The sequence below is a fragment of the Lutra lutra genome, chromosome 13 (assembly GCF_902655055.1).
Source record: "Lutra lutra chromosome 13, mLutLut1.2, whole genome shotgun sequence".
Taxonomy (NCBI): Eukaryota; Metazoa; Chordata; class Mammalia; order Carnivora; family Mustelidae; genus Lutra; species Lutra lutra.
Genome location: NC_062290.1, coordinates 10300817 through 10372905, shown reverse-complemented (window position 1 = coordinate 10372905; position 72089 = coordinate 10300817). Strand labels below are relative to the sequence as shown.

Sequence of the window (72089 nt, the reverse complement as noted above, 5' to 3'; positions counted from 1 at the left end):
TCAAAAATTATCAGAGATGTGAAGAGGCAAGAAAGTAGGACACAGAATGGGGATAAAAATCAATCAGAACCAACGAATAAATGACATAAATGATAGAGTTAGGGTACAAGTACATCTGAGCAGTTACGTAACTGTATTCCATACGTTCCAGAAGGTAAAGATTGAGCGTTCTCACTGGAGTCATGGGAGAGAGAGAAAAAGACCCAAACGCACTTGTAGAAACAAACATTATAATGTGTCAGATGAAAAACACCCCGGATGGGATCAACAGCAGATTACACGTTGCACAAAGAAAATGTCAAGTAAAATTCCAGCAGTACTTTGGGGGACACATCGTAGTTATTATCATCGCTAAACAACAGCTGGCTTTTCTAGAGCTCCGTGCCAAGAACTCCACATGCATTATTCCAGGTAACCCTCACCATCAAATCTGTCCTTATTACCACTGCATAGATGGGGACACTGAGGCTTTGAGAGGTGAGGTGGTTTGCCCAAGATCACAAGGCTAGCAGGAGGCAGAACGGAAGTGCAAACCAACATACGTTTCATCCAGAGACCCCCAGACCTCGCTGCCATCTATCCTTGGCTCGTCCCTGAGAAAACAGGAGCCTGGGGTTTTGTTTCTGTTTTTGTTTTTTTAACAAATAAAAGCTTTTTCCTTGCAGTGGGTATTTATACAGTTTTAGTAAACACTGAAGCCTATTCCAGGATTAAAATTCCAAAGCTCTTGAATGCCAAATATACACATATAATAGACATAGAAGATACACAGAGATGACATATAACATACAGGTTTATTATATCATATTAAGTGCTGAATGCAGCGAATCAGGAAATTCAAGCAAACAGAAACTACCCAAAAGCATTGTACAGAGCATCGGCTGCTTACCAAACACTTATTAAATGGTCAGGAAATGTGACCTATTAGCTAAGGTATTATAACATACAGATCCAGCCTTACCTAAAATCCCTGTCTATTCTAGATGAATAATAATTTTCAAATTGGTAATTTGAATATTTAGAGTCACCCAAGCTCAAGTAGGAGCGCAATATATGAACACACTTTTAAACACCTATCAATGTTATAGATGCGATTGACTTAAATTAATTTCACCTGTGCTTTTGACCATGTGCTGTTTGTCATTTGAGACATTTGATGTCATTGAGACATCAGTAAGACTCACAGGGATTCCAGAGAGTGCATAACATAGAAACGTCTACAAACCCTGCAGAATGAGACAAGTGAGATAAAGAAAGTCCAGTATACAATGGAAGAATGGAAATGGAAATTTTATTTAGTGTATATACTTATTAAACTAATGGGAACCCAAAACAGTTGGTCACTTTCCTTTAAAAAAAAAACAACAACAAAAAAACAAAGATGTATTTATTTACTTATTTGGGGGGGGAGGAGGGGAGGGAGAGACAATTTCAAGCAAACTCCCCTACTTGTGCTCTATTGACCGAGCCATCTAGGCATCTCAGAAAATAATCTCTTTTTAAAAATTATACGTGTAGGAAAATTTCATATAAGCCTTCCCATCCTTCCCCTAATAAAAACGTATCCTCTCAACAGTTGACACTTCAAGGTATCTTGGCTATTCCCTGCCCCTCTACAAACAGTACTACTATCTGCTAATATTCGAAAGTCTAAATAAATAATCTTATGCTGGGGCACCTGGGTGGCTCAGTGGGTTGGGTGTCTGCCTTTGGCTAGTGTCATGATCCCAGGGTTCTGGGATTGAACCCTGCATGGGGCTCCCTGCTCAGCGGGTTCCCTGCTTCTGCCTCTCCCTCTGCCTGCCCCATCTGCCACTCTCTCTACTTGTGCACTCTCTCAAATAAACAAATAAACAGACAAATCTTTAAGTAAATAAATAAGTAAGTAAACAAATAAATAAATAACCTTATGCTTGAGAGTATCTTACCAGAAAGATGTTGCCGGCAACCACAAGATCCAGAATGTCAAATTCTTTAAGACAAACAGTCCAGTTTCTGCAACAACAAAAATGCAGTACAATAAAGGGGATTGAAGAATCTTTGTGGACACAGACGAGATAGCATCAACCATGTACATGTGGCCCTTGTTTGTGTTCTAATTTAAACCAACCAACTAAACAAAAAGTTTTTGAGAGGATTTAAAATATGTAAATATTGCCCAGAGAAGTTGACGCTATGCGTGAGTTACTCAGGTGAGTTACTCAGGTGTGCTAATGGTAGGGCGGTTATGTACCACGATATGGAATTCTTATCTTTTAGAGAAATGATCAAAAAATATTTATGGGTGAAATGACAGGATATCTGGGATTTGATTCAAAATAATCCAGTGGGAAGACAGCTGTTGGAGGGTAAAGATGAAAGCTGGCTGGCCTGGGTGGGGGGCGGTACATAGAGATTAATTATACTAATCCCTCTAACTTTGAGTATGCTTGGAAGTTTCTATTATATATATTTCAAAAAGACTTAAAACTTAAGAGAAAAGTAGATACTGCTTGAAATATGGCACAATATCTCTTATACAAGAGATACTTCAGATAACACCATAATACTCAGGTTAACTTTAAGAACTACCCATCATAAATATAGCTGTAAGTATAGACATAACTATTCATAGCAAAATTACCTGACAGAAGGAAATCTCTTACACTTAATTTATTTTTTAAAAAGATTTTATTCATTTATTTGAGAGAGAGAGAGAGCGGATGAGAGGGTAGAAGTTCAGAAGGAGAAGCAGACTCCCCATGGAGCTGGGAGCCCAAAGGGGGACTCAGTCCTGGGACTCTGGGATCTTGACCTGAGCCAAAGACAGTGGCTTAACCAAGTGAACCACCCAGGCACCCCTCTCGCACTTAATTTAATTTCATTGTTCTCTTTGCCCAAATTTGGGAATAGAAACCAATTCATGAGCTGAATAAATCATTAACTACCCCCCCCAATGTTCTAAATTACTGATTTCAATAAACATACACCTGCATTCCCAGAACAAATAAGAAAATGAAGCTCAGAGGTGCCTGGGTGGCTCAGGGGGTTAAAGCTTCTGCCTTTGGTCAGGTCATGATCCCAGGGTCCTGGGATGGAGCCCCACGTTGGGCTCTCTGCTTGGCAGGGGGCCTGCTTCTCTCTCTCTCTCTCTCTCTCTCTCTCTCTCTCTCTCGGCCTGCCTCTCTGCCTACTTGTGATCTGTCAAATTAATTAATGAAATAATTAAAAAAGAAAATGAAGTTTATATCTAGGTATTTCCTTTACAAGCATCCATTTTGACATACAAACGTTGATTATGTTAAATAGTTGAGCAACAGGGAACTGGTGTGGAACTGAATTTCACACTGGACTCTCAAACTCTTACTTTTCCTACACCTGTTTTTCCGTGGTGGTGTTTTTTTGAGGGGGGCAGATTTTGGTATTATTAGCTACCATCTATGTAAGTTCTTTGAACCAAGTGATGTATATGGAATCAATGAATACTTGAAACACTTAAATAATTTCAGCGCTGTATGAAAAAACAGCCATTAAGCCTAAACCATTTTTGCAGAAATTACAGGTAGGGGACATCAGACTGGAATGAGATATTCACGTAGGAAGACATTTCTGAACATTCTTCCTAAATGCCAGGGGGGGATGAGAGCCCAGTCTCCTCAGACTTTCAGTGAAATGTGGTGAAGGATCGGTGCAAAAACTCAAAAGCCCAAAATCGCTTCATCTTCCTCCCAGCCCTGTAGTCCCTACTGCTGTTCTGACCTTACCCCCTTTTCTCGTAGTTTCTGTAGTTTCTCTAGATTTTCTGCCCTTATGGCTTCTAAGGCATATGAAAGCCAAATGAAAGGAGCGGGGGGTGTCTGGTTTCAGCAGCCTGGAGATGAGAGCTACATTAGCTACATTCCCATGAATATTTTTGAAACACTTGGGACACCCAAAGTATGCAGGAGCAGGACGCGGAGAACGTTACCGCCGCGCCACACCGCACCAGCCGCCCAGCGGCACCGAGGCTCGCTGTCTTCTGCCAGCTCAGTCTCCAGATTCCCAGGCAGCCTCTCTCCTTGCCCGCAGGCGCCCTCACCTTCGCTCCCGTGCATTGGGCCCGGACCTTCGGACCCGAGGGTGAACTGCAGGGCTGGTCCTCTCCCAGCCCAGCGTCGCCATCCCTCCCTAGCTCTCTCCAGGCAGGTGCGGCCCAGCTCCCTGGCCACATCACGACCCTTCCGCGCAGTCCAGAACCAGGGCCTGGCACCGGGCGCGAAATGGAGCGCAGGGTCAAGGTTTCCGGGAGGAACTGTGGCCTGGCGGGGCAGCACCGGGCAGCCATCCGCCTCACTCCACCGCAGAGGGCTGGCGGCAGGGAGGGGGAGGCGGCTGCGGGCCCGTAGGCGGACTGGGGGTTGCAGCACCGCCGAGAACTACGTCCAGGCGTGCGTGCGTTCTTGGGACCCACCAGCGGCAAGAGGACGCAAATCCCACTGTGGAGGAAGAACGCATCCTCATGACTCCTCTGCCTTCTGACTGGCTACCTTGGGTCGAGTGTGGTAGCTCAGCGCGGACCCGGACGCAGCCAGGTGCAGTCCCGGCCGTGACCTTCCCGAACATCTGTCCGCCCAAGCGCTTCCTAGAGAAGAGCGGAGTAGAGCGCACGGCGCTGGGCTGGGGAAGCGACGGCACAAGCTTGGGGACGGCTGGGGTCCTGGGGGGACAAATGCGCTTCCCGGCACGCCGGGCCTGGGGCAGGAAGCCGGGAACTTGGGTCCGTTTAGGCCTCGGTCTCCACGACCCACCCGAGTCCCAGCAGGAGAAAGTCGTGGGCGCCGTTAGGCTTTAGTGGTTCAGAAACCAAATAGGGCCCGGTGCGAGTCTCCCAGTTTCTCTAAGTCGCAAACTTATCTGTGTGATGGGGCTTCAAGCGTGTCTTCTCCACTGAGTGCTAGGAGGGTTACAGGGAGCCCAGTGCCTGGCAGACAGACAAGGAGCCCGGGAGAACGGTTCGCCGCTGCCCTTACTGTTATTAGTTATTAGTGCTATTATTAGCCGGTGGGACCCCAGCGGGAGTCGCTTTCCTTCCTGCCCTCGCCCCAGCCTCTCTGCGCCTCCCAGCCGGTACACTCCGCTCCCCCAGCTCTGGAAGTGTCCAGTCAGCCGGGTCTCCAGAAGACGAGCCCGAAGGTCGAGGGCAACCCCACCTCCGGATCCCTCCGCGCAACTGTGAAGCTCTGTGCTGTGCGCGCCGGCGTTTACAGCGGACCTGCGCTGTGGCCCTGAGCCGCGGGGAGGCGCGCCGACGCCCCAGCGCAGACCCACCTGCACCCCCGCGCCGCCTCGCCGGCAGTGAGGCCTCCGCCCAGGCTCGTCCTCACAGCCCGGCTGGCGCTGGCCATGGTTGGGGGGTCGGGAGAGGCAGCTCGTGGGGCCCCCGCGAGGCCCGACCTGTCCACGCAGTCGCCAAGTTCAACTGGAGAACAATGTTTAATCTACTCTTCCACCGAATCGACGTTTTTCTCGAAATGTCATGTTCGATATGGTTTCATTAGTAGGAGCCGGGGGCCGGCTTGGGCCGGGTTCTGACCCTCAGACACCCGTGTTCGTGACGGTGCTGGTCCCGCCTGGGGCAAAGGGAAGGAAGAAAGCGGCGCCAGATCGGAGAGTCGACTAGGCTCGGCGGCGGTTCTCCCCATCGCTCCCGAAGTTTGTTGACCGAATAAATGAGCGCATATAGGCCTGGAGAGGGTTTTGCACTCAATCGAAAGCGGAGGGGGGCGGTGGGGGGCGGTGAACGGGATTGTTCTTGGCAGAAAGTAAGCTCTCTTTACTATGGCTTGTTGTCAAACACAGGTAACCCCAGACCTGCCCAGTACGATGATCGGATCTTAAAGCCGGGGGTGCAGAGGGTCTGACAAGATGGGGCAAAACCTGAGAACGGAAGGTGACGGGGGGGGGGGGGGGGGGTGGGGGGGCGGTACTGGCAGCGAGGACTAAGGCTGCACGGCACGTGCAGGGCGGAGGGAGAATGGAAGTTCGAGTCTCAGCTGCTACCGGGGGTTGGGTTTGAGAACTTTCCAGAACGCCCCCCAGAATTGCCCTACTGCAAGCGTGGAGTAGGTGAGGAGAGCAGGCAGGACTTGCGAAGAATTTCTAAGTGCTGGGGAGGAGATAAGAAACTGGGGTAAAAGTGGACCGATTATACAGCTGTAAAAATGTGTCTTCCCTAGAAATTCACAGCTGCAACAGCGGAGTCGATGAAGGGGAAGGACCTTCTCACACTTACCAAGTGAATTTTAAAGCGCCAAGGAATGCAATTCTGAAAAGGACCCCTCCTCCAGACAGGGAGAGCCGCAGGGTCTCTAGAAACTTGCTTTCTCTGGAGAGTATTTCCGGATGCGCACCTTCCTCTGGCTTCCCTCCCACCGGGTCACCTGGAGCCAAATGACAGTGAAACCTTTCTGGTTGCAAAGTTCTTTCAGAAATTCTATTAGAAACAACAACAAAGTTCTTTCTGTTCTAAAGAAATGGACTATAAGCCCTTAGAAGTCATCCATCTAGGGAGAAAATTGTTTTAATTGTAAATGTCCAAATTCCAATTGCTTCATTTGATACTTGTTCCCCGCCCTCCCCCACCCTGCTTTTGAAAATTTTCCCTAGTAAATGTTGGCCACTACATTCTGTATTGATCTCAAACTGTGCTCCACTTTATTCAGACGAAAAATCTATGTCTCTAGAAAAAAGAAAAACGGAGAATATATTTACAGTTTCCTCCAATTTTTTCTCTTCTATCAGTTTCATAAGTACTGAATCCCATTATTTTAAAACTCAGGACCTTTTCAACTTCAACTATCTAAGTTTTGAAAGCCATTTTAAAAATTGTTTCTGATACCTATAATGAATATGGATTATAAAACTGAATTGTTTAACTGGGAGGAAAGAACTAAGTTTTATTTTTTTTTAAGATTTTTTTTTTATTCATTTGACAGTGAGAGAGAGATCACAAGTAGGCAGGCAAAGAGAGAGGGGGAAGCAGGCAGAGAGCCCAATGCGGGGCTGGATCCCAGGACCCTGAGATCATGACCTGAGCTGAAGGCAGAGGCTTAATCCACTGAGCTACCCAGGCGCCCCTATTTTTATTTTTGGAAGACTTTATTTATTTGAGAGAAAGTGTGTGTGTGTGTGTGTGTGTGTGTGTGTGTGAGAGAGAGAGAGAGAGAGAGAGAGAACAAGCAGGGGGAGGGGCAGAGGGAGCAGGTTCCTTGCTGAGCAGGGAGCCTGACCTAGAGCTTGATCCCAGGACCCAGAGATCATGACCCCAGCAGAAGGCAGATGCTTAACTGACTGAGCCCCCCAGGCGCCCCAAGAACTAAGTTTTGAAAGGAGTTCCATCTGGAAAGCATTATTGGGATATAATATGAAATAAACGACGTAGTGTAATGATTTCGCATTTTATTTAGTCTATATAGCTAGCTTTTGATTTTCACATCTTTCCACAGAAGGTGGCACATCAGACACACACAGCAGAAACAAATGTGTCAAAATTAAAATTCCGTATTACACATCCATTTCATAAAGAACATAAGTATTTTGCATTTGACTTGGGACTAATATTTACAATTTCTAGGGAGTGAACAAGCGGAAACAAGTTTTGCATTGGACATTTATATTTTCTTTTTCTTTCTTTCCTTTTTTACCAGAACAAAATGTCCCACTCACGTTCGAACTTCCTCTGGAAATGTGTAACCGGAAAAGCCCTGGAAGCCACAACTGGAGGCTGGAAAAGAAAGGACAAGAGTTGCCTCCAGCCGAAGTTTATGTCCCGGTTGTCTGAACAGCATCCAACTTGAGCTTTGTAAATATTTTGCAGCGACCCTAACTGTATGGTTCAGTTAGTGGTTGTTCTGCTGAGGGATTCAGATGCATCCGCGTTGTCCCTGCCGTGCAGGGTGGTGAGGGTGAGAGCCGAAGACCAAAAGAGCGGGACCCCTCTTCGCTCTGCCTTGGCTGCAGGTGCGCCCGGCGGAGTCAGCGCCAGGACAAGGTGTGGATGCTACTCAAAAAGCTGGCAAGATACCCTCTCTGCCGGAAAGGCTGGCCACCGTGGTCGGCCGAGAGCCTTCTGCTCCAGGCTGACACCCCAGCAGCGCCGCGGGGGCGGACAGGTGTTGGCCCAGCAGAGCGCCCTCGCTGGGAGTGCAGCCGCGGGTACATTCCTGCTGCTGGGGCTGCGGCGGCGGCTGCTGTTGCCCTAAAATCGTTCGGGCAGCGGCCGCGGCAGCCGCAGCAGACACGTGCAGCAAGGGGGTCGCGGCCCGGTGGTGCCACAGGCACGACGGGCGCTGCAGCAGGTGGCAGTAGCCCCACGGGGTCGGGGGCGGACTCTGCACGGCCCTGGTGCCCCCTCCCCGGGCCCCGTGCATGATACTCTCGATACTGAAGGGTGAGCATCCGTCTCCCAGCCGCGCCGCCGGCGCCTTGCCCTCCTCCCGAAGCTGCGAGCGCAGGGAGGGCTGCAGGGCCGAGATCGCGCCTGGGGTGGCCAGGTCGGCGCCTTGCGCTTTCTTGGGCGTCTCGGCGCGGGCCGGGGCCGACAACAGCAGGTAGCGAAGCGGGTGGGGGTGCAGGAGCGCGCACGGGCGGCTCGCGGCGGCGGCGGGGTAGGGCCCCGGGACTGGCTGCGGCGGGGCGGGCGGCCGGAGCAGCAGGCCCGGGTAAGCGCCGTGCAGGGCGACGGGCGCGGCGGGCAGGGCCAAGGGGTGGTGCAGGTGGACCTCCGGGGGCGGGTGGTGGCGCTTGAAGCGCTTCCTGCGGCGGAGGAAGCTGCCGTTGTCAAACATGTCCTGGGAGGCGGGGTCCAGGCTCCAGTAGTTGCCCTTGCCGGGGTGGCCGGGCTCGCGGGGGATCTTGACGAAGCAGTCGTTGAGCGAGAGGTTGTGGCGGATGCTGTTCTGCCAGGCGGGGAACTTGCGGCGGTAGTAGGGGAAGCGGCCGCTGATGAAGGCGCAGATGCCGCTGAGCGTGAGGCGCTTGTGCGGGCTCTGCAGGATGGCCATGGTGATGAGCGCGATGTACGAGTAGGGGGGCTTCGCCGGCTGCGGGCCGTCCCCAGAGGCCGCCGCAGGGCCGCTCGAAGCCCTGAACTTGGCGCCGAACTTGGAGGAGTCGCTCGGGGCGCCGCCGCTCTCGGGGAGCTCTCGGGGAAGCGCGCCCGCGCCCCGCCGCGCCTCCTGCGTCCCCGGCGGTTGCAGCTCCTCTAGGAGCCGCTGGCTCTCCTCCGCCTCTTCGTCTTCCTCTTCCTCCTCCTCGTCTTCATCTTCCTCCTCTCCCAGAATGTCGATCTCACCGTCTTCCCCGTCGGAGCTTGGGAGGCTGCGCTGCCGTGTGGGGCGCAGGCGCTCCGGTTTTGGCAAGTTCATGGAGGAGCAGGTCCCGCAGACGCCGGGGAGGTGGCGGCGGCTCACCTGGCTCGTGGGGGACTGGCCTGGAGCCCTGGGTTAAGAGTGTTCCAAAAAGCAGAAACCCTTGCGGTTGCCCTTTTGGTGGTGTCCTTTTCTGTTGGTTTCTCCTCGTTTCCAACACCGTCCAGCAAAGATGCACTGTGCCTTTTATTAAGGCTTCTTGGAGTCCCTGTGTGGTTGGCTCCCCCCTCCCCTTTATACCCCTTCTTCCCCTACCTCTGAGAGCTCCCACTCCCTCCCGACGCAGTCCAATGGTGAGGGTCCTCTGCACGTTACCCGACAGGGCGAGAACCTTCAGCCTCCTCCTTCTTACACCCACCCGCCAGCAAAGATGCGCTGTTAAAGCCCTTCGGAAACGTGCACATAAAGAAGAGGCAGGAAAGTATGGTAGCCCACAATCTAGGGCTACTTCCACTCAGGCCTCTCCCCTGGAGGACAGAAAAGGTGGGGGGGCAGTAAGTGTCTTTGGTGCTTGGCTGTAAAACAATGTGTAACAGTAAAAGTATGTTTTCGTGTTTCATAGCTGGTGATTCACCCATTTTCATGGGTCCTCACCCACAATGATGCACTGAAACATTCTTAATGTCCTAATAAGTACATCCGTGAGCTCAGGGGGGTGCGAGGAAGGCTTGGATGGTCCCTTCTACTCTGCACCTTAGCTCCACAAAATGTTCTTCCCAGCTCAGCTTTCCAGAAAAGGCTGAAATGTCCTTGGCATTGTTATGGAAGTTCAGGGTGGAAAGAAAGCAGGAGAGCTAAAGAAAGTCCCCTTGCATCACTGATTCTCGAACTTCTTTGAACATTGAACCGCAGTATGAAATACATTTTATGTCATGATCTTGGATAGATAGATTTCTGTAACTAAAATGGGTTTCATGAAACAAGTGATCACTGATCTTTTTTTTTTTTTTTTTTTTCTTTTTAAAAATGGCCATGACCCAGGCGCCTGGGTGGCCCAGTGGGTTAAAGCCTCTGCCTTTGGCTCAGGTCATATCTCAGGGTCCTGGGATCCAGCCCCGCACCTGTCTCTCTGCTCAGCAGGGAGCCTGCTTCCTCCACTCTCTCTGCCTGCCTCTCTGCCTACTTGTAATCTGTCTGTCAAATAAATAAAATCTTTATTTAAAAAATGGCCATGACCAACGACTGATTTTGCCACAGACTAACTAGTAGAGAGCCAGTGTGGAAAATCCCGTTTTCTGAAAAATAGTCTCAAAACACCAAGGGATACACCAGTGTGAGAGTCAGTCGCTCCCAATGTGCTCTATCCTACTCCCCTTTTTAAAGCCAACATTAAGCACCTTTACTATAATACTACTAAAGTTGAAACTTAAATAAGGCAAAGGAAGAGCTGCAGTTCCAGCACTTCACTGAATGACTAGGTCGTCATTCCCTGCACTGGAGGAGCGACCCGGCGGAGAAGCCGATGGAACTCACTTGACCTCCTTGGAAGAGGATTTTTAGATGGGCTTTATTTAAATCTGCTCAGAGACTACAGCAGCAGTGCAGTGGAGTATATTGTGTCTTATATAAGGGGATCTTATGCTGAAATGCTGAGCAACAGCATATATTCATAATTTAATACCCACCCACTAGTGAAAATTTGAGAAGGCATCTAAGAAAAATGCAGCATGAAAACGTTGTATTATGGCATTGATTGTCGCAGAATGAACCTTCTACTCTGGATTCATGCTAATGAATTTTCAGGAAAAAATCAGAAGCCAGCTACAAGGGCAAAATATAACAACAAAACGAAACAAAATAGCTCAAAAAAAAAAAAAAAAAGCTCAAACTAGCTAGTCCTTTCAGGATAAAATTTTTGAAAACTGCTTTCTCTCCTGTCTTTTAAAAGCTTATCCATTACTCCTGAGGTTCTTACCCTCTTAGGCTTCTCAGTCAAATGTAGGTTGAAGAAGGACAAATGACAACTTTTGAGCCTAACCGATTTGTGTTTGAATCCCAGAGTCACCAATTGTTACTTGTGTGATCTACTAAACTAAGCTCCAGGAGGGCAGCAACAGGTGTCTTATTCAAACTCAGGCGCCCAGCTGCCTCCCCGTCAACCCCCTGCAGGTAAAGGACCTTTCTGCCAGGAGCAGAGGAATCCAGAAGACCTGGAAAGGGAGTATTGTTAGTTTTCCTAGAGTCAACTTCTATGGGGATTTGGGTGATTTAAAAATGAAAGAAGAAAAGGAAAGGCATGCAAACACAAAACAACTGAAACAACCTCCATTCTTGGAGGTTTGTGAGAGAGGGGGAAGGGGACAAATGAAAGAGCCCCGCTCCCACGCCCACCCCCAACCACTCTGGTGGGGGTGGGACAATTTGAGGAAAGATTAGATTACAACCCAAAGTATAAAGTAAATATTCAAGCATCTATACTGATAAAAATTAACGATCAAGTAAATTAAATGGGGGTAGGGAGGGGCACCTGGCTGGCTCAGTCAGTAAAGCATGTGACTCCTGATTTCAGGGTCCTGAGTTCAAGCCCCACAGTGGGCATAAAGCTTGCTTTAAAACAAACAAAACAAGACCCCCAAAAATAAATGAGGGAAAAGAAGGAAGCCTCCCATGCAGAAGAATTCCCAGTAACATAGTTACTGCACCCTTGAGGAGGTGGCGTACACTTACTCCTTTACTGTGGTGGGCACGCTCAGTGGCTTCCTTCCAGACTACAGTGTGGGGGCAAGGGAAGCCGGTGAATAATCTTACAAGTGAAGAAGCCTGACAAACACTTCAGCCAGGTCATCGGGGGATAAATGTTAACATCAGTAGTCATAAACCATGTGAATAGTATATACCCTTGGTATGTGATAAAATAGCACTCTGTGATCTCGCTCCCCAAAACCCATGAAGTCAGGAGAAAAACAGACAAATTCCAAGAGAGGAGCATCTTATGTACCTAATCAAAACCATCCTCAGGGGCGCCTGGGTGGCTCAGTGGGTTGAGCCGCTGCCTTCGGCTCAGGTCATGATCTCAGGGTCCTGGGATCGAGGCCCGCATCGGGCTCTCTGCTCAGCAGGGGGCCTGCTTCCCTCTCTCTCTCTCTCTCTGCCTGCCTCTCCGTCTGCTTGTGATCTCTCTCTGTCAAATAAATAAATAAAATCTTAAAAAAAAAAAAAAAAAACCATCCTCAGGCGCCTGGGTGGCTCTCTGGGGAGCCTGCTCCTCCCTCTCCCTCCGCCCCTTCCCCCAGCTTGTGTGGGCAGGCGCGCACCTGCTCTCTCTCTCAAATAGATAAAAATCTTTAAAAAAAAAAAAAAAAGACCATACTCAAAACTATCAAGGTCACCAAAACAGGGAAAGTCTAAGAAACGGTCACAGCCAAGAGGAGTCTACAGAGGCATGACAATGAACACCTTGGGTGACATCCTGGGACAGAAAAAGGAGACTAGGTAAAAACTAAGGATGTTTGGGGGTGCCAGAGTGGCTCAGTCATTAAGCACCTGCCTTCGGCTCAGGTCATGATTGCAGGGTACTGGGATTGAGCCTCCATTGGGATCCCTGCGCAGTGGGAAGCCTGCTTCTCCCTCTCCCACTCCCCCTGCTTGTGTTCCCTCTCTCATTTTATTCAATAAATAAAATCTTCAAAAAAAAAAAAACCCCACAAAACAACCTAAGGATACTTGAATAACTATGGACTTTGATTAATAATAATGTATCAATATTGGTTCACTAATTATAACAAATGTGCTATACTACTGTAAGACATTCAATGACTGGGGAGGGGATATGGGAACATCTACTATCTGTATCTCTATCTTGTACTATCTGCTCAATTTTCCTGTAAACCTAAAACTGTTCTGAAAATTACATTCTATTAGTTTAAAAAATTAAATATGGGGGGAAAGGCCTAATAGCCAGAAGGAAACTCTAATGTCCATCAGCTGATGAGGATAAATAAAATAAATAAAATAAAATTAAATAAATAAATAAATAAAATAAAAGAACAGACTTCTGTTCAGCAATAAAAAGAAATCACCAATACATGCTACAACATGGAGGAATCTCGAAAACATTATGGTATGTGAATGGAGTCCAGGATACGCCAGTTATAGAAACAGAAAGTAGATCAGCAGTTGCTGGGGGTTCGGAGCAGGGGGAAATGAGGGTAACTGCTGATGGAGAGTTTCTTTGGGGAAGAGATGGAATGTTCTGGAATCTTGCCACTACCTGTGGATATAATAAAACCATGAACTGGACACTTCAAAAAGGTGAAGTTTACTGTACATGAATTGTAACTAAACAAAACTGTTATACAAAATATGTCAGTGTAAAAACAAAGAGCTTTATCAATGAAAACTGAGTGTTTTGGAAAGATCCCATTATGCCAAGTCACTCTAAGGAAAAAAAGAAAAGCAGGAAAGGAACTCTTACTATCCCATCCTTTCAGTTTCAGTATTGCCATAAGAATCAGAAGACTTCCTTTGCAGCCTCTGCAATATTTAACATGTGGCCTAGTGCAGGGTGGGCACTCCGTAATAATTGGTGATTGCTTCTTTCCTAACAATAGGTTTTTTCCTGAGCAAACCTATCAAGCTCACAAAATGCCATCTCAGTGTGAAAAACTAAACGTTCTAAACTAATCTACAAAAAGGATGATGATGTTTGATTTGTCTCCATTTCACTCTGAAAATTAAATGCAATGTAGTCATCAACGGTTAGTCGATTCTCATATTAAGGCTAATTGAGAAAAAAAAAATCTAGCGTATCTTTTTTTCTCATCAAAGTAGGTAGGGCAAGTTGCTAGTCCATGAAGGCGGAAATTACTTCTTTCAACATCACTTCCACAATGTATGGCATTTCTAACACTGGAATAGTCTTTTCAAAACAATCTAAAAATAGTTTTCCCACCTACACTAGTAAATCTAAAGGAGACTATTAATCAATTTGTAGCAAGCAACCAACCTCCTAAGTGCTTAAAAGCTTCTTAGCGTTATTTTGCCGATAACTTCCTTCAAATGTCATAATAATTATAGACCCTTTCAGTCACCTGGTCTTCCCTCACACCCTGTGCTGACCTCTTCCCACAGCTTTCTTGCACTCAGAAGCAATGTTCATGCCCCTTACACTAAAAGCTGGGAAAAGCCTAAAAAAGAACTTTTGCTTTAGGAAGGTATGCAGAAAGTTTGAATTTTTAAAAATCAAATTTTGCTATAAAAAGAGAATTTGCATTTATTGAGACTCTGTATTGAGGGTGCTTTAAATTTCAACCCTAGAACAATGGAGAGAGATTTGCATTTTATCTCCATCTTATGAAATAAGGAGGCAAAGGCTCAGAGAGATTTAGTAATCTATCCTATATTACTCGGTAAACTAGAGAGTTTTAGATGAACTATGCCTAAACCTTGACCCTCCTCATCAATACCCTTCAAATATTCTATAGCTAGCAGAATAACAGCCCACATTATTCAGTGATTTGCATTATTAAAAAAATTATTCTTTCCAGGATATCTATGGCAAGTTCCCAAGTCCTCTGAAGTGCAGGTTAAACCAATAATGATTCTGATCATGGGAAAATACTTCATTTGGGGAAAAATAAGAATGAAGAACAGAACAACACGTCTTTAAAAGGACATATAAGCAACATGAAAATACAGTGCAAAACTTAAAACAGTGAAGTGGCGCCTGGGTGGGTTAGTCGGTTAAGCATCTACCTTGGGCTCGGGTCATGATCCTGGGGTCCTGGGATCAAGTCCTGTCTTAGTCTCCCTGCTCAGGGAGGAGTCTGCCTCTCCCTCTCCTCCTCCCCCATCACCCCTCATGCGCATGCGCACTGTCAAATAGATAAATAAAATGTTTAATCAATTAATTAATTAATTAAAACAGTGAGATGCCATTCCATGCAGACCTGAGAAGGTTCGAGTGTGTTAACCAGGTTTGGAAAAATGGGTACTTTCATACTCTACTGTATAAAGTTACAGCCATTTGGAAGAACAGTTTATCAGCTCTATTAAACATTTCACATGTGCATACGCCCAAGGCCAGTGATTCCACCGGTACCTCTCCATTCTAGAGAAACACTGTCGCATGAGAACAGAGAGGCTGCGTGCGGCGCGAGGCTGGTCACAGCAGCACTGTTTGCAGTTCCAAAGATAGCAAAGGACTGGTTCATCTGCCACAGTGATCACAAACCACATTAGGACCCCAGCTAAAACCCTCCAGCCATTTCCCGAGCCATTCAGCATAAACCACATGTGGTCTGCTCCCCGGCAAGAGGAGCAGCAAGCCTGGCCCCAGCGCACAGCCCCAGTCCCTTTCCAAACCCTGGTTTTCCATCCTCTGCCGCCCTGGCCTCGTCTTGCCTGGCACTGTGCGGGCTCCACTTAAAAGCCTTGTTCTACTGCTTGCTCCCTCTTTGTGGAAGCTTCTTCTCTTCCCTACTTCAATGCACGACCTTCACCTCCATTCTCAACTTAGACACCACCTCTCCTCAGGGGCGCTTCTCGGGTCCACCCAGTACTTTTATCAGCTTTCTTATTTCCCTAGAATATTCTAATTTATGTCCCTCCACCAAAATGTACACAGTAAGATCCTGGCCCTTACCCGTCCCGTGCAGCTTCAGCCCAGTGCTCACGCATGGGTAGACTGGAAGCTCTCAATAAATGATTTTTTAAATGAAGGTATTCTATGCTATGCTAGGAATTTCTATGCAGCAATATGACTATGGAAAGATCTAAGACTAATAGTTGAGTTTAAAAAAAAAAAAAAGCAAGTTGCATGGCCAGCTGTTGATTTGGGCTCAGGTCATGATCTCTGGGTGGCAGGATTGCGTGTCACATTGACTCCGTGCTGAGCTTGGAGTCTGCTTGTCCCTCTGCTCCCCAGCAACACCCCCGCACCAGGCGCACTCTCTCTCCCTCTCTCTTAAATAAATAAATAAAAATTTAAAAGCAAGCTGCATTACAATATACAAATATTTTATTTAAAACACACACATAAAAATAAAACCTTTCCTTAAGGATATTTATAACAAGCTTCTAAATATCCTGAGGAAGCAGCTTAAATTATGGTTCTAATCACTGAAAAACAATTCACTTTAGGCGACAACGCAAGCCATGTGTGCGAACGAAAAGAAACATGGAAAAGGGCAGACAGGAAGCTGACAACTTCGCTTACCTCCAAGGAGTGACAGTGACAGAAGGAGAAAGGTCAGGGGAAGCTGACTTCATCTGCAACGTTTGCATTTTTTACAATATAAATACTTGTGTGATAAAAAATATTTAGAGATTAATACATTTTAAAGAAAAAACAAGTATTTGTGAGTTTGATAAAGACAGACTTTTAAGAGTATTGATTGATATTACTTCAAACACTTCTCCTGCAACAGGACAATTAAGGTAAGCGCCTTCTCATATTTCCAGAACAGATGAATCCAGATACTAATTGTTTGCCAAAGAACATTATGGGGTATTATTGCGTCAACATTAACTATAAAATAAATCAATTTAAGTTGTTAGGAAGAAGAAAAAATTTATCCAGGTTCTGCTGTGTGCCAGGGGCTGAGCTGGGTGCATTAGAAACCTATTCGATCCCCACATCAACAGTGAATGATTGCTATTATCACCGTCCACTCTATAAATATGGAAACCAATCTTGAGAAAATACTCGGCCAAAGATCACGCAGCCAAGAAGGAAAAGAAGTGGAATCACAGTCCAGATCAGACACAAAAATCAAATGAGTTTCTACTGGGCAATCTACTGCCACCAAGTAAGCTTATTCTCTCAACAACGGATTTAAGAGAATGGATTCAGGAGGCAAATGGATAAATACAGAGAACTTTTATTTAAAAAGAGACAGAACGTAGGAGAGGAGACAGTCTTTTTTTTTTTTTTTTTTTTAAAGATTGTATTTATACATTGAGAGAGAGCATGAGCGGGGCGGGGGGGGGGGGGGGAGGGCAGAAGGAGCAGGAGAGGGAGAAGCAGGCTCCGCTGAGCGGGGAGCCTGATGTAGGGCTTGATCCCAGGTCCCTGCAATCATGACCTGAGCCGAAGGCAGACACTTAACTGAGCCACCCAGGTGCCCTGAGAGACAGATAAGCTAGTCAATAAGCCTGCCTCCAAACACTAGAATCATTCAAGACACAGAGATATAACTCTTCTATTTAAAATTCTGGGGAAATAAAGGGGGGGGCGCCTGGGTGACTCAGTGGGTTAAAGCCTCTGCCTTTGGCTCAGGTCATGGTCCCAGGGTCCTGGGATGGAGTCCCGAGTCGAGTCGGGCTCTCTGCTCAGCGGGGGGCTTGCTTCCCCCCCCCCCCACCCGCCCCGTCTCTGCCTGCCTCTCTGCCTACTTGTGATTTCTGTCTGTCAAATAAACAAATAAAATCTTTAAAGAAATAAAATAAAATAAAATTCTGGGAAAAAAAATTCCAAAAGGTATTTTGATAGCCTTCTGATACTTAGTCATTAGTTTGGGAAAGCTCTTCTTTAAATTCCATCTAATGCTTTTCTCTTACAATCTGAATACAGTTATGCGGACCTGGCCTTTAGTAGGAATAGGAGATCAGTAAGCCACTGTACATTTACACATCAACCACTAATATAAAGATGGTTAAATTATCCTTCGTTATCTGCCAGTTATGTCTGAAGTTTTGCACCTTGTCACTTTTTTGCTTATATTGAAAATTAAAGAAGCTCAAAGAAATCACGGTGAATTTAATACCAGTAGTAAATTCTACTTAAAATTAAAAGCTCTAAAATTGGAATCATCTAAATATATTATGAAGTATATGGAAGTTCCATTACTCTACCAGAAAGCTTAGAATTGACTAAGAGATGGCTTTAATTTTTTGACTCAGATTTCTTCCACTAATAAGTCTCTAGATGCAACAAGACTTCCATTTAATAAAAATGGTGATATTGTTTTTAAATAATTTTTGTTAATAACAATAAAATTGTATCTGTGCAGTCAGTGCAGTTCTAAGGGAAAAACACAATATGAAAGTAAATTTTATCATTAGGATTATAAATAACTTCCACAGGTGAAAAGTTCAACATATGAAAATTTCAAAGCCAATTCTGACAGGTACTTTTGTGAACGGTCTATTTAAAAAAAAAAAAAACAAAAAACCTGGGTGCCTGGGTGGCTCAGTTGGTAGTGCCCAACTTTTTTTTTTTTAAGATTTTATTTATTTGAGAGACAAAGATCACAAGTAGGCAGAAGCAGGCAGAGAGAGGGGGGAAGCAGGCTCCCTGCTGAGCAGAGAGCCAGATGTGGGGCTCGATCCCAGGACTCTGAGATCATAACCTGAGCTGAAGACAGAGGTTTAACCCACTGAGCCACCCAGGCACCCCAGGTAGTGCCCAACTCTTGATTTCGGCTCCAGTCATGATCTCAGGGTCCTGGGATCAAGCCTCATGTCAGGCTCCATGCTATGTGGAGAGCCTGCTTAGGATTCTCTCTCTCCCTCTCCTTCTGCCCCTCCCCCAACACGCACTTCTCACGCACTCGCTCTCAAAAAAACAAAACAAAAAACAAATACTTCAGAGGACATTATATTTTATTGTATGTTTTAAGTATTTATTTACTACATTTTATGTGTTCCATAAAATAAACACTATTTTAAAGTACACTGGAATTCACAACAGAAGTAATGCAAAGAATAGACGTTTGAAATACACCCAGTAGGAAACTTACTCCCGATTTGTCACCCAATCCCTCTGATAAGAAATGCTTTTACTGTTATGGACAAACTTGATCTTCTTTGAAACGTGTTGTCCACCGTTTTTCTGTTTCCATCACAGTAGCTATAAATAGTTGTCTGAGGGTCTCTTTATCTAAATTCCTGCCTGCAAACAGAAAATATGATGAAATTATATGCTGCTTATCAAAATGAGTTTGCCTACCAATTCTAAATCATTAACTTGATAATCTTCAGAAATTTACAAAAACTAAGTAATCAGTGATCCCCTCCGTTAACTTCCTATTTCTAGTTAAGTCCCTCAGAATCAAATTGGCATTTTAATTACTTTTCTACATGTGAAGAGGAATAGAATGCCTAACAAGTTCTGAATGTTATCACGCCATGAAGACAAATACATTAACCACAAGCTTAGGTTGACAAAAGGTATTGAGATTCGTTAATACTGGTTAAGTAGCATTATTATATCACTTTCAAATGTATATTTTAGAAGTTTAACTGTCACTTACCAATAAAAACCAGTCGATTTGTTCTCTCGGTGTCATCATTCCAGCTCAGTGGTGTCTCCTCCAGATCGTAGAGTTCGTGGACACCCTGGACAATCACCTGTTTTGGTTTGTCTTTGATCGACACCAACCCCTGCTCAGACGAGATGGTTCAATCAACCACAGTTCAAATTTAAAGCAGAAGCTGAGCATCAGTCTTAATGGATTAATTATTCCTATTCCATTTTAAATACACACCCATAAAGAAGATGCTGTTAAAAATTACTTAAATCCAGTTATCTGTGGATTCTAGAAATAGCTTTTTAAAGCCTCCAATTTTTTTTAAAGATTTTATTTATTTGACAGAGAAAGACACAGTGAGAGAGGGAACACAAGCAGCAGGAGTGGGAGAGGGAGAAGCAGGCTTCCCGCTGAGTAGGGAGCCTGATGTGGGGCTTGATCCCAGGACCCTGGGATCATGATCTGAGCGAAGGCAGATGCTTAATGACTGAACCACCCAGGTGCCCCATAGCCTCCAATTTTTAAAAAAAGTTTATGTGCACAATGTTTTGTAAAATAATCCCTCAAACAATAAAATTAATAGATGTATTAGGATGTGCTTTCAGTGTTATGACAACCAAAAATGTAAACAACCAAATGACAAAACATGCATGGAATTCTACTGATGTTTCTACTTCAAGGATTTTACACCTGTTCCATAGTTTTAGTGGGAAAATATGAGGAGCTAAAGGACTTGGGTGATAATTCTGACTGGGCTGCAATGAATGGTGCAGGGAATGATGGACTAAAGGAAAGGAAACACTGTCTGGATTAAGTTCGTTTTTTATTGACTTGTAGCAATGATAATGGCCCCTCTGGGCAGGAAATAATTTCTCTGAAATAATGTTTATTATACTTAGTATAAAGTTAATATATGTATTGCAGAACAGTAAGAAACACACCACTCACTGTCACTCTCGCCACATAAGCTTTGTGTGTTTTTGGTGTATTTGTGTATTTTAGGTGTATGTTCTTCCTGTTTTCCTTTGACCACTTCTGTTTTCTGCTTTTTATTTTCTAGTTTTACTGATAAAATTGACATACAGCACTGTATTAGTTTAAGGTGTATAATATGATTTGATTTCTGCTTTTTAAATTTAATTTTAATATGTAAAAACTCCTTGGAAAGAATTATCTAAACATCAATTTTCTGTTACTTGTTTATAAAGACTTTGAAGTGCTAGCTGCTGAGTGAACATTTTATCTTAAAGATTTTATTTATTTATTTGACAGAGAGCACAAGCTCGGTGGGGCGGGGTGGGGGGTGAGGATGGCACGCAGAGGGAAAGGGAGAAGCAGGTTCCCGGCTGAGCAGAGAGTGGGGCTCCATTCCAGCACCCTGAGATCTCCTGGGATCATGACCTGAGCCAAAGGCAGACACAGAACTGACTGAGCCACCCAGGTGCCTCCCTGAGTGAACATTTTAAACATGTTCATCATTATCAAACTAACATTTTGTAGCCAGAAAAGGAGGACATCTGTGAAGGTGAAGGCTGTGTTGCCCCAGTTCTCACAGTGTTGTTGTGATGAGACAAAGGGCAAGGGAAGAACCAAAAGGACAAAGAACTGCAAAAAGACTGTTATACACCTAAGGACAAAATCCACGCTGGGATGGGGCAGGAAGAGCCACTGAACCGTGTGTGCAGGTGTTGGGGGCAGCACTAGTATACATGACCCAAGGGCTGCTTTGTAGTGCCCCCCCCCCATTCAGGAGCAGGGGATAAAGCAGTTACAGAATGAAACACAATCTGCCAGAGGGGACTGTGGAATGTAGATGGTGCTGCGGTCAGGATAGCAGTGGCGGGATCATGCTTAGCTCCTCCACGTGGAAATGACTTGCAAACAGACAGACGTGGTGCTCTGAAGCCGATCCCAGGTAAAGCCAGCACAGGGAGTAAAGAAATCTAAAGCCGAATGGTTTCTTGATTGTCTCTACCTTTGTCATTCTAGTGACCCCAGGAAGTCAGCAGCTAACCTCACAGGAAAATTTAGTTACTAACAGTAATAATAACCAATAGTAATAATAAAATGTTTATGCACAATTCTGGAAACAGAGCAGCAGACAAATGACTGCTGATTGGGTAAGCACACAACTAGAACCACTGCTCCCTAGGAAAAAACCTTCCCTGACATAAATACCGAAATGCCAAGTAACATGAATGGGTTTCCAAATACAGAGGAAGAATTCTTCTCTGATGTTCTGTATCTCTGTTTATGACAACCGTTCAGTGTCTGCTAAATGCGCCAAGCAACACAGGTTCAGCTGCAGCAAGATTTCTTTCTTTATTTTTTTTTTAAGATTTTATTTATTCATTGGACAGAGGGAGAGAGCACAAGCAGGAGGGCAGCAGGCAGAGGCAGAGGGACAAGCAGGCGCCCCGCTGAGCTGGGAGCCCAATGCGGGGCTCCGTCCCAGGACCCTGGGATCATGACCTAAGCCGAAGGCAAACGCCCAACTGACTGAGCCACCCGGGCATCCTTGCAACAAGATTTCTAATGTGCTTTCTCTGTTAATGAAGCTCACTTGGAAAATAAAACACAAAAAGATGTTCGGGGGCACCTGGGTGGCTCAATCGGTTGTGTCCAACTCTTTTTTTTTTTTTTAATAGATTTTATTTATTTACTTGACACAGAGAGAGAGAGATCACAAGCAGGCAGGCAGAGAGAGGGGCAAGCAGGCTCCCTGCTGACAGCCTGAGCAGACAGCCTGATGTGGGACTCAGTCCCAGGACCCTGAGATCATGACCTGAGCAGAAGGCAGAGGCTTAACCCTCTGAGCCATCCAGGTGCCCCTAAGTGTCTGACTCTTAATTTCAGCTTAGGTCACAAGCTCAGGGTTATGAGATCGAGCCCCACATGCGGCTCACAGTGGGCATGGAGCCTGCTTAAGATTCTATGTCTCCTTCTCCCTCCACCCCACCGATTCCCTTAAAAATAAAAAAAAAAAAAAAGGACATTCATTCAGTTTTCCCTAACCAACCAAACCATGTGCCGAGGAAAGGAGAGTTCCAGTGAGTCAAGCTCATCAGCCAGGTAACTGCTCAGAACACTTGGGAGGAGAGAAAGAGGGTGATGCTTCAAGGCACATGGGTTGTTTTAGCTGCAACACTAAATGAAGCTATGCAAATAAATTACGTTTTACGCAGTGATTTCCAAAGCTTCTTTTCAGCAATGGAAATGAGAAAAAAAGGAAATCAGTAAAGATTATTTGTATTAAGACCAGTGCTGGTGTTTAAAACCAAATACAGTTTTATGTAACAGTCGAGAAAGGAAAGGGCCTTTGTCCCGAAGTATAAAAGCGTAGACCGTACTCCGCACCTTTAGCCGTATGACTTCCATGCAGTCATCGTCCTTGTTTCTCACATTCTTCTCCCACAGAAGATTCTGTATCAAGTAACATATTTAATAAGACCAACCACTGCTGCCAGCAACAGCCGTGTAACACAACACGTGGTAAATCATTATCAATTAAGTACTGCGTTCACCTGAATAAATACATTCAGACTTTCTTCCTTTGCATTTCCTCGTACTTCAAACGTCACCGTAATAATGCTCTATAAATCAACACAGATAATCAATCATGATTTTCTTTATAGTAATATTGGTGTACTTTTTAGAACATCAGTATTATTTTATAGTGATGTCGGAATATTTGAAGACAAAAGGGAACACGTTCATGAACATGCATGCTGCCTGACAAGTACACGGGGTCTATGTTTTTCACTATCTTGCTGAGTTCTGGTAGCAGCAATTCCATTTTCTGTACTCTGCAGAGGTGATCAGTGGGTTAGTATTTAAACAGAGAAACTTTCAGGAAAGGACACTCATAGTTTCACTCATTCTTTCCAGGACGCTCAGCACTGAGTGGGAAGGTAATGTGCACAGTGCACCGACTATGTACTGAGCCAGCTGCTCTTGCCTGGGCCACTTCATTACATGTTTTCATTTACTTGGGAAACAACAATCCTGTGGAATAAGGAGAATTATTTCCCTTTTATAAATTGAGAAAAATAACACTCAGAAAAAATAAACTACTCAGAGCCGGGAGTAAAACTCAAATGCAAAAGTGTAATTCTGTTCTCTGGGAAAAATGTAAAAGAAAATTCAGTTTATCTCTGACCAAGTATGTGCCAAAGGAGAAGAGTATGTGGAGATGAGAATGATAGCATAATGTCACTTTTGGTTTGAGAAGGCTGGCATCATTTAGAATGTTAACTCTGATATTTATTTTTTCTCTTGCTCTGAATAAATCTCTCACTGTCCACTCTAAGGAACCAGAAGCTCAAGATCGCCTGTAGTTGGCCACATAACTAAAATGCAAAGCTCCATTTGCTCCTGTAACCAAAATTCCAACTTAGTGATGAAAATACACAAGGGCTAAGCATAAGATGATGAAAACACAAACCCCACCTTGGATAATTAGAAGATGCTCAAGCCAAGCTTTAAAACAGGAAGAAAAAACATAGTAAAGCACGGCCTTGCATCATTTCCTACAACTGCACATATTAAGAGCAATTTCATTCACCAACAGGAAAGCACACAGGCTTAGAGCAGAAAATATGGAAAGACCCAATTGCTTTTTATCCAAACATAGAGGACTGCTAAAGCGAAGTACTAAAGATCAATCTAAGGACAAAATACACTGATATTTAGTCTCCACTGTTGCTGGTAATGGGAAAAGCAAAAAGCACTTTCTTGCTAAATGTGAGACACGAAAGTCAACTAAAATGGACCTTGAAATGTCAGATTTTTAGAAGTACTTGTTCTGTCACAACTGCCAAGAGATGAAACAATATAACACCAACAGACTAAATGGACAAAGAAAACGCAGTATAATAGTACAGTATAAAAATGTGGGATGTAAATGAACCATTATTCACCTCTTAAAGAAAAGGAAATGCTGCCGCGTGCCCCAACACGGATGAGCCTTGAGGACAACAGGCTAAGTGAAATAAGCCAGTCAAAGAAGGACAGATACTCCGTGATTCCACTTATACGAGGTATCTAAGTGGTCAAACTTACAGAAACAGAAAGTAGAATGGTGACTCCCTGGCTGGGAGGTGAGGGAAATGGGGAGCTGCGGTTCAATGAATATAGTTTCAGTCATGCAAGATGGAAAAGGGCTGGAGATCTGCTGTACAACATTAGCTAGTGATACTGCACTATATTCTTAAAAATATTGTCAAGAGGGTAGATCACATGGGTTTACCGTAATTTTTTAAAAGTACTTATTTTTAAATCTAAATAAACACACTATGCTTTTAAACTATTTGTTTTGTAAGTTTAATAGTATCCTGCACTTAAAGTTTTCTTTTCCCCTTAAAGCAATCACTGCAATACCTAAAAATCCGTATCAAAATGCATAGAAAACCATGTAACATTTCAAAATACATAGCAAAAAGGTTGCTAAATGAAACACAATTTGTCATTTTCAAAAGACAGTAGCAATTCAACCTTCAAAATTGCTTAAAATGTATTTTATTCAAGTTGGATAACTTGGCTTTTAACATTGGAAAGGTCTCAACATGGAACTCAATACTGCTTTATTCTAGCTAAAAGAATTTTTACTGGGAATGACTGTTGTTTTTGGCAGGTTAGCAATATGAGGATATTCCTAAGGGGTACAATAAACTCCAGTATGAGATAAAAAGGGTTTTAAAAATTACAACAATGCATCAGGGGGCTCAAGGAATGAGATACACATTTTAGAACTAGAGGTTTTTCTGTACTCAATAAACTCTCCTTACAGTAGACAAATATTTTTTTTTAAAGATTTTATTTATTAATTTGACAGAGAGAGGAGTCACGGCCAGAGAGGGAACACAAGCAGGGGGAATAGGAGAGGTAGAAGAAGCAGTCTTTCCACTGAGCAGAGAGCCTGATGTGGGGCTTGATCCCAAGACCCTGGGATCATGAACTGAGCCAAAGGCAGATGCTTAACAACTGAGCCACCTGGGCATCCTGCAGTAGACAAATCTTAAAGATTAAATCATCCAATTCCCACTGCAGAGGACGAGAGTCACAACTCATAATTCCTAATTTAATAAACTATGCACAGACTGCCATTTGGGTTTTCTCACCTTCTCACCCTCCAACCCTGGGCCCTCCTTATAGGGAGGGAACAAGGAATCCATGAAAGATGGCTGCATTACAGATGATTCAGGGATAAAACTTTAATAACATAACTACTATGTACCAAGTATTACCTATTTCAGACTTTTCTCCCAGTTTTTGTTTTGAATCTAAAATTAACTCTCCTTTTCCCAGACACAGAAAGAAGCAGAAAACCAAAGCAATCATTCGGAAAATGAAAGTAAAAAAAGGTACTGCCGCTAGAATAAAATTTAGGAATAACCAAAATTTTAGTTTTCTGGTCTATTTTTTCTTCTACCTCCCAGGTTATTTCCCTTGGTGTCCCAATCTTTGGCAAACAATATCTAATATGCAATAACTTCTGCATGTTTTCTTCATCTGGAAAACTGAGCCCATTAAAACATGCTCAACCCAAATGTGAAGCTCTTCCTGAGTCATCTCTATGGGATATCCTGCCACCAAGTATGAAGCTGAACGTCTGGCATCCATCCTTCTCCAAATCAGTGTACCTTCTAGGTTTCTCTAAGCCTAAGTCCCTCCAGTCAATCAGGCCTGTTTCCCATCACTTTCCCCATCTTACTGTCCCCGCATCAGTCAGTGAGGTTACTCCGGCAAGTCTACCTGTGAATCAGCCCTCCATTTAACCCATTTCCATTCCCCCTGCCACCCACACAGTCCGGGCCCTTGTCACAGGGTATGTTCCTGCTTGGAACTGTGGGACAGCCCAGTGTAAGTTCTGCTTGCCCCCACACATGGAAGCCCAACACCTTAGCTCAGGATTAAAATACCAAGCATCCCACCAACACTTCCATGCTACAGTCCTCCTCTTCTAGAGCATTCTCACTTTCCCACTTTTAAACATCTGGATTGCTCTTTCCCTTACTTCTTCCAGTCAAACAAAAACCTAGTTTAAGGCTACATTCTGATGTCATACTCAGAAAAGCAGCTGCATCTTTGCAAAGAATGTTGCTAATTGGAAAGAGACGCAAAGGAATTCTCTTAACGATTTTGGAAATCTTCTGTATCTGAATCTAAGAGAGGATTACAGAGATATGTGTCCATGTGCGAAGATGGACTGACATACAAGCACAAATATATGTAAAGACACATGGACTTCTATGATAAAAACCTGTAGGCTTTACTGTACATTTAAAAAAAAGTATCTTTCATGAAGCCTCAGATCCACTAAACCAAAGGAGACCACCATTCCCCTGAATCCCAGAGCCTTTGTATGTAGTAGTACATTCTGCCCTTTTTTATATGCCTAAAGCAGGGAAGTGCCTCACAACCTCCTGTAGAGCCTTAAAAAAAAAAAAAATTAGACATACCCTATTTACTGATGAAATAATGACACACTGTCTGGGATTGGATTTAATACACTCCAGCAAAGGTAATGGGCACTTGCAGTTTTATTATACCATTCTACTTTTATGTATTTTTGAAATTTTCTGTTTAAAAAATACTCCAGCAAAGAAATACTGGGAAGACAGAGGCAATAAAATCAGCAAAATGTTTACAACCATTGCAACTGGGTTCCTATTGCTATTCTCTGTACTTTTGTATATCTTCAGAAATTTCAATAAAATGTTAAAAATGTACATACACATTAATTTGCACAGACTCAAACCCCACTCCCAGAGATATGAGGTGGGGACTACTGAACATCCAATATTTTTTAAAAAGTTCCACAGGTAACTCTGATGTTTCCCATTTGAGAAACAGCTTTTCATTTCTGTAACAAATATTCACTGAGCAGCCACCACATACCGTGCCCTGTGCAGAGCACTGAGGACTCCACACTTAAGGAGCGTACAGACTACTATGAGGAAAAAGCATTTCAACCCAAACTGTAGGGCATTATAAACGCCATGAGAGGGATATATGCAAGATACCGTACATAGAGATATTGGCCATTATAAAGGTTCTTGGAAGAGACTACTACATTCTTCATCTTTTACATGACTCCTAGGATGATGTCCCTCACTTAGAAAGTAAGAACATGTTTCCGGTTCATCATTATGACTATTATAAATAGTTGGGTTTTTCCAAAATTTCTACTGCCAGAAAACTGTATTTCTCTCACTCACTCATTTTAAAGACATGCAAAGATGAATATTTTATTAAGCTTCCCAGAGGAAAAGTGCCAGGAACACACAGTAGTATGGGTCCCCATAAATACGAGGCAAAATGAAGATAGACTAACAAGTAGCCCCATCACAACCAGTAATGCTTCAAAGAGTGAGTGCCGGTTTCTAGACAGAGGAGGGAAAACGGTATATGGCTCACTCACATACCCCCTTTGTGTTTCAGTGGAAAAAAGAAATTACCAGAAATAGCTTTAGACCACCTAAATTTTATTTTAGGGCACCTAAATATTAAGAGCTTTAGACCACCTAAATGAAGGACACCTTAGGGAGTTCAAATTTACAGTGCTATCTCCAGGTGAAACTCCAAGTCAATTTTCATTTAAATAAGCCATAGAGGTTTTTACCAGACTTTCCATTAATCTGTTGGTTCAACATAGCAAAAAATAGGCTGCATATAGAACCCCCAGGCTGCTTTTAAGCAGTGATTCCCATAAGAAGAACTGATTAAAATATGCTGAGTGACCTGTTGAATAGAGAAGCTAGAAAGCATGATTTCTTGAGATTCTAAATAACTCTGGTTTAATGAATTCCTAATATGTATTAAGAAGCTAGATGAGATTACCTCAAAAGCATCCAAATTCTGAAAATTATCAACAAACTTCAAAAATACTTTTTTTAAGCAAGACTCAAATAAAACATTCCTAACAGAAACAATTTATTTTTTTTTAATGCTTAAAAAATTTTTTTCAAAGACAGTTTTACCTGATCAAGGTGAGGCTGTGTTGTTGGCACATGCTGAAGTTTTTTCTGCAAACTAAAAAAAACTGATTATAAATTAAGAGATAATATACTTTCAATTTAACCTTATATGTTACTTAGAGATGCAGAGCTAAGGAAGTTTCCACAATTCACTCTATTATATGGTTCCAGTTTTACATATTATTTACACATTCTAATAGAGAAAAGCTAGCAAAATGTTTAAAGATTTTTTCTAACGATGTGCACACATTCAACAAGCAAGCAAACAGACTGGTATGAAATGGGTGAAGGGGACTAAGAGGTAGAAACATCCAGTTACAAAATAAATAAATCAAAGATGAAAAGTACAGCACAGAGAATATAGTCACTAATACTGTAGTAACATTGTACAGTGATACATGGTGACCACACTTATCAAGGCGAGCACTGAGTTAAGATAAAGAATTCTCAACTCAATATGCTATACACTGAAAATAATAAAACACTGTATGTTACATTTCAATAAAAAAATGTACACACATTCACATGCATACATATACACACAATATAGAAAAAAATTAATCTTTAGTTACACTACTCTGTGTGGTTAAATATATCAGCAGATTTCTTTTTAATTCCAACAGATCTATTACCAGCCTAGAAAAAGACACAGGAGCATTTTACTACTGCGCCAAATTTCAACTCGTCCCAAGCTTCCTCCCAATCTTCCTAACATCAAAACAAGGCTAGTACCTAAACAAAGTCAGTAGGGTATATTTTTTTCCTTTATCAGTGTTTTCCCTTAAACGTATCTACTTATTAAGAAATAATAACATCCATAACCCCAACATCCATACCCCTTCTATATAGTTACTTGCCAATGACTGAGAGAAAACAAACAGAATCTTAAAAGTGTATTGTTCTGATATGAAAAAGAGTAAGAAGATCAATATGGCACAACCAGTTACAACCTTAACAACTGTAGCAAACACTTGGACACTGATGGGGATAGGCTGGGAGGAGAAAAAAGACTTAAAACCTTGCAGATGTTTTGCTTTGCACAACAGTGAGGGGTAATTTAGTAACAGGGAGTTTAGAAAAGAGAAAAGGATTGTAGGAACTGCTGGAGGGAAATGAACCTCACTGGAGGGGGTCCTGGTAGAGAAAGTGTCAAATTAAATCCTTCCCAGCTGGCTGCTCAGGAAAGGATTCTCCATTTCGGCAACTGAGCACAACGAAAGTTATGCACAGGCTTAAGTCACAGAATGGGCTCACATTAAATAGTTACTTCTTTAAGTGTCACTAATGCATTATCACTGTTCTTAAGCAAGTGTGGAGTGAGATTACCTTAGAAAATGTTTGAAAAATCACACATTCTTTCCTTAGGTTCAATATTTAATGTTGTTAAAAATAACTACCAACAACTTCCACAAGGAAGGAAAAGGTTTTCCTCAACCCTCTAAGGTGTCTGGCTGGGCGTGAAAATTAGATTGACAAACAGAGATTAGCAGGAGAAAATGGTACAAATTTATTATAGAGAGAGAAAGAAAGAGTGTGCAGCAGGGAAGGGGAAGAGGGAGAGGGAGAAAGAATCCCAAGCAGATTCTCTACAAAGCACAGAGCCTAACACAGGGCTGGATCTCAGGACCCTGAGATCATGACCTGAGCAGAAACCAAGAGTTAGACACTTAACCAACTGAGCCAGTCAGACACCCCTATTAATGTAAGTTTTATGTAACACAGGAGCCTTCATAAAGAAATGAAGAACTAAAGAAATGGTTAAACCTGAGCGTTGTTATGCTCTGTTTGATGAAGAGTAGAAGGCTGTGGAAAGATAAAATGGGACAGAGTACAAAGCAAGTGCAGTAAACTGGGTGATACTCAGAGAGGCCGGTTTCTTCAGATTCCTCTGTGTGCACCTTAGTCTGCAGAGAAAGGATGCTCCCCTCCTCGGGGCACTGGGCGGGTACCTCTCACACAAGGCTCATGACTCAACTACTTCGGAGGAAATGGGAGAAAATATTTCCAAATCACGTATCTGATGAGGGGGTAACACCTAGAATACATAAAAAGCTCCTCCAGCTCAGCCACAAACAACAGCAACAAACCATGGGATTAAAAACTGGACCAAGTATTTGAATAGACATCTCTCCAAAGATCATCGACAAATGGCCACTAAGTATATGAGAAGAGGGTCACGATCTCTAACCGTGAGGGAAACGCAGAGCACAACCACAAGGTTCTGCCACCTCACACCATGAGCACGGCTACTACCAAAACCAACTGGAAATACCGAGTGTTGGCAAGTCCATGGAGAAAGCAAAACCCTGTGTGGTGCTGGTGGAAGTTAAAATGGTGCAGCTGCTGTGGAAAACAGTACAGTGTCCCTCAAAATATTTCGAAGAAGTGAAAGCAGGAGTTGTGAAGAGACATTTGCACACCCATGTCATAGCAGCAGTGTTCACAACAGCCAAGAATCAAGCCAAAAGTCCATCACTGGATGAATGGATAAACCAGTGTAGCACATGAATATGATGGGGTAGTATTTAGCATGAAAAGAACTGTCACATGCTACAACATGGATGAAACTTGAGGACTCAGTGAAGTAAGCCAGTTACAGTAAGACAAATGCCATAGATTTCCACTGGTATAAAGAATCTAAAGTAGTCAAATTCTTTTTTTTTTTTTTTTTTTTTTTAAGATTTGTCTTATTTGAGAAAGAGAGCATGAGCACAAATGGTGGGGACAGGCAGAGGGAGAGGGAGAAGCAGATGCCCCACTGAGTGGGGAGCCAGATGCAGGACTTGATCCCAGAACCCAGAGATCATGACCTGAGCTGGAGGCAGACGCTTAAGTGACTGAGCCACCCAGGCACCCATAAAGTAGGCAAATTCTTAAGAACAGATAACAAAATGGTAGTTGCCAGAGGCTGTGGGGAAGGGATCATGGCAAGCTTTCATTCAACAGAGTTTCAGTTCTGCAAGACGAGAAAGTTCTGTAAATCTATTGCACAACAATGTGAATATACTTAACACTACTGAACTGTACATTTAAAAACAGTTAAGATTATTTAAAAGAAAAAAAAAAGATACTGATGTCCAGGGAAGAAAGATACGTTCCTTTCCCTTATCAAAAAGATTCTCTCCAGGGTCACCTGGGTGGCTCAGTGGGTTAAAGCCTCTGCCTTCGGCTCAGGTCATGATCCCAGGGTCCTGGGATCGAGCCCCAAATTGGGCTCTTTGCTCAGCGGAGATTCTGCTTCCTCCTCTCTCTCTGCCTGCCTCTCTGCCTACTTGTGATCTCTCTCTGTCAGATAAATAAATAAAATCTTTAAAAAAAAAAAAAAAAAGATTCCCTCCAGGGAAAGAAACAGGAAAGTGATCCATCACTTAAGAGAAAGGAGAAGTGTGTAGGATATCTCAAGCTAAAATTTTTTTTTGTATTTTATCCATTTTTCTCATAGAAAGTATTACACACAGTGGTTGGTGTAGAAATATTAAAAATGGATCCTTAAAGTTAACTACCTTTTATACTAAAATTTCTATAGGAAAATATATTGTGATTTCCAAACAACAAATTAATAACATCTTAAGAATCTAAACATTAGGAATGATCTTGTAAACCATAGAAATGATCAGAAACTTAAAACAGTGCGCATCTGTGTAAATCATTCCTGTAACTTCTATAATCATGGAATAAAAAGTACATTACAAAAAAAGTGAACAAAATACAGAAAACATACCTTATTCCAGAAAGACTGTCAAAGGCATGAAGATCTAATACATTAGAAAGATCAACTCTAAAAGGAAGAAATCCAGTGTAAACAGTGGGAAATTCTGTGAAATATATTCAATTAATCAAGGGGAAAAAAAATCTCTATGAATCTTTTGCCAAAAATGTAGACATAAAGTTTAATCAACATATAATACCATTTGGGAAACACATAAAAATGACAAGCAAAGAACAAAAAGCTTGTTGTAAATTTTTTAAATAAATTTCTTCAAAAAATTCAAAAAATGGTGAATAGTACAAATTCAAGGCAGAAAATTACTTGATTATTGCTTCAATAAACTACATATATTTTTATTTATAACTTCAATTGCTTTTTAATCCTGGATATTTATGAGCTTGTCTTCAAATACATTTTTACAGCCAAAAAAACAAAACCAAAAAACACATCAGTTATAGAACTGGAACCTTTCAAAGCAGCAGTTTATTACTCAAAAGATGAAATGCGAGAAGAGCAGCAAAGAGACTAGCACAGTACAGTACCTCACCTTCAGAAGGTCTGGATTTCTTTTACTTCACTCCCCCCCCACCCCCGCCATGATATAACAGGTAATATTTTAAGAATATGAGGAGTCAAACAACTAAGGTATAAATGTTCACTCTAGGACACTAATCTACATTCAAAGAATGTGGTTTATTTCCTTCAGATCGGGACTGCATTGACTGAAACATCCCAGTTAGTGCACTATGTGAATAAACATTATTTCCATGGGAATTATTTAGAGGTAATTGTGGCTTATTAGGAAAGCAGTGATTGAAATCAAAAGAGAATATCACATCAAAGAGCATTCATTTTGGTTGAAATACATAAAGACTAGTGAGTTCCAATTCTTACATGAGCTTGTAAAACAGTAGAGGACAGTGATTTCTCTATAATCAAAGCTACGATGAAGGAAAGTTTCAAGAAAATCACAACAGTATGAATTTCAAAATCAGACTCCAGGAATTTGCCAAACATGTAAGTTCTTTTACAAGGAAAACAAAACTTAGTCAAATTCAAGATTTTTAAAAACATGCCAATGTGTAAGCCAAACCACCTCTTCTAACTTAGGAGTGACCGGCTCTGGCTGCTTTGTTGATTCCCAACAGTCAGCCAAATATTCGTGCCTGTGGCAACAATACTGTTTGATTAGGAGTACTTATCCTGGCACAAGGCAGACAAATTCCTATTTTACGAAAAGAGTAATACTCCAAAGTTATATGTTAATAAACTATATCAACACCACATTCTGGACATCCTAGATGAAAAGAATCACGAAAATCATCAAAGAAGTAAATATTCCATAAAGAAATTTTTAAAATAACAACATAAGAGATCAAACCCTTAATATTAAACATATTTCCATCTTCACCATGACAACTGAGTAAATATTTGTACTGATATGTGACAGATGAATGAACTTCTCCCTCAAGTTTATCTTTTTTTTTTTTTAAAGATTTTATTTATTTATCTGACAGAGAGAGAGATCACAAGTAGGCAGAGAGGCAGGCAGAGAGAGGGGGAAGCAGGCTCCCCGCTGAGCAAAGAGCCCGATGCGGGGCTTGATCCCAGGACCCTGAGATCACAACCTGAGCCAAAGGCAGAGGCTTAACCCACTGAGCCACCCAGGCGCCCCCCAAGTTTATTGTCTTTACCTTAGGAAATAGCTAGTTTAAAAAGTACACCTGCCAATCGTCTGACTATCAAAATTCAGGCCAACTGTATGAATACCAGAAGTCAGTTTTGAAACACAAGTTTCTAAAATAAACAGTTTCACTCTGACAGTGTTCTTAAGAATCCACATCACACATTTAGAAATAATTCTGCTTGATACCCAGAATCTTTTGATATTTCCAAAACACACAGGATCAACACTAGATCTGCACAGGTTAAAAATCTATAGAGAATAGAGTCCTCACGGAGGCTGCCGCAACCCAGCCACTGCCCTTGCTCCTATGGCAGAGCTGGGGGTGCTGGAGGTGCCAGGTGCATACCTCTCTTTTCTGTACGTGTGGACTGGAATAGGGCTAGGGGAGCTCTGGGGGGTCTCCCACCCAGACCAGACTGGGGCTCTCCGCTGCAGGAACCATTGGGGGCTGGAGGACGCTACAGCAGTGTTGGAAGGGAGGGGGCAAAAAAAAAAAAATAATCTACAGAGAATAAAGTAACACTAGCCTCTGACTACATCTCACCAGATTCTCAATGGAGAATTAAAGAGGAAAAGTTTAAGGTTCCAGATTAGAGTTAACATGGACCTGACCAAATCTAGTACCACCATGGAAAATAAATTCCTTCACTCATCCAACTAGAAAACTAATTTCAATGGCATAAAATATATTTAGTGTCCTCCTTTAAAAATAACAACATCAGATATTTCCAAAACAGTAATACAAAAAATAAAAAAATTACCTCCATCAGTTTTTACATAGTGGGGAGCAGAGTTTAGCTGTTACCCCAGGGTTAGTGTCTGCTAGTTACCTTTCCAAAGTTCAGTAAGTCTCCTAAACAGGGGCCACCAGCCAATCCCAGATCTACGAACCATCAAATCCATCCAATAGCTGACTCCTGAACTTCAGAACCAGATTTCTGAAGGCCTTCCCCAGTTGTACCTCAAACTCAGTATCTCCAAAACTCAACAAAACACCTTTTACCAAACCCCTGCTACCACTACCTCACCTGGAAATTGCTCCTCCTTCTGGTATTTCCTTCCATGGAGAACTGCACCATATTCAATCCTTCTCCCAGGACTCATACTGCTTTTAAAACCTTTCACTGACTCCTTGCTGCCCAAAGGAAAAAAAAAATTCCAAGGTATATGTCATGGCAGTCAAGATCCTTTGTGGAAAGTTCTCCATCTCCTCAGTCACACCTCTTTTTCTCTCTGCCACACACCATGTACTCTAGCTGTTCTAAAATACTTACAGGTCCCTGGAGTACAAAATCTTCCTATGCCTAAAAAGCCACTGCTACTCTTGCTCATCTGGAAAAATCCTATTCATTCTTTAAGAGGTCAATAATCACCTTCTCAGTCAAAATTTCCTGAATCTTCATCAAGAAGAGCTGAGCAGTTGTTCCTCTATATCCCTGTTCTTATAGGACCCAACACAAATAATACTCCTGTTATATTAATAATAGTTAATACATTGGGTTTTGCTTGTTTAGTTCTGTCTCCCCCAAATGACTCATCACCTACCACAAAGGCAGAGTTTTTGCCTTATCCATTGCTTAAATCCTCAACAAGCCAAGAAATGCCTGGCAGCTAATAGAATGCCCAACAGTTTGTTGAACTGACTAACTTACTACTGAACAACTGGATTTTGGTTCTCCTGTTCCATCCTCTGAAATCTCTAAGATTAAAAAGGAGTTAGGGAGAGATAAGAATGGCTCTTCTTCTGATCTCCCACCCGTGCTCCTGAAGTCTATATGGAACTATATAGAACTTCCATTTGTCTCAAAGTCAACTTAAGTCTTACTCTTAGTAAGACAATGCTATACCTGATTCTTATTCCTCAACGTAAATACTCAAGGTAAGCCCTCTCTACATATGCTTACAGCAGTCTTATTGTTAGTTTTACTACTATCCGCATTTGTCAACCACAAAACGCTTGAGGCATTAAAATTTAAAAACAAAAAAACAAACACAGTAAGACAAAACTTCCATCAATTATTTCAACCATTTTGTTAAAAACCAGATCGCTCCTTTCTAAACTGGGAAGTTCAAATTACTGTGCCTCAAGGAATTGGGGGAAATATTTAATGTAAGATTAGTGACCATTGTAAGAATTCTACCATGGAGGTCTGCTCTTCACTGAAAAAGATCCTAATCCAACTTCAGTCCTCACGGAAAGGAAGTACTATTTCAGAAAGTCCCTACATTCTCAGATAGAATGGCAAACACAAGACACTGAAGAAAGAGAAAAAAAAAGGAAAAAAGGAGATTTTATTCATTTGCTCATTCACCCATTTGAAGTAAATATATTATATATATATTATATCATATATATTATATATATAACTGCATGTTTACTGTTCTATAACATAACAGAACAACTGTTAGAATTGTCATATAAACATCAAAATTGTTTCATAATAATCTCTTCAAGACAAAACCTTTATTCAGGGCATAAAGGTCTAAAATGAAAACAGAAAAAATATTAAGCAAGGTAAATCCAGGGGCCTGTAAAAACTGAGATGTTTGTGAATGTGAACCAAATAAATGCTACTACAATAGAACCACAGCTAATTATGGATATGGTTTTTAAAAAACTTTTTTCAGCTTTATGTGGTCGTCTGTGTGTCACTTTGTAATGAAGAGAAAATTTAAGGAAAAAGAAAATGGTAAAAATGCAATAGAAAGAAGATGGATAACTGAGGAATGGCTCTGGTATGAGTTAGAATATGAGAGATTTTCTACACTGGAATCTGAAATGCAGGGAGCACATTTGGTGTGTGCTTAGAGAACACTTACACGAAGGGCATTCTTCGGCCACCGCTGCCAACAGATGAGTGGCTTCTGAGAATGCATACCAAATCCATTCCCCAGCTGTTCACACGCACACAAGCAGCTGCCTCCGTTATGCCTAAGGCTGAGGGTAGTCTGTCAGCACCTCTAATCTCCGCCATAGCAGACAAGCCTCTCAGCTAAGACCTCTGCTGCACTTCCAAGGAAAGAATCTTTGAGTTAAGGACTGGGTTGGCGCTAGTCTGCCAGCTGTGAGCCCCAGAGCTGCTAGCTGCATGCTGCTGGGCCTATCAGCTGCTCAACCATTCCTGCTAAAAAATGAGCTTAATGACATATCCCTGTAAGAAATTTTCTGAAATCATAATAGCATTCACTGGAAAACCGAATTCAATCCAAACAAATACATTTCACAGATGTTTCAAGACTATGTCTATTTTATAAAGTAATGCACATCTGTATGAACAGAATAAAAAGACAGAAGAACCTATAGGAAATGGAAATAAAAATTTAAAAAAGGAATGTGTTAGGAACTTAAAGATAAAGGTTCCATCTATTTTTACATGACAGATTATTTTTGCAGCTATACAAAAAACTAAGAAGTTTTAAAAAAATATTAGAATGTCATTTAGGTACCTCAAGCTAAGATGAGATTCCTAAAAAAAATAAAAATAAAAATAAAAAAAAAAAATATATATATATATATATATATGTTTTATTTATTTGACAGAGAGAGACAACCAGAGAGGAAACACAAGCAGGGGGAGTGGGAGAGGGAGAAGCAGGCTTCCCGCTGAGCAGGGAGCCCGACGTGGGGCTCAATCCTAGCACCCGGTGATCATGACCTGAGCCGAAGACAGATGCTTAACGACTGAGCCACCCAGGCACCCCAGAGATTCTTAGTAATATACTCTTACAGATTTCTATACTAGTTACTTTTATGAGTGGATGAAAAGTCCCATGTTTTTTTCTTATGAAACAAAAACACAGTTACCCAGTCTTACCATGGCTCTTAGTCTTAGCTATAAGAAGCAAACATACTAACCAAATATGCCAAACTAATTCATAAAGAACATTCAAAACATTTTGGGGCCCCATTTTTTTAAAAGGTACATGTATCTTTCTTTTTTTTATCTTTCTTATAATAGAATCAAACATATTTATCCATTAATATTAATTATTAATACTTAATAATTATTAACTAAAATTATGTACTGTCGATATTGGGAATGGATTTTAAAAGTACCTTGATCTTTGTGTTTCTAAAATTTTTCCCAGTCCGTTTATTGATCTGAAATAAACATAAAAATGGAGAAGGGTAAAAAGGTAAATGTTAAACTTTTTAAAGATCAAAAAGCATATTATTTCTAAAACAGAAAATAAGCATATACAAATACATCCAGAGGGAAAAAAAACAGAAAAACAAAACTTACATATTTTTTTTAAAGATTTTATTTATTTATTTGACAGACAGAGATCACAAGTAGGCAGAGAGGCAGGCAGAGAGAGAGAGGGAGGCAGGCCCCCTGCTGAGCAGAAAGCCTGATGCGGGGCTTGATCCCAGGACCTGGGATCATGACCTGAGCTGAAGGCAGAGGCTTTAACCCACTGAGCCACCCAGGCGCCCCAAAACTTATATTTTTTTTATAGCTTATCATTTTTTATCTAATCATAAATCAGGTATATTCCACTTCAGTATTAAAACATGACAGGCAAAAATCTACTGCATAACTGACAAACTAGGGGCTACTTTGTGAATTATAAAGAGACCTTCACTTTAGAAAAAATGATTCATAAACATCCAGTAATTCTAATGTTCTCAAAATGAGAAGATAAATCAAGACTTTTACTGATAATTATCCACAAGCACACATTGTGGAAATGGCTATACACAGGCTAGAAATAAAAACCTAGTTGTCAGTGGCTTTGACCCCAGCCTGTCCTCAGTTTTCACAGTAAGTCAGGCATTCAGGTTCTTCCACAGAATAATGTCTTTGTTCTTTAACTAGAATCCTACCCACTCTGTCCATCCTTCCCTTTCTGATACTACTAAGATAAGGAAAGAGGACTCCTTCTGTATGGCACCAAAATACTTGCTAAATTCTTTTCAACATACTTTCAGGGAAAGGAGACCACCTGAGTCAGGGCAGATTTCACAGGGGCCCAAGGGAGAAAAGGAGATGCTGGGATGACTCTACATAATGGATAAAACAGAGACAATGAAGGAATTCAAGGACTGGCAGAGTGAGAGTGAGAACATGTAAGAGTAAAGAAAGGATACGGCAAGACACATCCATGGGAAAGTAAGTCGTCCTTAGTTAAGCTGGAGAACTCCTTGTAGGGAAAGAGTCAAAGAGAGGACAGGAAAAAAGAGGATGGAGTCAGAAGACGGTGACTATCAGTCTATGAATTCTAACTATATTCTGTAAGAAATGGGGAATGATTTTATATATTACTAAGAGTCAATTAGGCATCAACAATAAGTGATTCCAGAACGGTATTTGAAGCAGGTCAACCTTGAACCTCAAGTTTCTATAGGGTAACACTGGAAAAATATTTCGTATAGTGCAGTCTGGATTTGTAGGTAATTAACACATAAAACTTCATACCTAATAGCTGTTCTTAATTTGTTTAAATCCTCTTCTGAAACCAAGTCTGTTTTATTAATGATGATGATATCTGCCAAAGCAACTTGTCTAAATTAGAAAACAAAGAACAGATGTCAAAAGAGAAATGTTAAGAAATTAAAAATAGAAACATCTTCAGATCAAATAGCATTAAGGACTATATAGTATTCTATATGGTAACTGGTTTTACTCCTATTTATCATTCTTCAATTAGTAGGAATAAATTACATCTATCACTATATAAATTCAGTTTTCACATGTATTCATTCAAAAAATATTTACTAAGTGGTCTCGCTTGCTACTCTGAAACTGAAAAGACAAACCCCCAAAAGTTTACAATCAAGAATCATTTTCAACTCATAATTTTCTTTGTAAAGAAATGCATATAATTCAGATATTCAATATGATAAAAATATGGACAGTCTACTGACTAAAATATTCCATGTTATCACATGGAATTTTCAGAGAAATAAAACAAATTAACACTAACACTAAACAGGTTTTTTAAAACTACAGAAGATACATCAGGATTGTAAACAAGTATCTTCTTCATCCTCACTAGAAAAGTATCTGTGTACATGTATCTGTAAAACTGATACACAGACATTCAAGTTAAAGAATGCCATTCTGTCCCACTGATAGAATGCTAGATAACAAAATAGCTTACTATAAACAGAAGTTCTATTTTCTGTTAACAGGAGTAGTAGAGCTGAAGATTCCTTAAATTTTCCTCAATTCTTCAGGAAATTTTAATCACTGGGCTATTTATTCCTAATTCTAGTTTTATGCTACCTGAAGATAAAGACATTTATTTCAAAGGAGATAGCCAAATTCTTAAAAATAAGTTAACTTTGATTTACTGAAAAGTCAAGTTTCAACAGTATGTACATTGCATCATAATCTCATTTCTGTTTAAGTAAGTTTTCTATGAATAAAGATTTAATGTGGACATCACCAAATATAAACAGTCACTATCTTTAAATTGCAGCCCTTCTATATTTAACTTTACTTATTTTTTTAAGATGTATTTATTTGAGAGAGAGAGAGAGAGGAGTGGGGGGGAAGGGGCAGAGAGACAGGGTGAGAGAGAGGCAGACTCCCGGCTGAGCACATAGCCTGACTCGGGGCTCGATCTCACACCCACAGAACATGACCTAAGCCAAAATTAAGTCGCTTAACTGAACGAGCCACCCAGGTGCCCCATCTTTATTGTTGCTTTTATGACACTTTGCTATTTTGTATTTGGCTTATTTATATTTTCCATAATAAATATACTTTAATAAGGAAGAAAATTACAAAAGTGTTTAAATTCAGTCTAATCTGAATCGTACCTACGTACGCACTGCAGTGTTCTGGCAGGATTACAGCACCACTGAGCACCATACCGCAGAATGAGAGGGAGCCAACTGCTTGCCTGCCTGCCATTATTTGTCTGGGTCATCCTCAGCAAATCTCAGGGAGACTCCCCCTTAACCTCAGCAGCGCACTTAGCAACAGTGGTATATCCCAAAGCCTTCTTCCCCTGTTAGGAAGAATATGCTTAGGGTAGGCAAACTGATTTCAATATTTTTAAGTCTTAAGACAACCCAGTAAGGATGAAGGTATTAAACAAAAAAATGTTCTAAATGCCAATTAAAACTATTTTCATATTTCTTCCTCTTTTGTTCTGAATAACAGTAAATATGTAAATCAAATGAATTACTGTTGAAGAAGGTAGTAAGTGAACCAACTCTTTTCTTTATAATCCTTTTGAATCCCAATGAAACTATGTAAGAACAAAAAAAAGTTTTAAATGTTCACCGTTCCCAAGCTCCTCTCAAAGAACTGCTATGCCCAACAACACTCATTTTAAGCTGTATATAAAAGTTTTAAATAAAATTTTAGTTATCAGGGTACCTGGGTGGCTCAGTGAGTTAAGCCTCTGCCTTCTGCTCAGGTTGTGATCTCAGGGTCCTGGGATCGAGGCCAGCATGGGCCTCTCTACTAGGCGGGGAGCCTGCTTCCCCCTCTCTCTCTGCCTGGCTCTCTGCCTGCTTGTGATCTCTCTGTCAAATAAATAAATAAAATCTTAAAAAAAATTTTTTTTAGTTATCAGACCATTATAAACAGCAATTCAATTTCAGGGGAAAAAGATAACAAATTTTCCTTGACTGTGTTTCTATATTTCTCACTTTGGTTTTCAGAATAATTTTCTCTTTTCAATTAGCCAGTAATCAATATATACTTTGAACATGAATACCTAGAAGCTTCATTGATAAGGCCATCTGGTTTTTCTTCTTCTAAATGCTAAACAAAAACAAAGTTTGAAAAAAGTTACTGTGGGAAAACACAAATGCTAATGTCAACACAAAGAATTTTACTTTTGACACACCTTTCTTGCTTCTAATATAGATTTCAACAAGTTCTATTACTGAATACACAAATGCAGAGCTAATTTTTCTAATGAAATAATTTTATTCCCCATTTCTAATTATTTTCCCACAGTGAACCTGTGGGAGTTTTTTGGGGGAGGGGGTAGGACTTAAATTCTGTCCCCCTGACATCTCCTTTTTCTTAAAAGGAAAACCTTCCAGCCAGATTTAGATAATGCCAATAAAAACAAAGAGCATTACAGTTCAAATTATAGGCCTTTTCCTTTTCACAAAACTGTTTTTGTTCTAAATATTCATTATTACTTACATATAAAAGAGGTAATCACTGAAATAAACTTTCTTAAAATCTAATACACTTCCATCCATCCCAGTCCCACACCTCACTTCACACCCCAGCATCACACACAATACAGATCCAGTGCTGAGCCCTTCCTAGTCCCTCGAAACAAGCTGTGGGAAGGCCTGAGCCCCAATTCTAGCTTAAGAACAGCTGATCATTTAGAGAAACCCACACCTGACTGACCTGGCCCCTCAGTGTAACTATTTACCTTGCTGACCTCTCCAGAGTCAAGCCAGCTCCAAAAAAATATCGTGACACTGACCCAGGGACCCACAAGCTAGCTTTCATCTCCCTAGAAGCAGTTATTACTTTTCCATAATTCTATTTAAATCCCTAAAGGCATCAATGCCATAAGGTTCATCCTGCAAAACATTCCACCTTCGTTACTTTAATCTTCAATACTTGCTCCCCGTCATAAGAAAAAGCTGTGAGGTTAACCTTGTGAGGTTAGAGGCAATTTGGTTATATTATATATTATATATTTGATTATATTAATATTCTTTGTATTTGAAATCAAAGTTTGCAAATTCTTAAATCATTTTACATACATTATCTCATTTAGCCTTCAAAGAATTAGAGGAAATGGCTATTCTCATTTTATAAAAGAAGAAACTAAGTCTAATACTGTCACAATAGTATCACAGGATACTCTTATACAGGGGCATTTTTCAAAAATATATTTCAAAAAAATAAGTAAAATGATCATAACTTTAAAACCTTGTGAATGAAAGCTTTTTATGTCACATAAAATCAATCTTGGATACAGATGTTACATAAGTGTTAACAATCACGTAAGAGTATAATCACAGAGATTACCTAAAAATTGCATTCATTATTCCATTATTATTACAGTATTGAATCAAAAACTGTTCCTTGCCAAAAGACGAGTTTACTATTTTTGTTAATTTATTTTGTTAATTATTCTTAGCCTGAGGCCACTGCAAACCCTATTACTATGTCCTGTAGAGAAGAAGGCTGTTACCATCCTGGAAGTAGTTAACTGGCACCAGGCTCAACAAATATCTGTTGAATGAATTCTAGTTAACACCCCTATTTGTTGACAAAGATGAGTGGATGTTGTTATTTGAAATATTCTATATAATGTGCAGCAACAAATCCCCTTCTATTCAGCAGTTCATCTATTTAATAAAGATGTATTTTTAGCAAGGTACCTATTTCTGAAAGATCCTGGGATATTCCAGATTTGAAAATTTGAAACATTTTTCAAAATAATTGTATCACTGACCTTTTGGGAGCTTTATTTACATATGAATTTGGGGCTATCTGGCTGTGAGTTGGTGGTGTATAAAAAAAGACATAGCAGAAAAATTAGATTTTTTGGTTTTGAATTTCCATACCTAAATGGAACTAATAGTAGTTTCACAAAGTTACTCATGTTTTTAACATTTACTTCTCCAGAAGATTAGAAATCTATATGTAAAGCTAACTGGGAAAAACCAACATTTTACTACCTTCAAGCTGTCAAGAAGTACCAAATATAAAAACACGTTAAAATCTCCAAAATAAAAATGGCCAATGTGTACAATTCTACTATGGATAAAGCACATAATTATCACATATAATTATAGAAAAAGAGACAAAATCCCCATTCTATGCATTTTTGAAGGCCATACAAACATAAAGAAATAATAAATGCACACTAGCATTTATTTTCTCCGGGTTATCAGCCCGATATTTACTTCCCTTAAGCAACTTCCTATTTCCCCAAGCCAAACTCTGCAAAAAGACTAAAATCAGTGTATGTTATTCAAAGGGACATTCTCCAGTATTCATGACTCAGATGGATAACTTCCCTTTATAAAGTTAAAAAGTAGGAATTTTGATATTCTATTCTACCTAACAAGCAAGGAAGGAAAACATCTGCAAATTTTTTTTCCAAAAATTTTAGAGTGTGTGTGTGTGAGAATGTATACCTATACCCAAAGGATTCCTCATCTCTGCTGAGAGAACATGGCTTATATATTGCTTATATATTAAAAAAGACAAAAATGATTTTGGTACTAATGAACACAACACTTCCCAAAAATCAAGGTTCAACCCTCCAACTCAGCACACGTAAGAAAGAAAGAAACCCTCTGAAATAACACCACTGTAGACCCGACTTCAGCAAGGGCTACCGGGTATCCTCTCCTGCAGAAACACAAATAAGCTGGACTTATTTCACTTCCTTCCATTTGGGTCACTGTTTTTGACCCAAATGGAAAGAAATCTAGTGTCAGAGATGTCAGACGACATTTTAAAAAAAAGCATCAGCAGCTCTCTCTTCTCCAAGGACTGGTTATAGATCTGACACTATTTCAGCTGTTAGAAAACGATTGTTGCATAATGTCAATCTATTTATTTTTCCAGTCTTTTCCAAGCCCAACTGTTTTCTGACTGAATTGTTTCAACAGCTAGTGCAGTGTAACAGAGGAGCCGGAGAGAAACCTCTCACTTGACCTTTCCTGTGTAACTTCATCCATTGATTCTATTGCATTCAATGCTGTCACGTTTGTAGAACTGAAAAGAACAATGTTGGTAGCCTGGGTGTCAAGTCCTGAGAATAGAGAGCTGTCATTTGAAGCTGTCCAATTCTTTGCCCGTGATTAAAAAATGAATATTTCAGATCAATGGGTGGCAATCCCATTAGAGTGATAGCCCATGATATCAATTACCACTTCAGTTTCAATTTGGCTGCCCGGCCACAGGGTACCATTTCTCAGCTTTCCTTGTGATGGGCCGGCTCTGTGAGGCGTGACATCCTTAAATCGTTGCCCATCATCCAAGTGTCATTACTGGCGCTGCCTCAGAATGCTCTGAATCACAAGCAGCTACTGGGGTCAAGCTGTGCAACCAGAGGAATTGGACAAGTGGGCAAATCCTTCATATAAAGGAAAAGTTATTTATCTGGCATCTGACTTAGAAAATCTAAAGTTTCCATTATCCTGACAGTATGTCAGTTTTGTGTAGGTATATTGATTTAATAATTGAAGAGGTTTTATCAAGGTGGCAGGAGGTTAAACGTTTACTGTGTTTGCATTATTCAGAATGTTGCTTTGTTTATTTGGCCCCAATTACACTGATAATAGATTCTATTTAACTCCTCTGCACATCCAAATATACACATAAAATTATTCAACTCTGGGTGTGATACGTTAAGTTTATCAAGAAAACAAATAAAATATCTTAACTGCTACCTCTCCCATGGGTATCCCAAATTTGGTAATAAATGTATATAAAAGAGGAGTTCAAACATGCCTATAGTAAACATACAGAACTAACAACTTGATTTATTTGGATTCCTACATAAATATTTTATTAGAAATATCATGATTTCAGAAAAGTCAATTTTTCTGAGTAAAACTGTAATATTGGGAATCTTTCTTTGATTCTTTCTTTCTTTCTTTTCTTTTCTTTGATTCTTAAGATGACTAATAAATTTGGACTTAAAATCTACAAAGAAATGATTTTCCAAACAGGTCAAATTAGGTGCTTTATTCCTGAGGGAGCTAAAGGGCTAGTGAAGGGATATTGGGAACCACTTAATAAGCCTTCTGTATTCTGAGAGCATAACTTTATTGAAGGTTTGGAAGGAAAACATTTTTAAGATTTTATTTTCTTAAGTAATCTCTATACCTGACATGAGGCTCGAACTCACAGCCCTGAGATCAAGAGTCACATGCTCTACCAACTGAACCAGCCAGGTGCCCCAGTAGGAAAACATTTTCAAATTAACAAATTCAGATATACGATGGAGTAGAATACAAAACTGATGTGTATTTTAATTTTATTTATTTATTTGACAGAGAGAGAGAGAGAGATCTCAAGCAGGCAGAGAGACAGGCAGAGAGAGAGGGGGAAGCAGGCTTCCCACTGAGCAGAGAGCCCGATGTGGGGCTCGATCCCAGGACCCTGAGATCATGACGTGAGCCAAAGGGAGAGGCTTAACCCACTGAGCCACCCAGGTGCCCCGAATGTGTATTTTTAAATATTAAATTTAAACTTCTGAGAAATAATTATTTAGAAGGCTATTCACATCCTAGATTGAGACGGGGAGATGGAGGATAATTTCATTCTCTTCTCCCTTTAGTAGTATTTCACTTGGAAAGTTGAAAAATACTGTTTGTTTTATTTTATGCAACATGTTTCTAAAAATCTTACTAAGTGCATTTTATGAATTTAAGTCCATTTAAATGCATTTGAAGAACTTGGTAGTTACAAAAACATTCACAGGAGGTTGCCTTTTAAGGGAGAGTTTATCCTCAATACACATATGTATAAATCCTGATTTCTTCAAAATAAGGTAAAGCAATTATTTTTTAATGCAATTATTTCCAGTTTGTGTCTGATAGAAGTTTAACACGAGAAAAAAGTTCTCATATGCTTTATCAAATGGAAAAATACATCAACATTGAGGCTGAGTCCCAGTAAGGAGTTACACATACCCAAACTTTATCCTGTTATATCATCTTTACAAAATAATACACTTCCAACTTCTATCACATTAAGCCAGAGTAATAAAAATACTTAATTTTAAATCAATAATTAAAAGACACAGAAGTTTCATCTATTGCTTATGATATGAGCAATAGATGAAGTTAAAAAAAGCCTTTTGTTAAAAAATTCAAACAAGGGGCGCCTAGGTGGCTCAGTGGGTTAAGCTGCTGCCTTCGGCTCAGGTCATGATCTCAGGGTCCTGGGATCGAGCCCCGCATCGGGCTCTCTGCTCGACAGGGAGCCTGCTTCCTCCTCTCTCTCTACCTGCCTCTCTGCCTGCTTGTGATCTCTCTCTGTCAAATAAATAAATAAAAATCTTAAAAAAAAAAAAATTCAAACAAAAATGTAGAAAAAATAATATAATCAATTCCCAGATACCTAGCTTTTAACAAATTATTAGCAACTCACAGCAATCTTTCAACTTACTTTTAATCCATATTTTGAATCCACGACAGTTATGATACCTACAAAAGAATACATCTTTTAGTCACCTTTATGTTTGAGAATGAAAATCACAACCTATTTAAGTTCACAAATTTTACTCAGTAAATATTTTTTCGTTGTTGTGCCAAAGCTGATATTTAATTCAATTCCATGAACAAGTAGACACATTTCAAATGTGTACTGAGTGCCTAGCACCATTTTAAGGCATTAGAGAGGTTATAAAATACTTTTTTTAATTGAATAAACAAAGAAGTAAATAAGAAAATAAGATTTCTCTGGCCTTTAAAAAGCTTACAATCCAAAATATAATGAGACAAATTCCATAATATAAACTGGAATGTGATAAACTACATAAGACAGGTTATTTTCAGTTTATATTCACATTATCAAAATCAAGACTTGACTTTTTTTTTTTAAAGATTTTATTTATTTATTTGACAGACAGAGATCACAAGTAGGCAGAGAGGCAGGCAGAGAGAGAGGAGGAAGCAGGCTCCCTGCTGAGCAGAGAGCCTGATGTGGGGCTCGATCCCAGGACCCTGAGATCATGACCTGAGCAGAAGGCAGAGGCTTTAACCCACTGAGCCACCCAGGCGCCCCAAAATCAAGACTTTTCTTAACATTTAATTTACTGCTTAATAAATCTGAGATGCCTTAAGATATCTTATTCCTAGTAATTTGCACCAAATCTAACTCACACAAGTATTTTCCATAACACGTACCTAAGTTTCCAATGGTCAATTAGTTTGGCAACCTCTGAATTTTGTACGTTGAGTAATTTTTTCAAACGGTAAGAGCAGAATGAGTCTGATGATGCCTAGGGAATTCAACCAGCTACACACTACACACACTAGAGCCAAATGATTAGGCACAGTCTTAAATTTCACTCTTGAGTCTATGGAAGACCTGGTTTAAAGAAAGGTAAAGGGTAGGCAGGTCACAGTTACTTCATTCAGAAAGTTTCCTTATGTCTTAAATGAAGTCTATGAATAAAATTGCCCAAAAGTGTTAAGGAAAAGAAGTAAGGGGTGGGTGGGGGCTTTGCTTAATTCTTATCTTCAAGGGAAAATGAAAGCAGAAATAGGATCCTCATACTGCATATTTTAAATAAAGTAGAATAAATCAAACATAGGATATAAGAAACTGACATAGTATTTTAAAACAAAAACCTTAGTAGAAGCACTAAATTAGGAGCTGACATTGAGACCTTACATCTAGTTCTACCACTGTCTGGGGCTTTGGAATCTTACTTCATTATCAAACTAAACAAATTTAAAAAGAGTAAAAATGCAAAGAATAAAATTATAATGTGAACAAAAAAAAATTTTTAACCATAACATTTTACTTGAAAACAAAAAAATATTTGCTTCTCAACTTACCATCAAGATAAATATCAACCCCTAATTCAGCATCAACCCAAAACATAGAAGCTACAGCACCTGAAAAATATATAAAATATTCATCAAACAAAAATATTTACTCAAACTGAGAAACACTATTCTAACGAGGCTGTTTTAACGTGTCCTAACAGAATTAGCAGGCAAATACATATACAAATGATGTATGGCTTTCCAAATTTCTTTATGGGAATTACAATGACAGAATCTTTTGCTATTTGTACTTTCTTCCCCTCTCCCTTTCCGCCCCCAACTCTGAAAAAAAGGAAAGAAAGGAAAAGAAAAACAGATCAGCTCTTATCACATACAAACCCAACACCAAGCTTCTGTCGATGCCATAATAATCTGCCAATAGATACTACCAAATAATTTGGGCACTACGGATATGTGCACATGGGACTTATTTTTATGTTTTCTGTCCCTAATTTAATAATCATACAGTTCATAAATAATCAGTTATCTCTCTAAAGGGGAGCAAAACACAACATAGATAATTCGGAAGCCACTTGACCGAAAAAGAGAAAAACTTGTAAGTTTTAGAGAAGAAAAAGACCAGAGGCAAAACTGTATACTCTGTGGCACTACCAGTAAAACCTTATACTGTTTATTTAATACCAATATAAAATGTGGGTCTGAGGAAAAATAATTTCTAAATAAGAAATTAAAACTTGTTTTTGACACACACTGGTTCAGTAGCAAAGCACACGCCCTGACTAGTAAGCCACCACACGAGAAAAGGGAAACTGGCCGTAAAGAAAGTATTTGATTTTTCAAAGCATCACAGGTCCAGTTAGTGACAGGGCTGTCTAAAAGAATGAGTACTGGGGAAAAACAAGGATAACTGAACTCATTCCCGTGTCTGAAGCTGTCCACCTAGCCTGAGGAGATGTGGTCCCCCAAGCATCACTCTGTGTCAACAGTGAAATACCTGTCAGCTGTTTACAGTGATTACTCATGCAAGATATAGCAAGGGCCACAAGATCTAATGGTTTCCTGATACCTATTGATTTCTTCCCAAAAACTTAATAGTTTTCCAATTTGACTGAAATAGGATTTGTGAGTAACAGGAGAGAATCAATGCCTGTTCTTTTCAAGGAAATTACTTTACCATGACAATTATTTAGCTTAGAACTGGAGAGTGTCTGTCTCCTAAACGGGAAACAACTGAATTGCCAATAAGAATTTTCTTCACTTACTTGGCTAACAACATGATTTTAATTAATGAGGGAGAAAAAAGGAAATCTACTATGAGCATCATTACTCCAAACAGTAAGTCATAAAAGAGACTTAATTTTTTTCACTCAATAAAATTCCACCTTGCTCATAAACCTTTTTTTAAATTCATGGATTACTATTCAAATAGCTTACAAGTCCTACACAGTTAACATTCGTGTTCTATTAAGTTGAATTACAAGAGGGTATTGGAGCTTTTTTTCTAAATCTGATGTGCATCTTTGGTAATATCAGGCTACCCAAGAAGGAACTATCTGAAACTCAGATGCAGGTGTTTAGCAAGAGGAATAAAGATGAGAGAGTACGTTGATCAGTAGTTCCCAAACCCAGGCTGATTTTTCTCCCCAGGGAGTATTTGTCAACGTCTAAAGATATTTTTAATCGTTTCAACTAGGAGAATGGTACTAGTATTTAGTGGGTAGAAGCCAGGGATGCTGTTAAACATCCCGCAAGGCAAAAAACAGAACAAAACAAAACAAAGAAACAAAAACATCCCACAGTCCATAAGACAATCCCTACAAAAAGGAACTATCCAATCCAAAATATTTAAGTTGTGCCAATGTTTTTTTTTTTTTTTTAAAGATTTTTTATTTATTTATTTGACAGAGAGAGATCACAAGCAGGCAGAGAGGCAGGCAGAGAGAGAGGAGGAAGCAGGCTCTCCGCCGAGCAGAGAGCCCGATGCGGGGCTCGATCCCAGGACCCTGAGATCATGACCTGAGCCGAAGGCAGCGGCTTAACCCGCTGAGCCACCCAGGCGCCCCAAGTTGTGCCAATGTTAAGAAACCTTTAGCTAGATTATAGAATCTCCCTTATTCAAAACCAATTACAACAAAATAAAATAAAATAAAATTTTAAAAGCCCAATTTTTATCAGCAATAACGAAATATATAACCTCCTACGATGAATACTGAAGAGTGATAGTCTAAATAAGAAACAAAGTTCTATGTGACTTCTGATAATTCTTCATTCTACCCCCACCAATAAATGGTTGTAGGGAAAGAGTTTACAGAATCCAAATCCTCATCAGAAACAGTTTTCAAAATGGTACGGGAAACTGAACAAGAAGTAAGTAATACAGGAAAAAGTCAACCAAGGGTAAGTTTTCTAACCATTTTTTTAAAAGATTTTATTTGAGAGAGAGAGAAATGAGAGAGCATTAGAGGGGAGAAGGTCAGAGGGAGAAGCGGATTCCCCGTGGAGCTGGGAGCCCAATGCAGGACTTGATCCTGGACTCCAGGATCATGACCTGAGCCGAAGGCAGTCGCATAACCAACTGAACCACCCAGGCGCCCACCATTTCTACATTTTTGGAGGAGGTGGTCACCTTCTAGGGCTCAGAGCAAAATGAATTGAAAGGTCTGAGGCTCGAGGATATACCCACACAAGATATGGAATATATATTCAGGAGTAGCTGGAGGAAATTCAAGAGAGGAACACTTGGGTACTTTAAAGAGAGCTGAGCCTGAAAGTCTGACTGCCCATCTGAGAGATCTGACTGGATCTCTCAGACACCCTTTTTCCTTTGCTTCCCCTTCCCTGCTCCCAGCAATACCCAGCATTCAAATTGAGGCCTAGGAGAAAAACACGTTTAGGTAAGATGGGTAAGATATTAAAAGTAATTCAACACCATATGCAAGTAGACCGATGTTCTCTACGTCAATCACCAACATGCTGAAAAAACCAATGCACATATATTACAGCTTAGAAGGAAACAAAAAAGATGAAAGAAAGGAAAAAGTTAAAGAAATGAATAAGGCACATAAATGGCATAGAACCCATTCTGGAAGGAAACATAACCAAAGAAACATAATCAAAGAAAATTCTCAAAGGTCTATTCATAATAGAGAACTTAAAAAACAACATAATCAATTAAAAACAAACTCTTAAAGGCAAGCTAAAACAGAGCAATATGAAACGGTACTTTGTGAAAGAAAGAAACGTATATACCCAATAAACCTATCATTACTTAACGAATTCTTTTAAAAGATCAGAGATGGAATAGACACTGGTGGAAACAGAATTACTGATGAAAAGGAACATGTGAGATGATTAAATACAGAAGCAAAAGACAATTTGAAGATAAAAGACAGGGAGAACAAAAGAAAATCCAATATAAGGGAAATTGGTGTCATAAAGTAGAGGACCCAATAATTGGACCAAAAAAAAAATCCTTATGGTAATAAATAAGGAAAATGCTCCTAACTGAAGACATAAACTTACAGACAAAAGAGCATAGTGTAATCCAAGAAAAAATGATTACAGATGACATGTAGATGGACTTTGGTTATATTACTGACCTTCAAAAACAAAGGAAACAATTGTCAGGCATTTTGGATGAGAAAGCAAGTCACTTTCCAGGAGGCAGAAAAAAAAAAATTAGACTTTTCTATAGTAACAGTCATTGCCCCGATATAATAAGATAATGACCATAAAGTTCTAATGAAAGTGTTCCCTAAGGATATTACCTCCTGCCAAGTTGTTTTTCAACAATGAAAACACCAGGTAGACACACACAATACATTAAAGGAAACAAAAGCATTAAAACTAAAAAAATACATCACTCATAAATCCTTCTGATGAAATAAAAACGGAAATCCAGCCAATCAAAAATTACCAAGAGATCAATAAGTAATATTTGCTAAATTCTGAGGGAAGTTAATTGTGATCTGGAAATTGTATACCTAGTCAAATAATCCTTCAGTTATAAAAACAAAAGACAAGCATTCTCAAGGAAGTATGCAAGAACTCAAGAAGGGGGGAACCTGGGTGGTTCAGTCAGTTGAGTGTCTGACTCTTGGTTTCAGCTCAGTTCCTGATCTCAGTGTCATGTGACTGCACCCCACGTCGGGCTCTGCGCTCAGCATGGAGTCCTCTTGGGACTTTTCTCTCCCTTCCCCTCTGTTCCTGCTCCCAACTCTCTAATAAATAAATCTTTAAAAAAAAAAAAAAGTGAAGGAACACAGCATCTGTAGCTTGAAAGGATTACCTGACCATGAAAATCAGTCCAATCAAGAGATTCATCAACTCAGGAATGGAGAAGCCACAGTATTGAGCTAATAAGGACTAAAACTGTTTAACATAGAACTAAACAAAGTATGAGAGAATGCAGATGTTAGAAATCTTAACACCACCACATACAATAAATCAACCAAAACCAGTAGGTGGGAGTAAGTGATAGTGTTCATTCCCTACTCCTTTATGTCAGGAAGTCAAGAAATACTCTGAACTGACACATATAGTTAAAAAACTAACTCATCCCATTTGTTTATGGTTTTATTTTTAAGATTTTATGTATTGTATTTGACAGATAAAGAGACAGCAAGAGAGGGAACACAAGCAGGGGGGGAGTAGGAGAGGGAGAAGCAGGCTTCCTGCTGAACAGAGAGCCCAATGTGGAACTTGATCCCGGGACCCTGGGATCATGACCTGAGCCGAAGGCAGAAGCTTAACAATTGAGCCACCCAGGCGTCCCTGTTTATGCCCTTTATAACCTTTTTATCCCCCTTAACTCATATCCCTTCCAGTGGAAAAGCATTTTTCTGATAATTCAGGATTCCTTCATTTCTTTCAAGTTTTTTTTTTTAAGATTTTATTTATTTATTTGAGAGAGAGACGTGAGAGAGAGCATGAGAGGGGAGAAAGTCAGAGAGAGAAGCAGACTCTCCAAGGAGCAAGGAGCCAGATGTGGGACTCGATCCCAGGACTCTGGGATCATGACCCGAGCCGAAGGCAGTCGCTTAACCAACTGAGCCACCCAGGTGCCCTCAAGTTCTTTTCTCAATTACATAGTAATTTTTTTGCTTCTGCCCACCTTTTATTGAGCAATTTATTAAATTCATTTTAATGGTATTAATAGGTGATTAGTGGAGTATCTAACACGTGTTGGCTAACATTAGGTGGTTTACATATATAATATACATATTGTTAATTGAGGTAAAATGGTATATGACTTTATATTAGTTTCAGGTGTATTGTATAATGATTTAGTATTTGTGTACATTACAAAGTGATCATCATAGGAAATCTAGTTACCATCCAAAACACACAATTGACCCCCTTCATCCATTTCAGTCCTCTAAACCCTTTCCCCTCTGATAACCATCAATCTGTTCCCTGTATCTGAGTTTTGTTTTTTCTTTTCTTAGGTTCCACAGATTGATGAAATCTAACTGATTTCCCAGAGTTTGATACCCTCAAGGTCCATCCCCGTTGTCACAAATAGCAAGGCCACTGTATATATATAGCACATCTTTCTCCATTCATCCATCAACAAACTCTTGTTTCCATATCTCGGCTACTGTAATTAATGATGTAATGAACATAGGGGTGCAAATATCTTTTCAAATTAGTTTTCATTTTCTTCAGAAAAGTACGTACAATAAAATAGCTGAACACATGATAGTTCTATATTTAATGTTTTGAGGAATCACCATAGCAATGAAAGTGTATGCAAATGGAAAACCACCACTTTCTGCAGTGGTGGCACCAGTCTGCATTCCCACCAATAGTGCATGAGAGTTCCCTTTCCTCTGCATCCTCACCACTTGTTTCTTGCCGATTTGATTCTAATAGGTGTCAGGTGGTATCACACTGTGGTTTTGACATGCATTTCCCTGGTAATTAGTGAAGCTGAGCATCTTTTCATGTGCCTGTTGGGCATCTGCATATGTTTTATGGAAAAATGTCTATTTGGATCCTCTGCCTTCTTTTCAGTCAGGGTTTTTGTTTTTGTTTTTGCTATTGAGTCTTTACACATTTTGGATATTAACCTTATCAAACACATGATTTGCAAATATTTTCTCCTAGTCAGTAGACTGTTTTTCATTTTATGGATGGCTTCCTTTGCTGTCCAGATGCCTTTTAATTTTATATAGTCCCAATTACTGAATTTTGTTTTGTTGCCTTTGCTTTTAGTCAGATCCAAAAATTCAACACCAAGATGGATGTCAAGAAGCTAAATATCTGTTTCCTTCTAGGAGTCTTATGGTTTCAGGTTTTATATTCAAGTTTTTCCTCCATTGTGAGTTAACTTTTTTATCATGTAAGACGGTAGTCTAGTTTCATTCATGTAGCTGTCCGGTTTTTCCATCACCATTTATTGAAGAATCTTTTCTGCTCATTGTATATTCTTGCCTCCTTTGTCATAGTTTAATTGGTCAGAAAAGCCTGGGTTTATATCTGGGTTCTCTATTGTTGCATTGATCTGTTTTTATGCCAATACCATACTGTTTTTATATCACAGCTTTTAAGTACAGTTTGAAGTCTGGGACTGTGACATTTCCCATTTGCTCTTCTTTCTCAAGCCTGCTTTGGCTATGGGGCACCTGGGTGGCTCAGGTGGTTAAGCGTCTGCCTTCGGGTCAGGTCATGATCCCAGGGTCTGGGGATTAAGCCCTATATTATGTCCTCTGTTCAGTGGGGAGCCTACTTCTCTCCTTCCCTCTGCCTACAGCTCCCTCCCTCCCCGACCCCGCAGCTGTGCTGTCAAATAAATAAATAAAATCCTTAAAAAAAAAAAAAAAAAGACTGCTTTGGCTATTCAGGGTCTTCTGTGATTCCCCACAAACCTTAGAATTATTTGTTGTGGGGCACCTGGCTGCTTCAGTCAGTTGAGCACGCAATTCTTGATCTCACAGTTATGCATTCAAGCCCCATGTTGGGGGGTGTGTGTAGAGATTAAAGTATTTTTATAGCTTTGTGAGAAATGGCATTAAAATTCTGAAAGACTTGACAATGAATATGCATATTGCTTTAGACAGTATGGACATTTAACAGTATTAGGTCTTTAAAAAAGAGCATGGAATAAATTTCTATTTTTGTGACTTAATTTCTTTCATCAATGTCCTACAGTTTTCCACATACAGATCTTTCACTTCCTTAGTTACATTTATTCCTAGGTATTTTCTTTTTGATGCAAATTGTTTTGTTAGGCTTTTTGCAAGGATTGTTTCCTTAATTTCTCTGACAGTTCATTACTTGTACATAGAAACACCACAGATAAGTATATACTGATTTTGTAAACAGTAAATTACTAAGTTCACTTATTCTGGTTTTTTGGGGTGTTCTATATATAGAATTATGTCATCTGCAAATAGTGATTGTTTTATTTCTTCCTTTCCAATTTGGATGCTTTTATCTCTTTTTCTTGTGCTACTGTTGTGGGTAGGACTTCCAATACTATACCAAATAAACAGGCAAGAGTAGGCATCCTTATTTTGTTCCCAAGCTGAGGAAAAGCCTTCAGCTTTACACCATTGCGTATGAGTTTGTCATGTATGGCCTTTATTATATTTAAGTACATTCCCTCTATACGCACCTTAAGAGTTTTTATCATAAATGGACACTGAAATTTATCAAAGATTTTTTCTCCATTTACTGAGATGAGCACATGATTGTCACACTTTGTTTTGTTAAGTGGTGTATCACTGATTTGCAGATGTTAAAGCATCCTTGCATTCCTGGAATAAATTCCATTGATCGTGGTGTATGATCCTTTTAATGCATTGTTGGATTCAGTTTGCTAATATTTTGTTGAGGATTTTTACATCTATGTTCATCAGGGATATGAGCTTATAATATTTTTTTAAAGATTTTATTTATTTATTTATTTGACACAGAGAGGGATCACAAGTAGGCAGAGACAGGCGGGGTGGGGCGGGGCGGGGGGGGAAACAGGCTCCTCGCCAAGCAGAGAGCCTGATCCGGGGCTCGATCCCAGGATGTGAGATCATGACCTGAGCCAAAGGCAGAGGCTCAACCCACTGAGCCACCTCAGGCACCCCCTATAATTTTCTTTTTAATATATATATGGGTTTTTTTGGTGGTGTCCTTCTTATTTTGGTATCAGGGTAATGTTGACCTTATAAATGAGTTTAGAAGCTTTCCCTTCTCTTCAATAGTTTGGAAGAGTTTGAGAATAGGTATTACATCTTTTTTGTATTTTTGGCAGAATTCCCCATGAAAACATCTGGTCTTGAACTTGTTTGCTAGGAGGGTTTTTTCATTACAGATTCACAATCTTCTTACTAGCAATGCATCTATTCAGATTTTCTATTTCTTTGTGGAAAACTGGAAGTAAGTCTTGAGAGATTATGTGTTACTAGGAATTAACCCATTTCATTATCACAGTAGTCTCTTTTGATCCTCAATTTCTGTGGTATGGTAACTTCTCTTTCATTTCTGATTTTTTCAAAAAACCAGCTTACTTTCATTGATCTTTTCTATTGTTTTTTTAGTCTCTATGCCATTTATTTCTGCTCTGAATCTTTATTATTTCTTTCCTTCTATTACCTATGGGATTCATCTGTTCTTTTTCTAGTTACTTTAGGTAGAGTTGTCTTTATGAACCTTGCTCTCAGAACTGCTTTTGCTGCATCCTATAGATTTTGGATTGTTGTCTTTCCATCTTCATTTGTGTCAAGGTATTTTTTATTTCTCTTGACTTCTTCATTGACCCATTGATTAAAACAGTTACATGTTATTTAATTTCCACATATTTATGATTTTTCCAGTTTTCTTTTTATAATTGCCTTTGTCTCATACCACTATCATTGAAGAAGATACCTGACATGACTTCAATCTTCTTAAATTTACTCAGACTTGTTCTGTAGTCTAATATGTGATCTAGTATGAGAATGTTCCATACGCAGAGAAGAATGTATATTCTGCTGCTTTTGGATGATATGAATTGTATACAATTAGCACTTGAACAATGGGAGTTGGGATGCTGACCTCCCATGCAGTCAAAAATCCACATATAACTTTTTAAAAAAGATTTATTTATTTATTTGACAGAGAGAGGCAGAGAGTGCACATGCACACAATCAGGGGGAGAGGGAGAAGCAGGCTCCCCGATAAGCAGGGAGCCCGATGACAGGCTTGATCCTAGGACCCTGGGATCATGACCTGAGCCAAAGGCAGACGCTTAACTGACTGAGCCACCTAGATGGCCCAAATATAACTTCTGATTCTCTAGAAACTTAACTACTAATAGCGTACAGCCATACTGATAATATAAATAATCAGTTAGTACATATTTTGTAGGTTGTATTTTGTATCATATTCTTACAATAAACTAGAAAAAAGAAAATATTATTGAGAAAATCATTTGGAACAGAAAATACATTTACAGTATCGTACTGTAAAAAATCCGCATGTAAGTGGACCTTCACAGGTCAAACCCATGTTGTTCAAGGGTTAACTGTACACTTATTAAGTCCATCTGATCTCATATGTTAAGGCTGTTATTTTCTTATTGGTTTTCTGTCTGGATAACCTATCCACGGATGTAAATGGAGTACTTCTAATAGTATTGCTGTCCATGTCTCCCTTTAAGTCTGTTAATATTTGCTTTATATATTTAGGAATTCCTATGTTGAGTGAATAAAAATTTTCAAACCTTACATCCTCTTGTTGGCTTGACGCTTTGTCATTGTGTAATGCCCTTTATCTTTTATCACAGACTTCGTTTTAAAGTCTATTTGGTTTGATGGGGCGCCTGGGTGGCTCAGTGGGTTAAGCCGCTGCCTTCGGCTCAGGTCATGATCCTAGGTCCTGGGTTCGAGCCCCGCATCGGGCTTTCTGCTCAGCGGGGAGCCTGCTTCCTCCTCTCTCTCTACCTGCCTCTCTGCCTACTTGTGATTTCTCTCTGTCAAATAAATAAATAAAATCTTTAAAAAAAAAATAAAGTCTATTTGGTTTGATATAAGTAAAGCCACATCAGCTTTCTTTCATTTACATTTGCATGGAATATCTTCTCCACCCCTTCACTTTCAGTCTGTGCATCATTAAATCTGAAGTGGATCTAGTATAGACAATATATAGATGAGTCTTTTTTTAATCTGTTCAACTACTAGACATCTTTGAAGATGTACAAAATCAAAAATCAATAAAAAAAAATCAAAATTATTTTAAAAGAGTATGTGGAGAGTATGTCCATTTACATTTAAAGTAATTATTGATAGATATGTACTTCTTGCCATTTTCTTAATTATTTTCTGGCTGTTTTTGTAGTTCCTCTGTTTTTTCTCTCGCTCACTTCCCTTGCAGACTATATATACAGACATACATACGTTTTTATATATACATACAAAATATGCTTATACATACATGCAGCTTATATATATGTATTTGTTTATATACTTGTTTGTATACTCAGATGCTTATAGATGTTTATATTTATATACTTATATATAAATAAAAGCCTATTTCAAGTTGAAAGTACCAAAAATTTGAATGTATTATAAAAACTCTAATTTCTGCTCTTCCCTCCACATTTTGATGTCATATTTTATATCTTCTTTGTGTATCTCTTAATTTTTATAGTTACACTTAAGTTCACTTTTGTCTAACCTACATAGTAGGTTTATAAATGGTTAATTTGCAACCTTTACTATATATTTGCACTTACAAGAGAGATTTTTACTTTCCCATGTTTTCTCGTTAGTAGTACCTTTCCTTTTCAGCTTTAACATTTCTTATAAGACCAATTTAGTGGTGAACTCCTTTAAGTTTTGTTCATCTAGAAAACTCTCCTCCAATTGTGAATGGCAACTGTGGCAGGTAGAATATTCTTGGCTGGAAATGTTTTCCTTTCAGCACTTGGAATCTATCATGCCACTCCCTTCTGGCCTGCAAAGGCTGATCTGAAATATCAGCTGATGGGGTTTTGGGGATTCCCTTGGACTTAACAAGTTGTTTTTCTCTTGCTGCTTTTAAGACCCTCTCTTTCACTTTTGACATTGTAATTACGATGTCTCTTGATGTGGATGTCTTTGAGTTCATCTTATTTGGCACTCTCTGTGCTTCTGGGACCTGGATGTCTGTCTCCTTCCCTGGGTTAGGGAAGTTTTCGCTCTCTTTCATTCTCTCTTTTCCTTCTGGGATCCCTATAATATGAATGTTATTTCACTTGATATTGTCCCATTGGTTTCTGAAGCTATCTTCATTAATTTTGTTGTTGTTGTTGTAGCTTTGTTTGGCTGAGTTCCACTGCCCCGTCTTCCAGGTCACTGATCCATTCTTCTTCACTTATTCTGATACTGAAACCTTCTAGTATATTTTTCGGTTCAGTTACTGTACTCTTCAGCTCCGTGACTTGCATTTGGTAGTTAACTATTCTTCTGACTCTGGTAAACCTCTTTATAACCATTACCTTGAACTTTTTATCGGGTAGGTTAGTCATCTCCACTTCATTAAAGTCTTTTTTCTGAGGTTTTGTGTCCTTCTTTTGTTTGGAAAATATTCCTGTCTCCTCATTTTGCTTGGCTCTCTGTTTCTGCTTATTTTTTTTTTTAAGATTTTATTTATTTATTTGACAGAGAGAGATCACAAGTAGCAGAGAGGCAGGCAGAGAGAGAGAGAAGGAAGCAGGCTCCCTGCTGAGCAGAGAGCCCGATGTGGGGCTCGATCCCAGGACCCCGAGATCATGACCTGAGCCGAAAGCAGTGGCTTAACCCACTGAGCCACACAGGCACCCTCTGTTTCTACTTATTAAGCAAAACTGTTACTTCTCCCAGTCTTGAAGGAGTGGCCTTGTATAGGAGATAAACCTTATTATTCAACCTTGCTCTAGCTTTTGGCTGTCTCTCTGAAGCTTTGTGTTACCTAATTAGCTTGAATTATTCTTGGTTGATCCCACATTGTTGAGAGTGTGTCAAGACCTGCCAGTGTGCCAAAGGGAATGATCTCAGCACCTGGTTTCAGCCTGACTGGAAGACAGACCCATGGGGAAAAGACCCGCGGGAAGGGGCTTGTGGAGTACAAATACACAGCCCTGTGGCACTACAACTGTAAACCCAGCTGACCTCCAGCCCAAGAGGCCTGGCGGTGTCTCCTGAACTCAACCTGCAAAAATCAGGGCTTCAGACGAGCACTCAAGGCGACAGCCAGCTGCACTGAGGCCGAAGGAGAGATCAAAGGTGGTGTCTCCCTGGCTACATTTTGAGAGCATCTTTGAAGCCTGTCCCTTAGGCTGGCTCCAGGACAAGTGGATGGGCCTTCCTCATAGGCAGACGAGTAGTGTTTCAGCAGGCTGTCTATGCAGTACCTCCGGTATGGTAGCCCTCCCAAAACTGCCTTCCTATTATAGTCCCATAGGGTGCAGAAATTCAAGCTCTTCCAGCCACCAGGGACAAGTGACCAACAGACATTCCCTCTGTGGACCGCACTTAAAGGCAGGCTTTAGCAAGGCTGCAGGAGTACTGAGGGTGGAGCACATCCATGGCTTTAGGGATGCAGGAGAACAATGTGGGCAGGATATACCCAAGGCTTTAGTGAGGCACGGAGATGGCTGGGACAAGGCACACCCATGGCTTTAGGGAGCTGTCTGTGTCCATGGCGACTGACTGCACTAGCAAAGTGAAAGGAGAATGCAAAAATGGCGCTCACAAGCACCTCTGGACCCAAAGAAAATACCAACTGGTCCCAGATACTCCAGCAAACACTTTAGAATTAGCCAATGAATCTCCTTCTCTTACAATTCAGACACTTTCAAACTGCTGCCTTTGCACTGGGTCCCAAGATGAGTGTGCTTGTGTGTAAGCCCCTCAAAAGGAGTATCTCAGATTCCCCTCAGCCCCTCAGGTTCATTATACACAAGCCCCCTTGGTTTCTAAATCCATCTGGGGAGCCTCATCTTCCCAGTGCAGGTTCCCAGGGTTGGCATACCCTAAGTGGGTTATAAACCCATCCCTCCTCAGGTAAAGACGCCAGACCTATGAAACCCCTCCCTACTCTGATTTGCTGCACCAGGCATGAAATTCTTGGCGAAACTATGTCTCCACCTCTCCTATCCATTTCAATGTGGCCCTTATTTCCTTGTTGTAGAAGGAGCTGTTCTGCTAGTTTTCAGTTCTTTCTGAGCAGGAATTATTCCATAAGCAACTGCAGATCTAGTGTGTCTACAGAAAGAGATAGTTCAAGGTGTTCCTAAGCTGCCATCTTGAACTGCCTCCAAGTTCTCTCCTTTTAGTTTCAAGTAAAACTAAATTAATAATTACTAAGACCAGCACAAAGAATGCAATCACATTTTAAAAAATTGTCTGTTATACAGCTTTCAGAAGCACATAGGGCAGGGCTTCCCAAATTTATGGAATGTATAAGAATCCACCGGAGGAGTTATTAAAACAGATTGCTGGGCTCACCCAGCAGATTCCGATTTAGTAGATCTCGGATGGGGCCCAAGAATCTGCACTGTTTACAAGTTTCAGAGACTGATGCTGTCATTCAGCAAGTAGCATTGTCACAGAAAAATCCCTGGAATAAAACTTACCTACTTGCATTTCATAGTAGTGAGATACAGTGTGATTTTTCTTCTTTGCATTTTCTTAGATATCGGGTAAATTTTTTTTTTATAACAAATGTTCCATTTTTACTCAAACAATAAAATCTTCATTCTAAAGAAAGTTAGAAGCTACAAACATTAACCTATTTATACCTACAATTTGTACAAAAGCTTTCTCTGAGATCATTATTTAACCTTCCTTCTCCCTCTGAAAAGCTGAACCATGTTTTATAAAACTCACCTACTCTCAAATCAAAGTTGCAAGAGTTTCTCTCTATGAAGTGGCTACCATGAAAGAAATTGATATTTGCAATTTCAAAAAGGAGGCATATATTTTCCCATCTTACCGGATTTAATATTTAGTATCAATGTAACAGTCCAAGTTCTATCATCAGTCAAATCTACTGGAAATGTATGAAAATACACATAGTATGGTCTACTACAGGACCAAAACAGCCCAACTCAACACTAATTTTAAAACAGAAGGACAACGTTATTATGCAACAATTTTAAGTACAATAACCACTGTTTACATTTGGCCCTTCCGCATACTTCAGTATCTGTTTTAAACAGTTACGACCCCCAAAAAATTATTCCTAAACAGTACTTTTACATAGTCTTTTATATAGCTTTATGGCCCAATACCATTAACTCAAATTAAAAAAAAAAAAAAAAAAGGTATAGTCAGACTTATACAATGAACACAAAATGTTCTGCAAACTAGGAATAAAGGTATTACCTAAAAGATGTTTGGTAAGAAGGAAAGAGAAACTGATTGTTAAAACAGTTCAACTTTGTGTAGCTTTCAAAAGAGAAATTTACATGTAATTCTATTTAGAGATAAAAATTTCATGGATAGGGACGCCTGGGTGGCTCAGTTGGTTAAGCGGCTGCCTTCGGCTCAGGTCATGATCCCAGCGTCCTGGGATCGAGTCCCACATCGGGCTCCTTGCTTGGCGGGGAGCCTGCTTCTCCCTCTGCCTCTGCCTGCCATTCTGTCTGCCTGTGCTCGCTCGCTCTCCTCTCTCTCTGACAAATTAAAAAAAAAAAAAAAAAAAAAAAAAAATTTCATGGATAATCATTAATTCCACACCAGGAAAAAGGTCCATTAGCCTTAATTTAACTCTGTACCTAATGACAGTATTTACAAATAAAATGATTTCAACTTCAATAGAAAAACAAACTGCTAATAATTAACTGAAAAACAATTAAGTAATGCTGAGATTAGAGTCTAAAAGCCCTTAAGTATCTTTAAATGACCCTCCAAGAGAGCTGGATTAGAAAGTAATCAGGGGGCACCTGGGTGGCTCAGTGGGTTAAAGCCTCCACCTTTGGCTCGGGTCATGATCCCAGGGTCCTGGGATCCCAGAGCCCTGCATCAGGCTCTGCTCAGCAGGAAGCCTGCTACCTCCTCTCTCTCTGCCTGCGTCTCTGCCTACTTGTGATCTCTGTCTGTGAAATAAATAAATAAAATCTTAAAAAAAAAAAAAAAGGAAAGGAATCAGAAGTGAGATCTCTATAGAGTATAATCAATCAAATATAAAAGTAAAACGTAGAAGTGGAATGTCTTTATTTTTCCTAAATTTCCATACTTCTAACACCTCGTGTTCCTACCGGTAGTCTTAAATCAATCAATTGAACTTCAATCCTATTATCAAGTTAAAAGTACCAAGTACTCTGATTATGATTTATCTGCAAAAGAAACATGACAATCCAGTATTTTTAGTCTAGAGTACAGGTTTAATGCTAACTTTACATATTTCTCAATACCTTAAAAACGTTTAAGAACTATATTCCAGTTATTAATAATGTCATTTCTTACCAGGATCTGCTAACCCAGTTGTCTCTAATAGTATGTAATCAAATTTCCCCTTCTTCTCCATCAAATTCTCAATAGCTCTAAGGCCATTGTCCCTGGAGAATACCAAAATATAAAATATAGTTGATTATCTGAATATTTTAAAGTGATAATTATAAATGTTTTAAAATATATTTAGCAACCTGAGACAAAAATACCTTTAGGCATGTAAAAATTTAACTCATTCCCAAACTGCTAATACAACATCCATCGATATTTACCAATGGTGGAGAAAAATAGAGGCATATATACTGGTAAGTGAAATAAATCAGATACATGAGGAGTTAATATTCTAACTTTATTAAAATTAAAAGTAGAGGAAACTTTAATAACCCTGACAAGTCAAAATCTGCTATTTTTATAGTATCACAAAAGAAAAAACTCAACATCCAAAACAATGATAAAATTTATGAACTACCATGGTTTAATATAACATCTAAAGGGACACAATCACTACTTTTCAATTCTGTTCTGAGTAAGGGTACCAGACTTTAATTTCCCTTTTCTCTTAGAACATCGACAGCCCAAGAAAATATTTACTGGATCTCATTATGGTTGTTCAAGAAAATCTGTCATGATTTTAGATTTGTTAATATATTGACTCAAAGTCAAATACCTAAGTTGTAAATGATGTAGAAAAAATTTAGTTCACTAGAATATACAAAGTCAACAGTACAGGTATTAATTTTCCTTATTCACTCAACAAAATATTTGAGTGAATAGGTATGTCAGGTCCTTTTCTATGATCTATGGTCTATTAGTGAAAAAAATAGATACTGTCGGGGCACCTGGGTGGCTCAGTTGTTGGGCATCTCCCTCAGACTTGGGTCATGATCTCAGGGTCCTGGGATGGAGCCCCACATCGGGCTCCCTGCTCAGTGGGAAGCCTGCTTCTCTCTCTCTCCCACTCCCCCTGCCTGTGGTCCCTTTCTCACTGTCTCTCTGTCAAATACATAAATAAAATCTTCTTAAAAAAAACAAAAACAAAAACAAACCCAGATACTGTCCTTGGAAGCAACTACCACTAGTGGAACACAACGTGAGCTTTTTCACCTTTGATGGTCATTTATTTTGTTTATAGAAGATGAATCCTTGGAAATAGGACCAATGACTCATTTAATGTAAAATAATTTTTACACATGAAATGTGACTTTCATGTACCACAGAAATTAATAATGAAACCCTAACATCAAAGACAGTAAAAAGAAACTCAATAAAAGAACCAATGCATTAGAGCAGACAAAAAAATAAATAGGATAGCAAGAAAACACTTTAAGAAAATACATCCTAATAAGTTACTTTCTATGTGGAAATACAATGAAGCAGACTACATAAGTCTGTTACATTACACGAGAAAACCAAAGCTGGAAATATAATCAATAAACATTTGTAACAAACCAACAAGCACACAATAAACACATTCCTCACTTTACTGAACAGCAGAGGCAACCGTTTCTAAGTTCCAGCCATTCTTCATAGAGCTCTCCACCTTGGCTGACAGCTAAGGATTTCTCCACCGCACTTCCTGGAATAATTAACAAGAAGCACTCTTTAGATTACGTTCACTAGCAAAAGCAAAGATGAGGATATCAATAACACAGATTTCAAATCATTTGATACAAACACCTTTTATAACTTTTATTCTTTCATAGCTTGTGCAGCCTCAATGTTTTAAACTATACTACTCTAGATTATTTAGGCTTTTACTTTTTAAAGAGGATTTAAGTCCCTAACAAGACAAATCCAAAATTGACTCATACCTACTTCTTCTTTGGTCCTCTCACTTGCCCACTCCTATATCCTAATAAAGCAGCTATTTCAAAAGCACTCCCATCCAAGTATGAGGGAGAGGAGATGCAACATGGGGGGTTAAGGGGGTAGGAGAAGAGTAAATGAAACAAGATGGGATTGGGAGGGAGACAAACCATAAGTGACTCTTAATCTCACAAAACAAACTGAGGGTTGATGGGGGGAGGGGGTTGGGGGGGTGGGGTTATGGATATTGGGGAGGGTATGTGCTATGGTGAGTGCTATGAAGTGTGTAAACCTGGCGATTTGCAGACCTGTACCCCTGGGGATAAAAATATGTGTTTATAGATTAAAAAAAAAAAAAAAAAAAAAGCACTCCTTGCCCATGGCCAACCAGTATGTTTAATATATTGGTTTTTATATGCCCTTAACCCTCTTAAAAGACTGCCTTATCTTTTTTTTTCTTTCCATTCTTCTTCTAAATTGTTTTTGTTTCTATTAGACAGACTACCCAATATTCCCGGTATGAGTAAAAACCCTAGTTCTTTTTGAGGAAGTCTGCTTGGCCAGGGTATCAATGTGCCCATTTAAAAATTAAAATTTTAAACTGGATTTCCTAGCAATTCTTACTTAAGAAAGAGTAATATATATGTGAAATTCTGAGATGCTTGTTACCATACAAGAATGATTTTAAATATCTTACTTTTCCTCCAATAAAGAAATATACCAAAGCCAAGGAAGAGTTCTAAATATCCAGTAAAGTGAATGGCCACAAAAGAAAATTCAGTAATTTTTTATGTATATATTTTTTGTTTATATTTTAGTTAGGCAAAGATAACGAGCTTTGAAAGGGACTGCTACAGAATTCAAGGCATAGGGGATATGAATAAAATGCAAAGGAAAGTATTGCAAATAAATGGTTTATATAAAATTACATAAACAATCCAGAAGGAATAAAGAAAAATAGTAACAATAATAATGTAATGATCAGTGTCCAACAGATCAGTTAATAAGCTAGAATATAAGATTTACTAGTCTTATTATAATAGCTTACTAAAATGAGAAATAAAAAAAAAATAAAATGAGAAATCAAGAGGCGCCTGGGTGGCTCAATCGCTAGAAGTCTACCCTGGACTCAGGTCAGGACCCAGGGTCCTGGGATAGAGCCCCGCATCGGGCTCCCTGCACAGCAGGAAGCCTGCTTTTCCCTCTCTCACCCCCCCTGCTTGTGTTCCCTCTCTGGCTGTGTCTCTGTCAAATAAATAGAATCTTTAAAAAAAAAAAATGAGAAATCAAGTTTAACAGGTCTCCCTTCTTGTTCATAAAACCTAGCTCCTTTATTCATTTACAACAGAGAAAATAGTATACTTTAAGAAATAGCTCAACATAAGATATATTTTTTTGGCTAAAAGTGAGCTATAGTTAAAATTCACACTTAAGAAGAAAAACTTCTACAAGTAATCAAAAAATTGTGTCTAACACTGCTGTATATGTATTTTTAAAAGCACAGTTGAATATTAAAATAAAAAATGGAATTTTAAATGCATATATTTCCACAGACAACTGCAGATTTTGAGATGGAAACCATATATTTAACTTATTTTTTAAATCTTCAGTTTTAAATGCTTTGCAAACAATAAACACCCAACAACATAAACTTATGAAAACTGGAACATTTTAAAGAATTATTCAAAAGTTACAAGTGAACAATACAGTCAGTATAAAAGTATATAGAAAAGCCTGAAAGAACTTTCTTTCATATATTTAGCGCTTTTTACTTCTGGAGTTATTTCATATAAAAACTTAATTTAATTCTGTTGTTATGAATTCTGAAGTTTTATAAAATTTTATAAAAATGATCTAATTTCAGTACCCCAAATCTGTACAAAATAAAACTGAATAGAAATTAATTTTCCCAAAACTATCTGCATCAATGTATTCACATTACAATACCTTGAATTTTCATTTTTAAGTATGGAATATCAAAATTCACCATAGGCTATCCTATAAATTCTTACAGCATCACATTCACTGAACTTTACTTACCTTCCCCAAATTCGTTTAAAATAACTGCTACTCTTTTACTATGTTGCTCTGTCAAAATATAGTTCAGAAGTGTTGTCTTCCCAGCACCTGTAAAACATACTTGTTTTAGGGGCACCTGGGTGGCTCAGTCGTTAGGCGTCTGCCTTCGGCTCAGGTCATGATCCCAGGGTCCTGGGATCGAGCCCCCATTGGGGCTGCCTGCTCCGTGGGAGGCCTGCTTCTCCCTCTCCCACTCCCCCAGCTTCTGTTCCCTCTCCCGCTGTGTCTCTGTCAAAAAAATAAATAAAATCTTAAAAAAAAAAAAATACTTGTTTTAAAAAACATTCAAAGGCTAATTTTAAAGGCACAGACACAAAAATAGAGTCCCAATGTTTTTAAAAAATTGTGTGCTATTTTAAAAATATTATTTAACTATGGCATAGAAGATTCTAGAGGAAAAGATTAGAGTATCCTTTGTAAACTATTAAAAAAGCTTTATGTAGACATAAAACTTTGTTAATATTTATAAGTATGCCTTCAACTTGGATCAGTTTTCTTCAACCTCATACAACGAAAATATGCCTTCTACATAATTTATAGTATAATTAATATAAAGACATCTAAATTTTCTATTATGTAAGCAATTATTGAAATAATGGCTTCCAGGGAATAAAGTACTCATGTACTTAATTTACTGTATTTAAATGTAAAGTAAAGTAAATTTACTTTAAACTTTATTTAAATTACTAATGTACTTTATTTAAAATATTTAGACACCTTCACACGATGACAATGTTTCTTAGCCAAGAATGCATGGTTTACTTCCCCAAAATTTACATATAAAGCCTATCTTTTATTTCAATATCCATCATTAACCACACACAAATTCAAACGGACTATAGGGCTACTTTTAGTACTTAAAGTAACCTATAAGAAAATACGTGTATATATACAGCTGACCCTCAAACAACTAACTGTGTGGGTTGTAGGTCCACTTATACATGGTTTTTTTTCTGTAAATATAGTACATTACTGTATTTTCTCCCTCTTATGATTTTCTTCATAAAATTTCCTTTTCTCTAGCTTACTTTGTTGTTAAGAGTACAATATTTAATACATAAAACATACAAAATATGTGCTAATCAACTGTTTATATCACCAGTAAAGATTCTGGTCAACAGTAGACTATTACCTGGGTTTTGGGGCAGTCCAAAATTACCATGCAGGAAGTCAGCACCCCTAGCCCCCACACTGTTCAAGGGTCAACTGTATCTGACTACCTATCTATAAAACACACACATAAAATGGGAGAAATGATGTAAAAAATGTTAACAATATACAGAATATTCAGTACTTAGAAAAATTCATAAAGCTACACTAACTTTATCCAGTAGGTGGCATGTTAAACCTAGTATGTTCAGCTCAAGTAAAAGAAAAACATTTACCTTGTGAACAACTATACACACCAAAGTTCAAAGAAAAAAAAACAAAACTGTATAGTAGTGTAGTTCAGTTGTATGAGTGTATCATTCACTTACTTTTCTGTTGGTGGATATTTGGGTTATCTCCAGTGTTTTATTTTCCCAAACAGTGTTGCTAAGAACTTTTTCATGTAAGCCTGTACACAACTTCTGAAGTACATTTAGGAGAATTTTAGCCTCTAACTCGAAGGGATTTAATGATCATTAGGGTATTAATACCTTCACATTTTTAAGTCATATTCCTTTAAAAGCTGTTGAAGGGATTAAAAGCTTATGTTTAGAGAGCTTTAAAAACCTCAACATCACATAAGTGTGAGGTATAGAATGAAAGGGACAGAGCTTAAGGAGACAGGGCAATGAGGAAATTCTTAGAACCAGTCCAAGTGTGAGACAGAGACCCTGAAGATGAGGGCAGCACTAGGCAGTGGCACTGAAAATGGGAAAGCAGAGGTGGATCTAAGAGACCTTCTAATAAAAATATTAGGACTTAATAATTAACCACATTATGAAGCAGAAGACTTGAGGCACAGTTTATTCATTCAAAAGTCTACAATGCAGCAGATCTCATGCTGGGCCTTGGCGGCAAGAGCACAGAACAGAGACAAACTGCCTCTACTTTTAACAATGCTTAGAAAGACTAAGAAAGTGGGAAATGGAAGGTAGTTCAGACGGATAAAGAGGCAATGATGTCACGGAGTTACAGAGTGGACAGGAGATAGACAAGATGTTAGGTAGCACCTAAAAGGGAGGTTTAGGCAGAGGAGTAACAAAAACGAAAACGATTCCAGGAGTTAAAATACTTGGCATTGTTTAAAAGTAAAAGTACCGATGTGCCTGGACCACAGTTTGGTCGGCTAGAAAGACCATCAAGAGCCAGATCATACAGGACCATTTGATTCATGTTTAGGAATTTGAACAGCAACCCAAATGGAAATCACTGAAGGGTGTGACACAGTTGACATTTACGAAGATGATTAAGGCTAAAATACAGAGAATATATTAAAGGGAAGCATGACACAAGGCTAGTTAGAAAATTTTTAGAATATTCCAGGTTGTTGGACTCAGGGGAGCAGGAGAACTGGACGGTAAGGTGACATGAAGTTTTGGACCTGCTAAGTTTGAGATGTCTGTGGGACATCAAAATAGAAACTATCTGTGTGTGAAGTTAAAAGGAAGAACAGAGGTGGGAGAAAATTAAAAAAAAAAAAAAAAGCCACAGAAGTAGGTGGAAATTTCCCAAGAAAAATGTGATGGAAGCTGATACAACAATGTTTCAAAAAAGAGAAAATGGCCAAGAATAAGTAGTGGAACGAGATCCCCTATCATCAGCAACAAGGTTGTGGGCAAAAGTCCTCATTCCTGAGTTTTAGACCATTACCTCCAATGCTCTACTGACCTAGGAATGAGAAAAATGGTAACGGCCAGAGGGGCGAGACTGAACCACTCTGTCTCAGACAAGGAATCTGCTCAACCGCTTAGTGGAGCAGCCTCTGCGTAACAGTGGGGACACATCAAAAATAAATTCCTTTATAAAATTAGTCCAGAAGAAAAAGGAGAATAAACTCAGTCTACGAAGCTAAAAAAAGACAACACCAGAGATTTAACTCCTATTTTTGTGTAAAAGACCCTCAGGGGCACCACGTTGGTAGCCGTCTCTGGCACCATCTAGGGATGGTATTACCGACCCCAAATCATTTCACTTTACTTACATTTCTTAACTCTTCCCCCACTTGCAACATGGTCCTGTATTTATGCTAGCCCTTCCCGGAAATCGTAAGGCTTTAGAATAATACTCCTCAGATTCGTCCGAGCCCACAAACCGTCCTTCAGGAAAATGCACGGTTACACACCTACGAATTCAAGTGCCGTGTGCACTCCTGAACGTCCTCGGCGTGAGAAATAGGATCTGGGAGGGAAGAGATTTTATCCTCACTTTCAACTAGAGCGCTCTGCAAACAAACCTCAAAAAAACCAAAACAACTTTGCGAGGAATCCTCTCCCCGAACAGCTGGAAGAGGCTGGCCCGTGGGCAAGGGGAATCTACCAAAGAACCGCCCCCCTCGTGGGTCGGGCACAGACAGGGCACCCGGTAAAGGTAACAGACCTAAGAGTGGGTGTTTCCTGCCCCACTGAGCAGGTAAGAAAACAAACTCAAACGGGTGACCGATATTACTTCCACTCCCCAGTAAGGTTCACGAGCTTCAGAGACGGAGAACGACCGGTGAGAGGCCACGTGGGTAATTAGGGGGCGGGCCCAACCCTCTAGGGGCAAAGCCAAAACTAGTTTTCAAAATGCGAGGTTAACTCTGTTTCCCTTGATAAATGTGAATGTAACGCAAAGGGGTCTGGGCGTCCTCGAGCCTCGAGATGAAGAGCAACCCAAACGGGGAGCGAGGGACCCAGCCCCTACCTCAGAGACCTGTGCTATCGGCCAGAAGGCCCGGATGCCTGAGGTAGAGGCACCGGCAGCCCCCCAAATCCCAGGATACCAGCGTTCACGGCATTTTCTGACCGGGATGGTTAGTTACCTAAATACCCGGTGATAATTGTGACTGGGATCTTAGCGTCGGGACCAGACTTCTCCTCCTCCTCTCTCAGCTTCGTCTCAATGGGGACCAATTCAGGACAGTCCTCTTCCGCCAGTTCCTCTTCCTCACCCACAACACCCACAGCCGGGAACATCCCGGCCAAGTGCACACTGTATGTACGCCTCTACCTCGCCTCAAGAAACACAACCAAAACGCCGAGGCGCAGCTGCGCACGCCGGAAGCGCCACGCCGGGCGCGTTCTTGACGTCATCACGCCGCGACGTGCGGCGCCTCCCGGTCCCGCCCGGATTACCTGGGCTCGAGCAGAGAAAGGCCTCGCCTCTTAGCCACGCCCCCAGAGGAGTTGACCACACCCCTGGGGCGTGTTCTCTAAACCTGAGCGGAGCTGGGCGGAGTTGTTCTGGTTCCAGGCTCTGTGCTGTCCCTGTGTGCACCGACGGAGACCCGGGTGGTGGGATCCTGGAATGGGT

At 40.0% G+C, this 72089-nt stretch overlaps 2 protein-coding genes and 1 non-coding gene across 14 annotated transcripts; all 3 read right to left on the bottom strand.

Annotated features, from left to right (window-relative positions):
* Nucleotides 1-8174: 8174 nt before the first annotated feature.
* On the bottom strand, nucleotides 8175-9476 carry LOC125083610 (forkhead box protein D4-like 5). Its single transcript, XM_047700382.1, is given in 2 exon segments — nucleotides 8175-8482; nucleotides 8484-9476. Coding segments are annotated over 2 exon segments (1167 nt in total). The 5' UTR covers nucleotides 9384-9476; the 3' UTR covers nucleotides 8175-8215.
* A 9435-nt stretch (nucleotides 9477-18911) lies between these two features.
* LOC125083421 (COBW domain-containing protein 1) lies at nucleotides 18912-71863 on the bottom strand. 12 transcript variants are annotated; one of them, XM_047699980.1, is made up of 16 exons: nucleotides 71599-71736; nucleotides 68782-68873; nucleotides 67611-67697; nucleotides 65244-65340; nucleotides 63780-63871; nucleotides 48421-48480; nucleotides 47024-47061; nucleotides 41628-41674; nucleotides 39371-39457; nucleotides 38008-38052; nucleotides 32276-32332; nucleotides 28558-28609; nucleotides 23101-23169; nucleotides 22934-22999; nucleotides 19580-19709; nucleotides 18912-19218 (listed from the first exon to the last, which is right to left on the bottom strand). In XM_047699980.1, the coding sequence occupies exons 5-16, from the start codon at nucleotides 63838-63840 to the stop codon at nucleotides 19112-19114; spliced, it is 819 nt and encodes a 272-aa protein (XP_047555936.1). In that variant the 5' UTR covers nucleotides 63841-63871; nucleotides 65244-65340; nucleotides 67611-67697; nucleotides 68782-68873; nucleotides 71599-71736; the 3' UTR covers nucleotides 18912-19111. The 12 variants fall into 12 exon arrangements, with proteins under 12 accessions (XP_047555936.1, XP_047555935.1, XP_047555924.1 ...); XM_047699979.1 differs by lacking the exon at nucleotides 68782-68873 and adding an exon at nucleotides 70921-70976 and having other exon boundaries at nucleotides 71599-71733; XM_047699968.1 differs by lacking the exon at nucleotides 68782-68873 and having other exon boundaries at nucleotides 71599-71860.
* Nucleotides 45734-45806, bottom strand: TRNAK-CUU (transfer RNA lysine (anticodon CUU)). Its single transcript has one exon. It is a non-coding gene; the product is annotated as a tRNA-Lys (tRNA).
* Nucleotides 71864-72089: the final 226 nt, after the last annotated feature.

What these genes read in the sequence shown, in the direction of transcription:
- LOC125083421 (XM_047699968.1), bottom strand. Translation starts at nt 71,752, where the DNA reads ATGTTCCCGGCTGTGGGTGTTGTGGGTGAGGAAGAGGAACTGGCGGAA. An exon ending in CTTATCAATGAAGCTTCTAG is followed by an intron (nt 39,458 to 41,627) that starts GTATTCATGTTC and finishes TTTCTAATTTAG; the next exon opens with ACAAGTTGCTTTGGCAGATA. An exon ending in GACAGTCTTTCTGGAATAAG is followed by an intron (nt 28,610 to 32,275) that starts GTATGTTTTCTG and finishes AGTTTTTTTTAG; the next exon opens with TTTGCAGAAAAAACTTCAGC.